Source organism: Dromaius novaehollandiae, chromosome 7, assembly GCF_036370855.1.
Source record: "Dromaius novaehollandiae isolate bDroNov1 chromosome 7, bDroNov1.hap1, whole genome shotgun sequence".
Taxonomy (NCBI): domain Eukaryota; kingdom Metazoa; phylum Chordata; class Aves; order Casuariiformes; family Dromaiidae; genus Dromaius; species Dromaius novaehollandiae.
This window is the reverse complement of record NC_088104.1, coordinates 36,374,779-36,446,867: the sequence shown is the minus strand read 5'-3', so window position 1 is coordinate 36,446,867 and position 72,089 is coordinate 36,374,779. Positions and strand designations below refer to the sequence as shown.

Sequence of the window (72,089 nt, the reverse complement as noted above, 5' to 3'; positions counted from 1 at the left end):
TGTGGCCAGCATCTTTGTAGAAACAGGGAGGAATTTTTCAGTGTGTTTTTCCATTTCCATTTCTTTCTCTCTCCCCCATACCCAAACTGAACTTACTTTACGCCTCATTGTAGAGCTAGTACATGCAACACAAATAAAACATTCCAGGTACCTAAAATAAATGTGTAATTTGAAGCTCATCCTGAATCTCAAACCTATTCACAATGAAAAAAACCTGAAGGCTTACACGACATGCAGCCACACCTCACGCTGCAGACACTGCTCAGCGACACTAGCAGGAGGCAGGATACCCTCCACCTCATCCAATCAAGCTACTTCTCCCCTGTTTTTACTTAGGCTCAATTCCTGCTCACTTGAATGAGAATTCAACATTAATAGGTGTGAGCTGTATTACAATAGCCCCTGTGGGGACCTACTGTGCCGGTTGCTATACCTATACTGAGCAGGAAGGAGGCAGCTTTGCCTGAAAGAATTTATGATCCTGAACAATGAAAACAACAGCACTAGGAAAATGATTAGCCTGCTGTTCGGACGTACTTGAGCCACAGAGAAATCAAGCAAAAGATGTCCAAAAACACATAGGAGGGTTCGTCAAATCCAGAATAATCTACTCCTTGCCAAGAAGGCTCACATCACAGCTGCACAAGCTGAACAATCACTTTTACAATATCTATATTATATATATATTTTTTAATATATTCACCTTAGGTGCCGGCCCAAAGGACGCTTTCTCCATCTCCTCTGTCTGCTCAGACAGTGGTCTTTCGTTAATTAAGACTGAATAATGCTTCAGTGCCAGCCTGGAAATTGAAGCAACTACATAAATAAATAAATGAAATCACCATCATCACCTTTTACTCTTGAAAAATAAATAAAAAACAATGGTTTACCAAATACAGTAATTTAATAAAGATATCCTCTCTTCAGTCCAACTTCATCAATTGCTCCAAATCGTCTTTGGTCATATGCAACAGAGGCCTCCTCTTTTACCCATGGATATCCCATCTCCCAGTCTTTAACTGAGCCACAGGGAAGCCCAGTGTCCTGGAAAAGTTGAAATGACCACATGCTCAGAGTCAGAACCCAGGGCATTTTCTGGCAACATTTGATTTTTAAGATCACAAAGTACCTAAGAACTTTTTTTTTGGTAAGCATGCTGCTATTACCAGATTTTGAGTCGGCAGCAACATGTGCATATTTTTCAGAGAGTACTTTTTCCAGTGATCTAGTGTCTGAACGAATTCATCATGAAATACAGAAGTGACAGAACTGTCATTAACATTCACCCCAAGCAAAAGAACAGCTTTGAGAGTGTCCACACACATTTGCTTCACTCCAGCTACACTTCACCACATTGAATATTCATTCAAGCAGACTGTTTGGTCCTGGTAAACATTGGATAAGTTTTTTGGCTTCTGTAGTTATTAAACCAAAAGGTACATTTTACTGACAAGTGTGTAGGTCAGTACAGCAGAGAGCAAAACTTTGGCCTCTCCAGAGCCTTTCAGTAAACCAGGAAAATATCTTGATGATGGAATCCTCAAGAACTTCTCAAAGATAGCAAGTAGCTACTCAGCCCAAAAGGTGATTTGCAATGAAATTCTCCTTTCTTCCAATACCAAACATACATGCCTTACCTACAAGGTCCTGCTGCATCTTTCCAAACAAAAATTTACAATTGAGAGACATTTTCATCAAGCCAAGTTTAATTTGTTGCTATTTCCCACAGGCCAAGCTAATTTTGTTCCCATCTGACTGCAGCCAGAGGTCTGTTCTGCATTGAGCACAGATCTTCCCAGACACTTTCCAGCACTCTCCCCCAAATGTCAATGGCATGCAAATGAATTCCATATGAACAGCGTAAATGCAAATGAGCAGCTCAGTGAATAGCGACAAAAAGTCCTGTTATTCCAGTTCTGTGACTCAAGAAAAACGAGACAGCCTCAGTACATATATGTTACCTTTTATTTAAACCCTATATTAAACATTTAAGGGCCAGATTCAGAATAATGCAGGAATGTCTCAGATTGTGTCCTAGCCTATGAGTTGACTTACTGAAAGCCTAGATTGTATTACTCTATTTGGCGGCAAGTAAAGGTGGCGAAATCAGGTTTCTAAGGCATTAAAACATAACCGTATGGGTACTGATGATTCACTTTCCTCTCCCTGTATAAAAACTTGAATAAATTCTGTATGAATGGGGGTATTGGAAGGGGGAATCCTCCTTCTCTCCTCTATTTGCTAAGCTAATTCATGGCCAAGCTCTATGTACTTTGTTATGTATCCCATTATTAACTAACACTTTATTGTGTAGTTGTACCAAAAACTTATTGCATGCTAGAACTATGAGGAACAACCTCAGATGTCTTTGCTGATGCATATTTTTAACTCCCACTGCATAAATGTGAGCAATGAGGCTGCAGCAAAAGGAGGACAGACTCATAATCTTTAAATTTAAACTACTAAATTTAAACTAAATTTGAACTAAACTACTAAATTTAAACTAAACTACCCAAAACTTTGAAAATTTCCAAAATATGAAACCACATAAGAGAGAAAAAAATCTACTGGCAATTTGTAGCTAGATTCTATTTCAGGCACTTTACAAATCCTCCTTTACAATAAGTACACGCCCTACTTTCAGATAGGGGTTTCACAGCTGTCAGCAGTTTAATTATGTAGATTCTCAGCACTCATTTCAAAGTTGTACCATCGTACACTGCAGAAATTCAAATATGTTGTGTAAGCCCGTTCACAAAAACATTAACTTCCATCATCAAGTTCCTGTAAGGAATAGCAACTTATTGGGTGACCTGTTCAGCATGCCTTGCACCCTAACAACTCCCTATTGGTTTCAAATGGGGTTTCTGAGTCACCAAACATACCAACAGCTCTCCTACCAGGAAAATATATAGTGCTTGAAACCAAATCACTTTGGCCACAATAAAATGCATTCAACACTAGCTATTTTCAGTACCAGCATTTCTTTTATCTACTCCATTAAATCCCAGCAATTTACCATTATATCATTAATTTCAAAGACCAATTTGCAAGCATAAAATTTTGTTTTCCCAACTCAATTGACAATAATTACTAATACTTTAACAGTTCTCACATGGTAATGCTACCTGTTTAAAACAGCCAACATTTGTTAGATAGCAGAGACAACAAACAGCATTCATTGTGCTGCTGCAGAAGTAAATGACGAACTTAATTAAACGAATCACAGACAGCTCCAGCTATCTTAAGCTTCAAGAACAGCAGTTCCAGTATTTTAAAACAATTGCATGCAAAAGTCATGTTAAAGTCCCATTATCATTGGACTTTAGCCCGTCTTTCTCATGAAAGTTAATACAAACCATACTACTTATGCCAATGTTGTACTGAGAACTGGGATTTATACATGCAGGTAAAACTGTTGGTTCAAAAAGAATCAAACTGATTTAAAACTTGCATTAGCAAGGAAGATGTCATGGTCCCAGAATGCAATCCATGCAATACTATTCCAGCAAAAGCAAATGCTAAGGTTGATGACATGCAGTTTCAAGAAATCCCCAATTGTCACTGTGAAGGGGCTGCAGGAAATGTAGGTACTGGTTTCAGAATAAATGATTTTATGGATCGAAAAGCTTAGGGTTAGAGGCTACAGGTTAATTTCATCCCATGCAAGAATCCACTACAGCTAGGGGAGGGGTGCAGTTTGGTGGTTTGGCAAGCATGTCACAGAAAGCTCTGGTTCTTCTAGCTTTGTCCTGCTTACGACTTATATTTCATACAATCCTCTTCAAGCAGTGCTGCCACTGTGCAATGCCATATGCTCATGTGATATCTGGCTACAGTCCCATATCAGGGGCAGACCTACTAGAGAAGATTTGAGAAGTCTGTCATCCTCTCTCAGCACCTTTCACATGGGGCACGTATTGTAGGACATTTGGTGGACACATTACAGCGTCACTGTACACCTCTTTTGTGCCCCCATCCACACCACAGCTGCATCAACCAATGTAGCTTTACCGGGGAAGCAGTCTGCTGGATGGAGGTAGACCCCTGCCACCACTAGGCCCGGCTGCTATAGTGCACACACTGCGGTAGGGGCCTGCCATGGCTACAAAGATGTCCAGTCTCTTTCCTCCCCAGTGAGAATGTCTCTGTGTGTGCATAATCAACAGATTAATCTGTCTCACATCTCTTCAGGAGATGGGCACCCACCTCTTCCAGTTAATTGTCCAGGTGGTATTCATGGCTGTTGGATCTTTGTGTTCAGGAGTAGGGTACCACCAATACTGGTCTCACAGATGAGCCTGGAGTATGCTAAATGTGATAAAGCAGCATCCTGCTACAGCCCATTCAACTCTATATGGCAGAAGCAGAGCATTTCCCTTGGGTGTATGCAAAGCCCAGCTCTGAACAGCACACTGACACTGCACATCAGGGAGGAAAACACTCTATAGAACAAGACTGCAAGCACTGCCTGACCTTGGAAGAGCCTGGTGTCCCTGGGGAGATGCACAGCAGGAGTACATCCCCCACGGAGCCCACGGCGGGATATATCTTGCACTCTAAACAGAACCTAATGTGAAGACATTATAATACATTTCTTATTTACAGCTAACAGGAACTTGCTTCTATCTCTGAAATCTCATGGGTCCATTCTTCTGTCAGCCTTGCAGAATGGCTGGGAGCACTTTCCTAAATTACTAGAAAACCAGTAGGAGCAGGACAAACTAAAAGAAGTTTCTGATACAGAGCCATGGTTAATCGTTTGTCCATTAAATGAAACATGTAAACAAAGCTTCACAGCAGAGACATTTGTTAGAGAGCATTTGTCAGCTCTTTGATGTTTGTCATCTGAAAAGTTCTTTTATTCTCTAAATTGTATCTTGATGCTAATTTTGTTACATTCAGTTGCAGTAATATGATCTTGTGATAGAAAGCAACAACAGTGCTTATGTAAGAAAAGCAATAGTGAGTGAGCCCAAAAAAGTTTTTCAGTTACAGTATTAAATGCCTGGTAGTCAACAAGTACATCTGAAAAAGGTGATATGCCAATTCTGGAATAAATCCTTTCCACCTGGTAAGTCTTTTGCCATCTTTCCTAACCATATTATGACACTCTTAAACAGCCATTTTTTGCACCATAAAGAAAAAAGAATACATCAGTTTCTCTGAAGTCTTTTGCTCTACCAATGCCAAATTTTAAGGCCGGAACCGCACAAAAGAACTAGCACAAACCTTCCAAGGTGGGGAGCAGGGCTAGAGAATAAGACAGAAGTTCTCTTGGTAAATGTGGAAGCTGGTTTGAGCTCTGGGAAGGAGATGATGAACAGTCCCCAAAGTTGTTCCACTAGAATAATAAGATATTTTAGGCTGGGACTGAGCAGGTAACTGATCCCCTCTTTTAATAAAAGTTCTGGCTAACACAGAAATAATCTACTGACATTGTCATTACAAGAAGAAAATAAAATTCTCTCAAACTCTTACCAGTTTTCAAAGGAACAGTCACATACATAAACCTGTAAAGGCTGAACATCAATGACCACAGCAGCCAAAGATACCCATTGCCCAGCAAACTGGGCCTTTGGGTATGATATAGCTCATGCTGTGAAAGGAATAAAACCAACAAACAAGAACAACATATTTTGACAGAGTTTCACCAGCAAAATTTTAAATAGTTTCTATCCTTTCAGCACCCTGCTTTTTCTGTGCACTGCACCACCATGCAACAGTTTCATATGACAAGCACAAAAAGAAATAGATCTGTAAAGGCAGAGAGATGGCTGCTAAGAGCTTTGTCAAAAATATGTATGTCCTGACAGATGCTATGGGTTGGTGGTACTTCAATACAACACTGAAATAGTCACTCTGTAAAGGCACCTTATGCTAAGCCTGTGGAAGTGAGCTGGTGATCCCACCTGCACATGGTCACAACAAGCAAGCTCCTTTCTGTTAGTAGCCCTCATAGTAGAATTGACGGTAGACTCGGGCTCACAGCAGTTACTGTAGACTGACGTGTCTTTATAAATTCAGTGCCTAACTTTCAGAAGCAATTCTATTTTTTCTGTTACTTAAAAAGACACAGTCTTATTGACTTTAGGAAGAGTGCTTTTAAAGAGATAAACATATATAGACATAAAGGTCATGACTACAGACCAATGATTTTTTTTTTCTGAAAATGGCTGAAATGAAAACGTGTATGCATGTACGGTGAAGACATTTAGTAGTGCTCTATCAAGAGGAGAAAAAAAAAATGACACCAAATACTCAGGATCAAATGAAAAGTTCTAGTTCATTAAAAATGAGCTTAAAGTGACACACACAGTTGCCATTGAGGCAAAAAGTTGGAATGCCCTCTCAAAAATGTTAGCACTACATAATTCTACTTAAAATTCTTCAGCCTGCCTCAGCAACGCCTGCTTTTGCAAGGCAATGTCCTTTTCAGGTACAGCACTGACTGTGCCAGTATGACAGATGTTGCCTGTCCTACTGGCTCAATTAGCCCTTCACTCAATTTCTGTGTTTCCAACAAGTGTTGGCTAACTAATAGATTTTAATCCTTCGCATTAGTGCTACTGTCTCTGTATCTGGCCAGCACAAATAGTACTGTATGGTCCCACAGGACTCTACTAATCTTAACGCTAAGAGCATACAACATTCCTCTTGCTTGCATGAACTTGCTGCATAAAGTTTTTTGCTGCACTGCATATCAGTTATTGAATCATGAGGAATATATGCAACAGGATTCTATAGTTTGAATTACTAGATATGCTTCCCTGAAAGACTTTCCACCTTGGAAATCTTCCCCTCTTTGCATGTTCAGATACTTTGATCCTAGATTCAGGGTATTTTTCACTGACATATTGAAGAATCTTTTCAAAGCCTAAAAAATGTAAAGCCACTTTTGAAACTATTAATAGCTGCTTAAAAGAGAAAAGGAGTTAAACTTACAGATTTCCGCACATAGCCTACCATCCATCCGTAGGTAGTCGTGCAGTCATGCACTTAACTCCGAGGTATCTAGAAGAACTAAAAAATCATGATTCCGTGGGCTTCAAATTAAATATCCTTAACTTTGCTTTCAGATGAGAACCTGTCCAAAAGAAGAAAGAAAACTTCAAGGCCCTGGAAACAATTTGCTTGTGAGCAACATCCATCTCACATTTTTTCTCTAAAAGGAAAAGAATAACTTCACTGGAGAATCCACAGGTTTCCCTGAGCCCTGCTCGAAGACCCAGGCCTTCTCAAGCATTCACTGCAATGCCACCCTCACCTGCTGCAGTGGAAAACTACAGTAGCAGCCTCTAGCACAGTATTTCTTGCTGTGATAGACAGGACTTGGAGAGAGAAGTTTTGGGCATAAACTGACCCTAGTATGGACCTTGACTTGCATTTATTCTGGGAGATTGGGATCTGCTCTGGACTTTGGCTTAGAGTAGGGAAAGGAAATCTAAAACCTCTCAAAGCTAAACCATTGCTGGTTTTGGCAGAGCCTGAGTTCAAATGAGGCCTGGTATCAGTAAAGTGCTGTGTAATGTATTCTAAAAGCATGATAACTTTTAATGACAGGACTAACCTTGTTAGAAAGGTTCCCCAAACATTTTGGATCTGTTACATGAAAGTAGCAAAGCTCTAATTGTTATAGCATTAACATTCCAGACTTTTCATCTTTTACATACGAAACCCACGCATCATATTTTCTTCTGTGAGTTTGCAGAGATGGTTTGAAGAGGTCTTTCTATCTGGCATATTATGCTTGCATCGAGATCTCCAAACTTTCAGGTCTCTAGTGTTTGCTGCAATTTTTCCTATTTTCTACCTCTGTTTTCCAAATGTGCTCTTGGAATTGTCACCAGGAGGGAGGACTGAGGGAAAAAAAACATAACTAAGCACTGAGCTCACTTTGACATATGTGAAATTGCAACTAGAAGCCAATGTATTTTTTGTATCTATCTATTGCAGGAGGTGCCAGAAAATGGAGGAGCCAAGGAAGCAAGGACTTAGCAGGTAGTAGGCCAACATGTGTGTGCTGAAGGTCTATTCCAGCTGTCAGAAAAAGGATTGGAAAGGCTGGATCAGGGCCCTAAGGCTTTTCAGATCTGAAGCTTGAAGGTATTGCCATGAGAAGAAAAATCTGGTTCATGCTACACCATAATCAGCCCTATTTCAACACTAAGAGTAACCTGTTCTGCTTACTCCCAACATAAACTGCCTCTCGAGACACTAATGTTTGGTGCCCATGCACAAAAGTTGTGACAAACTGAAAATGAGCATACATAGGTCTGTCTGTGTGTGTGTGTGTGTGTGTGTGTCCATCAGGCCACACAAAAGACTTAAAAACAGGAATGGGAATTTCTAGGTGGCTTGGATATGTTCTAAAATTTTGGGGGAAATAGAGCTTGGATGCCCCTTCCAAAACAGACTTTTAGAGCTCTTTATTCAGTAATACTTTTTATAATTTTTCTGCTTCTTGGAATTCAGTAAAAAGGTGATGAATTTAGCTGAACGGAATACCTAAGACATGGAAAATTTAAAAAACAGATCGAAGGAACGGCTCTGCATTTATTATAATAAACAAATAGATTTAAAAAATCCCTACAGGATACACAAATAAAAAATAATAAAGAGCAGCTCAAATTACATTTGGAGCTCTCTCTTTTTGGCCCTTTCATCACCTCAGCACTAGATCCAAATTCTTAACATATTGCACTCAAGCACATCTCATTCTCTGCAAAATGGTGACAGTGAGGAATTCAGTCAAAATAAGGGGAGAGACAATCACTAAGCCACAGCACCAACCAGCAAATAAAATTATGCACATGTATGTGTTTGCAAGACCCAGACCTTAATGTACATCTAGAAAACATACAACAGATTCCCATACAATGGACTATATTCTCACTCAGCAAAAGTCGGGGCAGCTCCTTTGACTACAGCTCATGAAGCCTCCCTTTAGTCTGTGGACTCTCATTTTAGGTAATGTTACTGCCATTTAACGTGAGCAGCAAGGATACCAAAAGCATCAGCCAGCTTTGACTTACGTTTCTGGTGATTTAGAGGAACATGGCAAGGCTGCAACATGCTGCAGTAAATAATGAAACAGAGTAAAGTAGTAACCTTGGGGTTACGAATATGTGACCCGTCTGTTACAGCTATCCCCGCCTACTGAGATGAGGGAGTGTTTTTGCTCAGTTGAATAGGGGAACTGTAACAAGCAGGAAGACAGGTAACAGCCTTGGTAAGTAATAACCCAACACCCAAAAGCCAGTAGCTCAGCTACTAGCTGAGAGTTAAATAGCTGCACAACCTGCATTCCACAGAGCAAGATCCGGGAGATGAAAATGACACTGACCCTACTGAAAGGTCCCACTGGAAAAGGAAAGGGAGGTGAATTGTCAGCAACTGCTCCAGAGGAGAATCATAAAGGACTTGATCTCCTCAGACTTGCATGGATAAGACAAGGAGATGTACCCTACGAGGATGCACACAGATGAGAACAATGTATAGGACAAATGGAATAAATCCTCTGTCCCTGTCATGCTGACAGGGCCTCATCTGGAATCTCCTACTTGGTTTTGGGTGCTATGCATCAAGGAAAATGTGGGCCAGCTAGGGAGAGACCAGAAGAAGGTGACAAGTATGGCTGGAGAGCACAGAAAGCACTACAGGGAAGGGCTGACAAACCAAGATTTGCATATCTTAAAACTAAATCTTTAAGGGGTGTTCTGAGACCAAACACAGAAAAGAGACTTTCCAAATACCTAAAAGGCTTCTGCAAAGAGGAAGGGGGTGAACTGTTCCCCACATCCACAGCACAAATAGGAAGAAGCTTAAGTCTCACCAAGAAAGGTCCAGGCCTTTAGATATCTTTTACATGATAGAGAAACACTTTGAGGGATTATCTGGAAGTGTCCATCCTTGGAGAGCTGTCAAAACAGGTTAGACAAATATCTGTCTGGTTCTCCACAGAAAAAGCTGATCCCTCCTGAGGGAAGGCCAATGGACAAATGGCCTCCTGAGGTCCCTTTCAGACCTGATCTTCTATGATTTTGTGTACTCCTGATGGGTCTTTAAAGGGCTCTCTGAGAAGAAGTGGAGAACACAGTGGTTAATAAAGTTAATATTCTCTGACCTCTATCAGCTTCTGTAGGCCCCACATGATTTCAATGATATTTCAATGTTCAGATCATGAAAAAGGCACTAACAGATTCAGTTGTCTAAGCTCATTCAGGAAATGTTAGGAAATGAACCTTATACCCTCATCTCTGCTTTGGGCAAACAACAGCCACAGTCTCCTTAGTCTGCGAGGGCACTGAGGATGAACAACTTAGAAATGGCAAAGAACCTGTGCTGTTGACACAAAGACTTGCTTTCCCTGTCCTTCCCTCTCCCATGATCTGATTAGACACCTGCTTTTTCTGTCTCCCTGCTAACAGTTGTTTTAGTCATATGTCTTGCATGCATTAAGCACAGGAGGCAGTTGTTATGCTCAAAGCCGCAGCAAAGGCAGGCCAAGAAAGTAGCCCATCTCTGAGAAGATGTAACAGAAAAATGGCTCTATCAGGTCAGGCCAAACATGCCTCTTCCCTAAGATCCTTTGTACAACAGTGACCCATACAAAATGCTCACACAAGAGAATACGACTAGGGCAGGCAGATAGTTTTACTTCTACAGATACCAGCAGTCTGCGACTCAGACACTCCCTGAGGCAGAGGGGATCTTGTCAAGAGACCTCGATCACAATGAAGGGCCATAGGAGGAGGGGTTGCTCCTGGTTCAGAGCCAGACCTGAGCTGGGCTGGACACAGGGCTTTCAGTGTCAGTGCCTCCCTCAAGAGCTAGGGCTGTGGCAGGGGAACCAGCAGCACAGCTGGCTCACTACGACGTGGCCAGAAAATCTCCAGTGGTAGCTGGCCCCACAGCAAGGAGGCAACCAGTGCTGCCCTCTGCCGTGATGGTGCATCTTCATGGCGAGGTGAGGGGACTCTGCAGGAAGCTGGCAGAGTATCTCATGATGGCTCTGAGTGTTCTGTATCACCACCAAACTCAAGAAAAGAGACTGAATGAAGTCAGTAACAGGACTATGCCAAGCCTGTTTGCAATTATGCTTGTACAGACCCCTTGGGCTTTGAAATAATGGCTTTCCCTCAGAGTTAGCAATGTCAGAATCTGGCCCCCAGCATAACCAGCAATTAAATATCCTTAATCACATAAATACATTCATTTTCAATAGGGTTGAAAATAGGGGTGCCCTGGAAGTGGCATGAGGGAAGCAAGGAATCAGAAAGGTACAGGCTGCCCTTTCCTTGCTTGGCAACAGAGGAGGGACAGAGCCATCAAGTACCCTAAAAAATTGTGAAGTGGGACTTTTTTTTGCTAATGGAAAACTTAGCAAGTAAATACTGCCTGAGAATTAAGAGGCAGGTCCCGATTCTCTACCACTATCAGTAACTACATGGATGGCTTCAAGTTGCTTTTGTCTATCTCCCATGTCAGGGTCATAGGAGGAATGCCCAGTTTGTAGCAAAAAATAAACAGTCCCCAAAGATGCTCTTCATTTGCATCTTGCCTTTGCTCTAATGGGCATTCTGACAGCAAAGAATAGCCAGAAAGATAGGCTACTTTCTGCTTCCATAAACACCATCCCTAAACTTGGAAACTTCTTTAGAAACCAGAAAGATCCCTGTTGCATGGTGAGAGCAGCCTAAAGGGAGAGGAGAATTGGGCTCGGAAGTCAGAGCAGACAGTGAAGCACTGAAGAGTATAAGAACTCTTGAGAAATCACCTCCTGAAGACACGAGATGACAGTCAACCCACGGCGCATTTTAGACACAATAATTTTTTAAAACATCCTTTCAGTCACAAAGATAGACCGGACCCTGCAGACCTACTTGTTACTTCCCAGGAACACCACACTATGAATTGCACCTTGTTCTGCATCAGTTCAGAACCAATGATCTCCAGTTTCTATGAGCTACCAGTATTTGGTTAAGGAAATCAGGTAACATGATAACTTGGCACATGTAGCTAACACCTTTTTTAGAAAAGCATTTCTATGAGAAAGAAAGGGCAGTAGTTATCCTGAGACAAACTCTAGGAGCTTCTGTCTCAGTACTGTTCCCTCTGGCTCCAGCTTATTTACTTGGTTTTAGACACTTGGCAGCTGTAACAGATCCAATTTTATACCAGGACTAGTTCCACAAACCCACATATAGTCTTCTTGATTTTAAATTTCCTTTTCTTTTCAGAAACACTGATTAGTCTAAGGTCTCTGCACATACACTAGCTAGCAATAGCCACTGGCTTGTAGCAGTAGGTAGCATTATACTTAATCATCATAGCAGAAAATTTTCAGAGCTAGCTCACCTCCCAGTGAATTACAAGTTATTGGCAAGGTTAAACAAGTTTCCCAGACTCCATTTCAATATTCAATGTCACCATTTGTGGCACAAAAGATCCAGTTTAGTGTTGAATGTCCAGTTTTAAGAGCTTCTAATAATAGATCAATTACATTTCGAAGGTCACACCAAGCTCTGACTGGCCCCAAGCTAGACACCTTGAGGGGTGGGAAGCAGTAATAGAAGAGCTCCTAAGGAAGAATCCTTTACCAGTCACTTCCGCCTGACTTTAGACAGGACCCATAATCTGACCTGCAAGCAGCTTTTGCTCAGATTCCTGGGTGTTTGTCACCACACACGGCCTCTTTTCTAGTTAGGAAAGCAGCTACATTTTTCTAGAAAGAAAAGAAAAAGGAACATTTGCAAAACTAAAATTCCCATCCTCATGTGTGCTTCACTTGGTGCTTCCACAGATGCCAATTTATTACCTATGCATGAGCATTTTATGATACCACCTGGCTAAGATAATGCATTGCCTACATGAGGAGTGTGGATGTAGGGAGCAGGCCAATGTTCTAGCTTTGTAAGGAGGATATTTGGCTAAATCACCTGGAAATTGTTTCAAGTATCTTTTATTCTTTAAACCGAAATAACTCTTGGCAGCCACCCTTTCCTGATATTATATACTCTCCTTATTTTCTCTTGAGAGGTCAGAACTGAAGCAGCAACACAGCAATAAATCGGAAAGAGATCGTGAACATTCAGCACAATCCATCTCCTGAAAACAAGAAGCAGTGCCACCAAAGGATGCCTGAGGTGTTTTCTATTCGTCAACAAAGCACATTTCATTCTAGTACACATATGTTAGTAAAGTTTCATTAGGGATAAATATGAACCTGAAACTCTTTATTACGGTTTTCTCTCTTCTTAGACATTGGTTTTGGTTTCAATTTGACTTGGGAGTTCAGGCAGAATTTGTTACAGGGGAAGTGAGAGCACTGGGATACTGGAATTCTGTCCCATAGCAAGTTTTGAATTTCTGAAATTATGTATATGTATACGCACACATAAATACATATACATGTTTGAATTGGAACCAAAAGATGGAAGTATGACATTTTCCATGGAGTGTGCCTTTTTCTTTTTTTTCCTTTTTTCCTTTTTTTTTTTTTTTTTTTTTTTTTTTTTTTTAAAGTCCAGCACGTTCCTGAGTTTCTGGGGACGAAGGGGCTGGGAAACCTGGACTTTAGCAGCTCTCTCAGCTGGAGGTCCATCAGTTGAGGGAGCTAACCAGCCTAGGAGCTGCACTCCAGATGGCAAGCCTCGGTGCCTAGCAAATCTGGGAAGCCAGCTGTTTTTTGTCTAAGTTCAGGCAAAATTGAGAGGTTCCCTACAAAATGTTAAGATGCAGTAAAGCTTGAAATTTCTGACAAAACAGTTCCACCAGGAAAAATAAAAAGGTTTGATTAACTCTAGAGATGTACTTGATGCTGTTCTTCAGAAGATATTCAGCCATACAACTGCCCATCAAGCATTCAGATAGCAGACCATGGTAGTGGAATTTTTGTTTCTCCGTTCCCACCACCTCTTCAAGGTTTTCCCTGTAACACATACCCTTTGCAATATCTGTGTTTGAAGTCTGAAACAAGCCACACTGAACTGCATAAAAATGTGCTATTTTTCTCACTGGCTCTATCAACAGCTTCAGAGATTTAACTGAAACCGCTTAACTCGCTTCCAGGAAAGAAATTTATAGCTCTGTCTTTACCTTCATTGGGGAAGTACTGAGTTTATACCTTTCACTGGTTTCATTAGCTATTAGTGGACCATCAGGATAAGGATATAAAATAAAAGTGATTTTTGAAAACAAGAAAACTGTATTTGGCAAATGGAACCCCCTTTTAAGGATTTTGTTGGAAAAAAACGTCCCAAAAGCCCCCTCCATCAAACAACATGCAATGCAGCAAATGACACTGTATTGATTTCATGCAAATATGAATGGGATTTGGCATTAAATGACATGGTTATCTGAGGAGAAAGTTTTTTGTTCATTATGAAGTGAAGTGATCATTTTTCAGCATTATAAGCAATATTACAAGCCCTGAGCTCCTATACCTAATACAGCCTTCAGGAAAAGCTTTGGACAGCTGACAGCAGAATATTAAAAAATATTTGCTCTAATAAAATAATTCCCACCCACATATACCAAATTATCGATTGTCACATTACCAAACTGTCCTTTGCAGCTTTTCCTCTTTTCCACAATCCTTACCAGCATTGCTGAGAGCTCAGTACTCAGTGTGAAGAAAACATCTGGCCTAAAGGATGAGTCTTCTTGAAATAAATATTGTTCTTTGAAGAATATTATTAACTTTAATTGTGAAGAATATTATTAACTAACTAAAAAGAAGGCTGCCATATCTGACAAACTGTTCTTGAAACACTATAGACAGATGTGTCGAACATCTTTTTTAAAGGAAAAAAAGGCATGATTTTCTGTTCTTCTCTGTACAAAGGCTTCAGAAAGAAGCTGATCTGGTGCCCTATGCAAACAATCCCCAATGAAAGACAATGTGCAGGACCCAAGAACACAGGAAAATCAAAGAAACAGATTACATATCCCTTGGATTTAGGACCAGAAAGGATTACTACAATCATCAAGTCTGGCATCTTGCAGTAGTAGTCTCCAACCATTTCTCCATCTAAATATCTAACTGCACATGAGTTAGAACAGGTATTTGGGATAACTAGTTTGGAATTCCAGATACAGTACTTCTCACCTGAAGGCTATCATATACAAGGAAAATTGCTCTAACTTTTGTATCTAAAATCCTGTGATACAGTCCTCATTTGAATTTGTCTAGCTTTAGCTTTCAACCATTAGATCCTACATGTCACCTTCTGCTAAACTGAGAGCTACTAGAAATATTTTCCTCAATTACATATTTTTAAGTAGAGGACAAGTCATCTGTTAACCAAGACTGAAATGAAGTAAGTCTTAAATCTACCATCAAAAAGATCTTCCTGGCTCTCAAATCACTTTCTTTCTAAATGTATTCCAATTGCCCTACAGCCTTCTGAATGCATGGACACCAAAGACCCACACAAATCGTTCATGGAACGGTTTTGCTAACGAGGTTTATAACTATTATGTCTCTTCCCCACAGTTGCATGATGTTCCCTCGCTTATATAATCACTCTACTCTACTGATCCGCAGAATCGCACTGTGCATGCATGTGCAGGTGCTCATTTAGATGGCCACTCAGTCCTTTTCAGTGCCACTGAACAAACCTGTTTGTCTTGGAGTTTTGACTGCCTACTGCATTTTACTGTATGATCTTTTCCTCACTAAGTTAACCCTACAGGACAGGTTAACACCTGTCCAGTATCATTCTGATCACTGCCAAAGCAAAAAAAGCTTCACATGAAAAAAAAAAAAAAACAGCTAGAGAAGCATTTTTCAAAAACTTTGGGTTGTCACCCTTGACTACAACAGATATGTTCTGAGACAAAGGAATGACTTCCAAGTCCTGCATTGCAATGCCTATATATTATTGTTGAAATCTCTAGTCCGATATTCAGAACACCACAAACCACAACTAGCACTGTTTTGTCAAGCCATTGGGAGTGGAACATACAGCTGCTCAATAAGGGAAAAAAATCTCTAGATTTTGTAGAGCAGGTGTAGCACACCTTTGTTTTGTGTAGATAAGATTGAACTGGTTGCAAAATCCTGCTCCAATTGCCAACACAATGGAACAAAGCAAAAGAGCAGGATGTGTTGCCTTTCTGCTAAAATTATCCAGTCTAACCTGCTGCAGTCACTGTGAAGGTACTTGTCAGTGACGGGATGCTAATCATCTCCTTATTTTATTTGCTTAACCAGTCAGACAGATTTTCACCTCAGCTTTTATGGTAAATGTACCTATTTCAGGCAGCTGCTCCAACATTTGCACTACAGATATCTGGTACCTCCTGCAAGACTCATCACACCTACAATCTACTCTCACTAGCTACCAAGTTGCTGAAGAGAAAGTGAGAGTCACAGAGAGAAAGGTGAATTAGGAGATCCATTTGGGACTGCACAGCCTAAACCCTGCTCTCACTTCCACACAGGTAACTCATAGTCAGACTGCGTAGGAGACAAGAAAGGATTTGCTCCAGATGCTCACCCATTCTTAGAAACACGGCTGCGTCCTTCAGCATGGGTCCTCTCCAGGGATATTTATACCAGAATGGATTTAAGTTTTCAGATAGGTGTCTGTTTGACAGTAGGCTTGCAATATGGATTTACTGTTGCTTAAAATGCTACTCATTTACCATTCTGTCCACACTTCAGTAATCTCCATGTGTAGATGCATACCTGCTCTCTTCTTTAGAAGTTTTTAATCACACACAGTGACAAGGTTTGTGAGGAAATGCAGTAAGTCTCAACAAATCAACTCGTCCTGCCAGTATGTGTTTTAATGCACATACAAATGTAAGAACAGCTGTCTAGGATGGAGAACACTGGTCACACTTAACATGGTGAGAGTTGAATCCCAGAATGTAGATGCTTTTTTCATTCTTTCATACTGAGTCAGATGACATGGCAGAAGGCTCAGAGACAGTAAGTATTAAGTCTTGTGTTTGCACATACAGGTGTCCTCTGGGGACACATTCCTGCTCACATGCAAGAAGCAGTGACCCAGTGCTTCACTTCCAAGGAAACCACCAGGTCACCTTCAAATCACTCCACCAGCTTGTCCTCAAGTCCTGCTCCCAACTTAGCTTCCGGGACTCCTTCTGCATTGCTCTGAACAAATGGGCTGTGCCACAGCTGAGATTGTAAACGTCTCTATGCCTTTTCTTTTCCCATCCCTTCCCAAAATTTCAGAGGCTTCTACATTTCCGCCTGCCTCACCACATGGCTTTTTGCTTCTCCATGTACAAGCGCTGCATGTCAAGAGAGTCAACACAAGATATGTAGATCTAATAGGACTTGTACTTCATTTCAGCATTCAGTCACCTTCACAATGATCTCCCCTTTGGTCTGTGCTAGTGAGGGCAGGTGGACTCCCTACGTATTTGTTTAAATGTGCAATCACTCTCAGCTGGCTAGGTCCCGCTGCTCTGGGGGGAATGATCCACTGCTACCCATGCTGCAAAGGTTGCATGGGGAGCTGGAGGCAGGAAGGAAGGCAGGACCCCCCTGCCAGGGGCTGCAGGGTCTAGACTAGGTCAGAACCAGTCACAACATTATGGTACCTGATCTGTTGTTATACAACAAAACGAAAGGTCAGAAGCTTTCCACGTGGAAAAATACAAAAGCTGTGATTCACTTAACAGAAAGATATGTCTAAAAAACATTAGCAGAAAACGCAAATGCTGGCTGATACTGCTACTAACACCTGTCAGCACCATTGCAGTAACATTTGTTTCACACATGTCCTGGCTTGGCAGACACCTGATTTACATTTTCACACTTTGTACCAGTTTTCTACACTCTGTACTCTAGCATATTGTTCAAACATTAAATGCCACCGCCTTGTTATTTTCCAGCGCTAAGTGATATAACTAGGTTATTGCACAGGGCACAACTCTTGCTCTGAAATGCACCTGCACCAAAACACACACTACCCTTGAGGCAACACATGTAATTAAATATATAGCATTTTTATTTTTAAAGGTCATTAACACGTTAATAACTATGAGCCTATTGCACTTCCACATTTCTTCCTGCTGCACTGTAGTAATGAACTTTGCCTATTTAATTAAGCATTCAGAGGATAGTTCAGACATGTTAACAAGTAGCTATGACTCCTTTCATCTCAACAGAATTCCACTCATTTCCAGCAGCCCTAGATTTGACCCAGGAGCTACCATACTCACTTGTCCCATTTTCAGAGGTACCAACTTAGGAAAGACCAGTACCAGAGCCCCTCTCTTTAATTAAATGACCTTACGGTGAGCTGGCCTCCAATTGCAAACAGTGGCCAAAAATATTCTTCCAAGGCATGTGTTTACTACTGCAGAGGGATACAGCAGTGGCAGGAATGCTTTGCATCATTTGCAGCTATGTATGTAAGAATGATGGACTGATAAGAAGGCAGCGATACTTCTGGCTAGCCTCTGAACTGATGAAATAAGCTTTGTTTTTCTGCCAGTATACATTTATCACTAACAGAATGCCACGAAGCACTTAAGGGCTTAGGCTCATTTGCAAAGACGCTAAAAAAATATTATTTAATTGCATTGCGGCAGAGGCACAAGTCAGGTAACATGTATAATAAGCAACCACACTCGAGATGATGATACAGACAGAACGTAAAGGGAAACTGAGCATCAGGGAAGCAAAGTGATCTATCCATGATAAGTCCATGGCAGAGTTTGCAACAGAACCTAGGTATTTTGGCTTTCCGTTCCTCTTCTAGCATATGAGCTCATGCTTTCCTCTGGAACAGGAAGTTTTACACTACAGACAGGAAGAGATGTGGAGATTTTCCAGAGGCATCTGTCCAAAGTTTTAAAAGGGCTTTCCCAGGTACGTTTAAGCCATACATTAGATAGCAAGAACTAAGTTACTATGATTAATGATGCAAGGCAGGAAATATTAGCAATGGTTTGTTATGCCAGAGTCCCTTTCTTAGCCAACTGTCTGTTAACAAAGCAGGCTCCACATCTGTGTAAGGAATGGCCAGCTGAGCGGTGCAGAAACACAGCAGATCCACCGGAGAAGTAGCTGTAAGTCCTGAGTGTAAAAGAACCTTGATGACCTCCATACATGAAAAGATATGGAAAATATTATTGAATAACATCGAGGTAGGCTCCTGGGGCATGATGAAGGCAGACAACTTGGAAAGGTCTTCAATCGCATGAGTTTCTGCACACAGGCTGGTTACTGGGCACTCACAGATGCATCAGCAGGCAGTAAACACTCCTTGGCTCCACAGGGTGAGCTTTAAGAAAGATTACAAATTGCCAACCCTGTGGAGAGGCAATCACTGACCACTGAAAACAAGGATGGATATTCCTGTCAGGGTTAGAGGGAAATTTTTCTGATGTGCTTCTGTCCTTGTAAATTAGGTTATTGTCATATGAAACATGTCTGGAAATTCAGAGGCAGCTGGAGCCATTACGAACTTGCACCTCTAGCATGGGGAGTAGCCCAGAAGGTTTAGATATTTGTGCAGAGTTTGTAATAGATGTTTATAACAGATTTTGCTGCTCTCTCAGCTTTCCTGTCTGAGGTCATAGCTGAGGAGTTTTTGTAGAGCAAGCAAAATAATCTCGTCTATGAGACAAACCATTGAGATCTTTATTGTGCCATTTAAAAAAAATGAGTAGATGCAGATTTTCAGCAAATGGTTGTCTCTGCTTACTGCAGGTATCTTTAAAACAGTTTGTAGATACACCTCAATGATTAGCCCACTTGTTTTGTTAGAGCAACAGAGTGGATAGCTGAATGAAAGTGTTGGTACTGCCAAGAGAAAGAGAAGGGGATGAGTGCACAGTGGAACACAGAAGAGGGAATAGAGGATTCACCTCAGAGTAGAAATGGGCAGAAAAGCCTGGATCCATCAGAGTCTGTTCCCCCACAGAGCCTGGACTGGAACCAGGAGTGCAGAGTCTCAGCATTTTTCTCCTGTCCTATGAAATGCAGGGGCAAAATGTCCCGTCCCCCTCTCCTGCAGGGCCAGCTAAATAATAACAACCTACAAGTGCTGTCAGTCACTGTCAGGGCTCTGTGCGGTGAACCTAAAGGTTACCTTCTGCTGACAACCCATGAGTAACTATGACACCATGGAATGGATCGTCTGCTTTTCAATGTGGGTTTTGTTTTTTTACACCTGGCAAATTAAGCATGAACACAAGGGTGTGCAAATGCACATGCGTGCGCGCACGCACACACACAGACACAGAGCCCTTCCCTACCGTAAGCTCTGGTATGACTGTTCATTTATCCTCCCCAGGTTATGTTGAGGTGTGTGGATCCATTCCCAGATGACTTATGCCCCATTTCCAGAAGCATCCAGCTTAATTATCCTCTTAGGTCCCACTGCAATGCTTAGTTATCCTCTTAGGTCCCACTGCAATGCTTAGTAGGCATATTAATCTTAATTACACATAAAAAGAGTTTAAGAGCATACTGAGATTGCATAGCCAAGCACTCAAATCAGAGAGATTTTAGGGTGACTCTCATTTGCACTTTTATGCCCACACATTTTCACACAGCCTTTCCATGATAGAATATTATTTTTCCCACAAGAGCCCTGGACTGTTTCAGTGCAAAGAACAGATCTGCTCTAGAATGAATCAAGGCTATGCAGAGAAAAAGACTGATCTCCAGATCCTTTGCATCAATTATGGCAGGAGGCAGATGATATATTTCAAAGGAGGTGGTGAACTGAAGCAAAACAAAAGATTGCCACAAGGTTAATGAACAGGGCCGTGAAAAAAATGGATCCTGTCCCTGCCCCGACAGAGAATTCCTGCACAATGCTAAGTCATTTAAACCTGATTTTTCTCAGGCGTTCACTGTAAATTCTGTCTTCAGGATCATGTATAAGATGAGCTGCAGATAAGTGGAGCCTGTGTTTAAACATGCAGGTGCTTTGGAGGAATATGTCTTCTGCAAACAAACAAACTGATTTGCATCTTAGCTGTTTCAAACTGGAACTCCAAATTAGTAAGCATTACCCTAAAGCCTTTGGACCTCAAGCTGTGATATTGTGATCCTGAATGCTAGATCAGTGCAATACCACACCACCTACCAATACAGATTTAACCAGGATGAGGTGACTACACAAGCCCATGCCCGCTGAACTAACCAGAGCACACAATGAGGTGTTTATGAAGCTTTTGGGCACAGATGTAGGACAGAAAGGACAGATAACATATCATGTGACATAAAAAAGATCTATGGGACTTACTGTCCCCCGGAAAGTTTGGCTGGAATTTGAGCTGGCAAGTGAATTTGTAGCAATTCAGGGCTTTATGGCATGGTTATTTTTGATCCAGTAATGGCAACAAAAATGGGATCTAATCATTAATCAAAGTTCAGTAGCTCACCTGTAAAATCATTCCCCGAGGAAAAGAACTGCATTAAAACATTTGCAAAGTAAGGTCCGTACTGTGCACTTGGTGATGAAAATTACAAAAAAAGAAAACATGATAATGCAATTAGAGATCCTCAGAACACACGGAAGGGATGAATAAATAAAAGAAGGTACATAAAATAAACTCTACCTCAACTATAACAATTCCTAGCCTGGGTGCTTAAATCCAAAATCCTAATAATGTTCTTTTAGCTTCATAGGCATGCAAACATTCACCTGTAATTTATATCTCTGCTAAGAATAATTTCATACTGAGGATAATTGAGAAGGATGTCCCCAGAAATAGATGAATCCCTACATGCCAATCACAATAGCACTGAATGAGGGAAGCTACATTTTGGTGGTAATACAGCTGGCCATTTAGGAAGTTTGACCCTCACTAAGTCTCCAGAACGAGTGTCATGTTTTAGATACAGCTCCTAAATCCTAGCTTTGCATGCACAGATGTTTCAAATCAAAGAGCCAAAATCTAACTGGATTCCGCAACTGCCTTCTTGGCATGAGGCAACTGAAGTGCTGCACCACTTCACAGTTCATTGCTTTGCAGATCTGCTACAACAGTCTTCCTGCAAGAAATTAAACATTCCTAGATGCTACTTTAGGTAAGTAAGAATGACTTTGCTTCAAAGTTTGGCTCTTTCTTGGCTTGTCTTCTAGGAACATAAGATAACACACAAGAATCTATGGGAAGAACCCTTTAGATCAAATAGAACATCTCTCCTTCCTCAAATCTTTATGGACATTAATTGTCTGATGATGAACCATGATTATGGTTCACAAGTATATTTTTGCTATTTCCATCCTCAGCAAAAACGCCAGAGAACTGAACCAGAATAAGTCTCAAGCTGCACAGTGCTGGTCTTGAGCATATCCATACGGTAAGGCATGGAAAAAGAAAGGGGGCTATTTATGTGGTTAATAAAAATGAAGAAGAGAGTTGTGACATCTAGTTTCTGCAGCTGGCTTTGGACAACAGCCTCTTGGATTCAGCACCTCTGTCTGCAAGAAGTGGATAACACCTTTTACCACTGCATAGGACTGCCACAAGTCTAAGATAATACATATAAAATATTCTGAATCTCAGCTGAATGCTGAAATGCAGATCAATTGCAAAGTATTAACAATATCTTAGTTTCCTATTATAAAAAATCAGCCAGACTGGATGGAAAACACATCTTTCTATGTAGTTAGGAACAGAAGCAAATATTTATAACGTTCCAGTCCTGCAGTTAGTGTTTAGCTTCCAGGTATTCCCACTAGAACACCATTTTCTCAACTTTGCAAACTGAGATTCAAACTTCAGGCAGAGATTTTAGATTCTTCCACTACTGAAAGAACGTTGTTCTTTACTCACTTCTGATAGAACAGAAATTGGATATTTCACAGGCCTCACTATAGAAAAGGAATCTTTATGTGCCTTACCAGGAAGGTGTGTTATTAGTGGACTAAACACAGTTGCTAAGTTAATACTTTATATCTTCCTGCATTATACAGAAACTAACAGACTCTCATTTGTATATAAATGATGGTAAAACTTGTGACTTTCAAAACTCTGTGAATTATTAGCAAAACCTTCAGGTAACAGTAGGGTAGCTCTGGAAACAGCTTGCTTGGGCAGATAATGGAGTCATTTGAGAATAAGAAAGGTAAACAGCTACAAACAATGATATAAGCATATATCAGCCCACCTTGAGGTGGGAGAGATGGCCTGCCTGATTCTGAAGGTCTCTTTGAGCCCTGTTTTACCATGACTCTGTGTTACAGGAGACAGTCCTATTCTCACAATAATCATACAACTCTTTCCTATACACAACCCAGAATATCTCAACTCAGCCTACGCTTCAGCAAAACAGTAAGATTGACCTGACCCAGCCATTAAATTGGTATGAGATAGCATTCATTTGCCAAGCAGCACTACCAAGTTTAGTCTTCCGGGCTACACGGTATCTCCTGACAACTCAGAGAGCCTTCTGTTTTGGTTTAATCAGCTGGTTCCCTAAGGAAAGGAGACTGTAACAGTCACAATGTAGGAGGTAGTTTTTTGTGCATGTAGGTTCATGTTTCTTGCAACTTTTGAATATGTTAGCAGACTTCAACCAAAGTTGATAGAAGAATGGACATTTCAGAAATAGTTAAGTGAAAACAGATGGCTAGAGAGAGGACACAGACCCTCTCCAGTGTCTGGCTGAGGGAAGGGCTTTTGTTAGACATAAGAGAACATATTTGGAAGGCTCCCCTTATAAATTTTGCAACTGCAAAAAAGTCAAAGTTTGCATAAATCATGAGGCACAAATCTATAGAAGCATGATTTGTTACTTAATTTTGTCCTGAAGGAATGGAGAAGTTCAAAGCTCTTTTTGATGGAAGACTATTCCTATTATACAAACGTTATTACCGTACCACAGCACATGTGAAACGTGGGACTAAATGTTTCCCTGACTAGATGATTGAACAATAAGCAGCATATATGGCCTTTTGCTTAAGGAGCTAATACGTACCTTTGTCACAAACACTGGGTGGGACAATGATCACTTAAACATTCTTGGTATCAAATCTCTTTCTCCTTGAATGTTTGCTTTAACACAGTTTTAACTTTACCTTTGCCCTTCACCTTTATGGAAGTTCATTGACTTAATAAAGACAAGGAGAAAGTGTTTGCTTTGCTTTCTGTGTTAATTAAATATTTTAGCTTTTGCTTGCCTTGGGATGTGTGTCACTAAGAAAAGCTTGTTCTCAGTCCGACAGCTGATATAATTGTTGGTATAACCAGAATTATGTTCCATAAATGTGTCACCTTGGTGTCATGTAAAGGCATCTAATTATAGGATAAAGGAAAGCTGTGTGTTTTTGAGAAATATTAGTGTTCTGCAAGCAAGAGGAAAACAACATTTCATGAAGAGCTGGGTAAAGGTTATGTTGCTAATTTTCACCTGATACTTTTTGCATCTGAAATGGGAAAAATGACGTCCAGGAAAAGTGTTGAAATAAATGACAACTCCAGACACAATTCAGATTGTATAAGAATCTTCCCACTGGGGCTAGAATTCTCTCCATAAATTTATCCAAGACTTAGGCTAGATAAAAAGTTCTTAGACATAGAACAGAGACCTTTCACTCCAGCAAAAGACAGAAACTTTGATTAAATGATCTAACAGGTTTTTCCATCCTTAATATCTACCACATCATGCTGAGCACACAAGTAGCTGCTTTTGCTTGGTCCTTCTTACAGGCAGGGAGTTCATTCGAGCCCAAAGGTTCCCTCTATTTCACAGGGAGCACATATTCTCCCCCAAACAGACATGACTATTTCTGAGGACCACAATTTAGAGCAGAAGTCTCTCCTGAAACAACTGCTGGGCTCTAGAGGTATTTACTTCAAGAGAATACTGGGGATTTATTTTGCATTTTCAGTGCCAAAATGCCTTGTATCCTTCAGACTGGAGTTAACAACACTGACTGCACCCCGTATTTCAGTCTTGGCTGAAAGCATGTCAGAGCCCTGCAGGCCTATTGAGTGCCTGAGGGGCTCAGGGTGTTGTGGTAGCACATGTAGTCTGTCCCTTGAAGCACAAGGGGGACATTTCCATTCTATGGTCTTATTTATGTAATATTTATGTTTTATTTGAGGTTTTCAGTGTTGATAAGAAGATATTGGGGAAAGGCTTTCAGATCTTAAACTAGAATTTCTGGATTTGACGCACACCTTAATGTCTTTCTTATAGTGTCAGAGATGAAGCCTATAGACGATGCTGAAGAGCAAAAATACTATGCTTTCTCCTGGTGCTCACACATCTCTAGTCTCCTTTGTAAGACAGAGGATGTTGAGCACAACCCCAGACCTGCAAAGACACCCTGGAGAATTTCCTGTGAGAAAAGGCTGCCCTGGTGGGGGTCCTGACTGAGTGCAGAGGTCCAGATATAACATTGTCTTTACTGAATCTGGGCTCTGTACTAAAATGAGTTTAAACTGGACACACAGTAATGAAGGTCACTAAAGCAAAAAAAAAAAAAAAAAAGGGGGGGGGGAGGGAGCAGAGAGTGTTACCAAAATTTATCCCAGCCTGAAAAACGATGTGAGCCGTGATGTGTTTCTACTGGACACTTTTGAATCAAACATCTGTTAGTTTTCCTCTTCCAAACACCTGATGAAATCCAAAATGCTCACACATTGCACAATCCTTTGCTAATTAAATTCCTGTAAGGCTGTCTCATGAATCAGATGCTTTGTGGAAAAAACACAGACTGAGCTTTGTTGCAGATGGAGAGAGGACTGAACACAGGTAGGTAGCTGTTCATGCACTTGTCAACTTCTGATTCAGCTGGAACTTTCAAAAATATTTAATGATCTTTGCTGTTTACCAAAATGCTAATTCTTTTTGCCTATCTGCACTGTTATGTGGAAAGCAAAACACACATACACACAAACACACGCACACACACAGAATGACTTTATGTTATTTTTGCTGCTTATATGAAAGCTGAGCTAGGGTACCTAATTATTATTTATGAATATTTTTACAATCTGTAGAGGGAAGCATGGGGAATTGGTTCTGTTTTTCTTTGAAATTACCCATCCTTATAAAAATAAATGATGGTATGGTAATCTTTTCTGCTATTCCTGCAGTTAGACCATGCTGTGTTACAAATAGAACAATATAAGCAGAATCAGGTTTGATCAAACTTGAATGGAAAACCTCACATATAAATCCAGACATCCATGCGTCTGGGAACTCTTTCAGTTACTAGTACCTTATCATGGGATGGAATAGATGTTGGCTTTCAGGCAAAACATTGTTTTGTACCAACAAAAACATAATCAAAGCACTTGTTCACTGGGATGAAAGGACATACAGAATGGAAAGGTGATGTTAGGCTTCAGGGATTTTTGCAGCAGATACCAAAATGAAGGCCAAATAACATGAAATATTAATCCACACTGAAGAGCATTTACATTACCTTAGCTGACTGGTATCTGGCATCAAGGAAGAGAAGCATTTTCAGAAACCAAGTCAGACCAGAAATCTTCTCCACAGAATTCAAACTGTGGTCATCTAGGGAAAACAGTTCACAAGGTTAGGTGGATGTCATGAGTACCTTTTGGTTAGTCTATTCATAGATGCTCATACTTCCAGATAAACCAATCAGTCCTGAAACAGCAATGTCATCACAGTACCATGTAGTTGCATTGCTATCACAAGTATTACCAGTACAAATGAGAGACAGTGTCTATCCAAGTGGGACTTTCAGTCCACCTAGACAGAAAGTAAGAACTAAGGAGGGAAAGGTGAACAGACTCCTGTTCACAGCAAGTAGCAATCAAGCCAAGACTGAAAGCAAGACACAGGAGCTTCCTCTTCAGTGAGGGAATGTTCTAATAAGGGACAAAATATCATGAGCATCTAACACTAGCAAAGCTCAATGCTAGCTCAAGAGCAAGCAATTTATCAGGAGTGCATTAGGGTACTTTGTAGTAGATTTTTTATTCCAACATACTCATATCAGAGTTAGAGAAGTACCTGCCTGGACAATGATGGTCCAGCACAGAAGACAGCCATGTTAAGGAGGTAGCTAAGCGCAACCCTGTTACTGCCATATCTGATTTGATTGGGTATACAATGAAGGGCAGTAGGTGCCTTGAATGTATTAGAGCAGGCCCCCCCCCCCAAAAAAAAAACACAAAAAAACACATTAAAACTGTTTTTACTGATTCTCAGACCCATGCTTTTTACCTATTTCTATGGCCAATTTCATTTGCTGTGGTTAAGCTGGTACAGAGCAACTCAGTTGTGTCTGAGCTTTAACTGTATTCCAGCTTCATCCCCTGAGGCAATAATGATATTACTCCCACTGTAAATGCCAAGGAGGTGGTAAACAACACTTCATTTAAGTTCAGAAAAATCTAGGTATATTTTCCATTGCTCAAATGACAGACATGTTAAAAAACCATGAATATTTGAATTTAGAAAAAACATTATAAATGGAAAAGGACACATGCTATTCTAGGTTCTATTTGCACAATACAATTTCTTTGGCCCCTATTTGAAGGTGGAATAAAGAAATCCCTCACAACAAACAGACTTTACTGTGCTGACTGGAATTAGACGCATGAGCCTCTCTCTCCCCATTCTCCATTAGTGCCAGGGACAAACGGCAAGCAGAGTCATCCCAAGAAAAAATGCATCCATTTAACCAGAAAGTTCCAAGAAATGCTTGCTCTTCTTGTAGTTTGCTCAGAATGGATGTTTATTTTAACAACCATGGAGTGACAGAAGCTGATTAGGAAACAAGGATGATATTTTTCAAGATGAAAAAAGTTACAAGTTCCACAACAGTTGTATTTGAAGTGTCTCAACACCAGTACAATATCTGTTTCCTGACAAATAATTTCTAATCAGCATGAGTTTTCGAACCGACATCACTGACTATCATGTTTTAGCCTCAGCCTAAGATTCTGTTCTGAAGAACTAACATTATCTTGCAATTAAAGACTTTTTAAAAAAGATACTTCAACCTAATTATCCTAATGCTGCACAAAGTCTAGTAGAACTATTGACCTTTTTGCCTGCTCCAGAAATTACAATCAACATCCATCCTACAGTTTTACCTCCTCATTCTCCAGTTTGAAAATTAATGTTTCTTTGTCAAAGTGTCGTGCTTTTTCATTTGTAAGTTGGAGCTAATTGAAATTCTTCCCAATCTGTCGTGCAGATAATTATCTAAAACAGAGACCACAGTCAGAACACACATGCTCTTTCTGTTATGGTAAATGGTACTATCGTTATTTGCATCATCATAGTGTTTAGATGTCCCAAATGATGCTCTGATTTTCATCTTCTAGGTGTTGTACAAACATACAGTTATATAATCTCAGCACTTCAGTACCAGCAAAGCTTTGTTTACGCATAAGTGCTTTGCTGCTTGGAGCTAAGCAATTGCACGCACACATACACACAAAGCATGGAAGGAAAAACAGAATTGTCAGTTCTTACTGTTCAGATAGAGGAGGGACATAATAATGAAACAATTTTGCTGGAGGTCAAATAAAATTTCAGGGGAAGAAACAGAAACTGAACTGAGAACTCTCAGATCCAGCATTGCAACCTCACTACTAGCTCACAACTTTCAAGCCTTTATATTACATACACCTCACAATCCAGATTATGAAAACTTTAAATTGAGTTGTGATAATACAGCTAGTGTATCCTAATTACACAATCAAAAGGTGAGAGGAAAATAAAGTCCCAGTTTTCAGAACATGTTTGAAATACTTTCTCTCTAAAGAGAAGTGAAAGGACAGGGGAGATAGAAGACTGAGACCAAATAAGAATAGCAACATGGTAAGAATCTGCTGTCTTTATACTTAGCTTTTACATTTATACAATTATAGTCAAGAGGAAGGCAGATAACCAACAGAAACATCCTCCTTCACATCAGTAGAGGACTCAGTGCAGTAAATCAAGTTCCAATGGGTGTACTGAAGCAGCTACTTGCAATAGCTATTTTTACATCTTTCTGAAGACGCAAGAAGGTGAATTACAAAGTACAAGGAACCACAGAATATTCTTGAAAAACAAAAACACTTGAATTGTAAGAGGGTTTTGAGAATAATTGCACGATCCTTTCAGGCCCAAAGTCATACTCAAAAGACTTATATGGGAAAGATTATCTGGGATAAATGTTACCACATCATTCACATGGAGCAGTACAAATGCAGCAGGATTTCTTTCCACTGGATGGCGATTTTGGTTGGCAAGGAAACTTAAACAAAAACCAGGAGTCTGGTCTTTTGGGGCAATTTTAAGTGGTATAAATTGGAGATGGAATGTGATCAGGACTCAGAGAAATGCTGATGAGTTATTAAGGGGAACTAGATTCAGCTATATGTACCAAGCCAGACCATATCCTTATTTTCACAAAGCAATCCACACCAACTAGTGTTCAATTCATCAACATCCCTGACTTCTTCAATCAGCTTAGGGAATTTTTGTTAACATTTCTCTGAATTTCGCACTACTCTCCAGTGACATCACAACCCTAAGAGATGGGTCTGCTAAGGAGATGAAATCTCTGCTTGTTCATTACCCCATCATCACTGCAATTTGTAAACACCTCCTTCTGTGCAAAAGAGGGCTTTGTTCATTACCTTCTGCCTTCTCTTCATCCTCTTTCTTGGCCTCTGTATCGACTACCAGTCCAAAATCTGTGTGATGTCCATGCATGGGAAGTTACAGATTGTGGTGATTTATTGTCAAAAGATATTTTGCAAATTATTTGTTTATTGACCTGCACAGTAGAGGAGCAATTTTCATCAAGAAATTCTTGAGTAATTGGACTGATGTAGCAAAACCATGTCCTCACTTACTTGTGCCAGCTTAGCTGTCAGTAAGTTATCAGTAATGAAGTTATTCCCCACTTGCCCAGTTCAAATAGTGCCATATTATGAAGTAGTGCTATAAGATAAAAGTTACTGATATATACTTAACTTATGGCCAACCTGAAGGATTTTTTGTCTGAGGACTTATATAATTAATAACAGATTGTTCTCATATTTTTATTTCAGTAAACCACAGCACTGTTGCCAATTCATAAAGCAGCTTCAAGATCTATTCAGGCTGAAAGATATTCAAGTCGTAAGGGCAAGAAAATATTCACTGAAGTTTAAGGTCAATGATATGCCATCTGAAACATATACAGAAATGCATTAACTGTAAATGCACCACACAAAATATTCTAGGAAGCTTTACTAGTTATGCTTCTTTAACTTTTATATAAACATATATATACACATAGGTATATACACATATGTGCATATACATGCACACACTCACACACACATATTTCCCAAAAATAAATTTCAGATCCCTGGCAGTATTATCATAAAACCGCTAAGATGTTGCATGTGCCTCATTCTTTCAGCTGATTCCTATCATATGAACTTCGGGGAAAAAACAAAAAAAACCCCAAAAAACAAAAAAAACCAGGCTCCTGTTTCTAATTAATAAGGACATAAACGTGTTTATGTAGAAGGAGAACCTAGCAAGCTTATTGTGCTGAGTCCTGTTCAGCGCCAAAGTGGTTTTGTCATGCGTGTGTTAAATTGACAGAGCCAAGTTTGGTTACAGTACAGTAGAACATCTGCAAATCATTTACATACTTTCAAATGCCACAAGGATAAATACATACAGTTCTGTGACAATCTGAGGATTGTCTGAAAATGAATGAAGAGAAAGCATCCACAAACAAGAAAGACTATTCATGGAAGAAATCATGGTGGAATTGTTTAGACTGAAACTAGGGAGGGTGGGAAAGGAGAGAAGAGGAAGAAGCCTAAAACATATTTCCGAGGACTTGAGCGGAATATATTTTTTGCTCCCCTCATCTTAAATAAAATTACTCCTGCAGTGTGCTAACTGGTGATACATTTCATTTGTATTGTACAGGCATAGCTGCTTGCCTATGGAAATGCATTCAGACAGACGGGAAGTAGAAGCAAGTTTGCTGATCACAGCTGCCACTCCTGCCTTCACCCTAACTCCTCAAGAGAAAGTTCAACATGGGCAGAAATTAATCTCAGCACAGATCTTGTCTGCTCAAGACCAAACTTCTGACTCAAGCCTAAATAAAAGGCCTATTCCTGTGCATACACTGGATAGCACTCCTCCTCTCATATTAATTTTAATCCCAAGAATTAGCCTTACTAACAACCCCAAATCAAATCACTACAGAGCAGGTGATATTCAGACTTACCCTAAGGGAGTGCTTTTTGTCTGCTTGTTTTGCTTTGAAGTTAAGAATCTCTTATTCTTACTTTAGACCTCCTTTAAGGAGCAAGGAAAAGGTCCAAAGCTGGGTCTACATTCACATTCGCTCTGTGGCCTAATCTAATGAATAGTCCTGGCAGTAGAACTGCAGTTTAAGGTCTTTTGAGAAAGCTTAGGGTGCCTATAACCTCTAACCTGCTTTATCTGTTCACACAAGCTCTAGGAACAGACTAGAAGGATGTGGTGTAAGTCAGGAGGAATGTGCTTGGAGGAGCTGTCTGTATTATGCACATCTTGGCTATTGCCATCAGCCCCTTGATATTATTTTTATGAGCAGAAAAATTGCTCTAAACATTCAGTGCATATAAAAAGCCAGTAACAGCCCCCCTTGAAATAGAGAAAAATGTGTGTACTTGGAATTAAAGTCTGGCAGGCTACAAGTTACTGGTATCTCTAACTTTCACAACAACAGAGACCATAACTTGACTCCTTGTTGGTGACATCTTTTGTGAGAAGAGCCAGGCAATCTCCATACAGTTTTTACTCAGTCAAATGTTATCAACATATTTTCAAATCTGGATTTACACAGCCTACACTCTCCAGTCCAAAATATTTCCAGTCAGATCCAGAGCAGAAACATGCCAGTAAACCATAGCAAGACATGCAGCCATAGGTGGGCAGCAAATATAACTTGAAAGCAACTTCAGGCCTGCTATAATTCGCAGGAGAGGAAGCGAGAATAAGGAAAAGCTGCTTAAAACCCCTGACTGAGTTGAGGATAATGGGAACAAAAATAGCTCTGACTTCTTGCAGCAAAATCTGCAGCAACCACAGTCTGGAGGCTTGACTTGCAAGTCCCAGGACAACCATGATAGATGAGATGTACTGCCTTCATCCTTTTATCACACAGTAGGAAAAAACAAAGACATAATTTTTTTTCCTGTCTTCTCTCTTATCTCATTAATGGCCATGTTTTACTATAAACTGAATGCGTATCTGGACGCAGTTTGCCAAAATGCTGCTAGGAAAAATAATGCCTGGAAGGAAAAAAGAGCAACATGAACAGCAATAAGGAAGGCTGAACCTGCACAGATGAGTAAGGATATGTGATCTGAGTTAAGGTCGTCCTCATTGTCATGCATATTAGAAAGCTGATCAATAACAAACAGCAAACATTAGCTATGCAGCTCCAGCTATGACGGTCCCATGGTTTATATTTCTGAGACTGAAGTATCTGTGGGCTCAGTGCAAACTAAGAGGATACTTCCATAACAGTAAAAGAGCTACAGCCTCAAAACTGGGTACTATCACCTACTTAAATGCCTTCATGGTGGATTAACCTATGCCATTTTACTTTGTGTTTGTGACGGACTAGGCACACACAAGCTCAGCTTACATTTCCGACATGCAGGGGCTTTGCACTACCTAAGTTCACATCTAAAATATCTTACTATCAAGTGAAGCAAAAGCACTTCATAGGACCAGAGTGAGAGAAAGATGGTGAGAGAAACCAATGCACATACAGGTTGCTTTGGCAGGAAGAAGACACATCACAGCAGAGACCTTCCTCTCACTCTTCCAAGCTTATTCTAGTATGACTTCACTGCTTCCAGGGGTGCTACTTGTGATTTGTACAGGTATAAGCAGGAGTAGAAAGAGGTGCAGAGTGCCTGGTAATAGCCCTGAGAGAGGAAGAGTAAAAAAGGGAAGTGTGGAATTTCTTCAAGCAGGATAAATTGCTTGTTGTACTAAAGACAGCTAAAGCTGCATGAAACACTTATAATCATTGTTCCACATAAATACTGGTTGAGCTCACCGCTAGGATGAACTATGATCAGCCTGGGAAGAGAGGTGGTCATGCGTGGAAGCAGCATAGGACACTGTCATTCTTAAAATATGATGTGTGACACAACAAGGTTTGCAAACAGATAGTTTTGTACATACTTGTAGGCACATGTACAGACAAGCGCACACAGTGCTGGAACAGTACAGTCAAACTACTCATTCTGCCAAATGACAAACTTCTGGGCATGCGGCCAAGTGACTGAATACAGGGATGAGTCACTTGATCATAAACCTAGAGTTGCTCAATGAACTAAACAACCAATGGGTATACACATTAGTCAACACTGATAAATACATCTAAAAATCATCTATGATTTTTATATCTTTGGAGGACTTCTGATAAAATCCAGTTTGATGAGCTGAGGTATGCTCTTGAGGACTGTAATTTTGATTCCTGATCACAAGTTGACAGAAAATTAACTGTACAGAAAGAACAAATATGGTATGACATTCTTAATAAAGAGCCAGCAGTGTCAAAAATATTGCAAGCTGAGGGGATAATTAAAGACAGCAAGGATATGTGCAGCCATGTTGCAACCTTGAAGGACAGAAGGTCACCTGAAGAAAGCATGAAGAATATATAAGAAAGGGTGAAGAATATACAAGAAATACTTCTTATTCTGTTTATTCCTCTCATCTGTAATTGCAGGTTTGGTAGGAATCCTAAATGCTTTGGCTGAGAATAAGGCATACAAAGATTGAAATGTCAAAAATCAATTACCACTATCAGCTGCACCTGGTGTAGAAAATAATGCAGGAAAATATAGGCTTTAGTTGAGAAAAAGCTTAACAAGGAAGTTATTTCCTGCTTTTAAAAGCATATTTGTGGGCTCCAAAAAATATAGCTTAAAAATAAACATTCAAGAAGCTTCTAGGAAGATTCAGTGTCCCAATTATACCCAAACTATTCATACCACAACCTAGAAACACCTGTGCTTCCAATGAAGGGCTAATGTACACAAATATATCTGAAGACAGGCTCATGCTTGTACTGTTGCCTAAGCACAGCAAGCAGTATAGAGAAGGTGATGTCAGGGAAACGTCAACCATGCAACATGTAGGCCGGAAGTTAGTAGGCACCGACTAATGTGCCCACTCCAACCTCCTGATAGTATTAATGGAAAAAAAAAAAAACAATTTAATAACGCAGTCCTATAAGCTTAGGAGACATACCATTAAGCAATGCCAGGGACCAGGTGCAATTATTCATATGACAACTTCTAGCTCAATATTCTGAATGTCTCTGGGACCAAGAACATTGGCTTTGGGAGCACAACCCCCAAATCGCGTAGCACAGGGAGTGCCACAGTTGCTTTCTGTAGAAAAGTTTCAGCACTGACACTGGACTTTGCCCATGCAGCACTGTCCAGTGCCCTACAGCATGACCAGAGCTAGCTGGGCTTCCAGCAGCTGCCACAGCCATGCCTGCCAGAATGGCTAATGTGCTGAGGTTATAGCATGTACGCACTACAGACAGGAGAGTCAGAAATTTTTCCAGCATGTGTGTGTACTTTCCCCTTTCTAGCCTATGTCCATAATGTTCTCCACCATCAGTCTTACATTCCCTTTATTTAACTCTGTTTTGTTTAACTGTTTATAACAGAGATCAGAAAGGAAAAAAATCTCTGAGGAGAGGTATACTAATTTGTGAGACCCTGTGGAGACTCCATAAAATCTGCAATAAAATAAAGCATTCCCTGGAGTTTTCAAAAGACTAGCAGAATCTGAGAGAAAACAGGTACTTCCAAGCCGTCGCCACTCTTGTTTGCAGATATTCAGCTCTGCGGAAAAATGTAACGCTCCAACTTGTGAATTTGTTCCAATTTTTTAAGTGGGCTGCTGTCCAAAGTCATGTATTAGAGAAGTTCCTTGATTTAAGTTATTTCTCCATTTCAGCTTTCTGGAAGTGAACTCTCTCCACTGATCAAATTTGTTATTTTGGTCATTCAACATTTCCAAAATTAGTGAAATGTTATTCTTTTGGGAGGGTGAGTTGGAAGGTTTAAACTATGCTTCTCTGCAACAGTGAATTTACTTTTTCATTTGCAACTGATCGAATTCTGTAAGCACAGTATGAAACTCTGTTCAGTTCTCAGTTCACTATTCCATAGTAATGACTAAATGAATCAGTCATTGATGTGAAAACCAAAACCTCAGAATTTTATTTAAAAAATGCTGTTCTATGCTGCATTAGATTCAGTCCCGTACTACAGAATGTCGCACTGGAAATACAGGATAATTCATCCAAAAGCTTTTTAGTATGCTATTTCAGACAGCTTCTCAGCCTCTCTGTCCATCTTCTTGGACTAGGCACATTTCCTGGATGATCATTGGGCACATATAACCAATGTGAATAACCATCTATCAAGAAATGAAAACGTTAAGCTTATTGATAAACACAGATCACTTCAGACCAAGCTCAAAGACATTGCTTGCTAAGCAGCTATAGAAAATATAACCTGAAAAGCTATACGTGTGACATTTTAAATCTAATGCAGTATTTACAAAACTTCATTCAGTGCATCAGTCAAACATGGTATCAAAGTGTTGAAATTGGCAATATCAATCCATCAACTTTTCAAGAAAAAAGGTCTCAGGCCACTAGAGGCTTAACTGGAGCTGCACAATGAGGTTCCAGGTGACAACATTTAAAGACCAAGCCAAGGATCCCTGAATGCAAAAGCACAAGTCCCTACTGCCTCTACCCAAAGACCAGGGGCTTAGACATACAAAGCTATTTAGATATCTACTGAGATTTTCAAGGTTTTGTACTTAAAATTGTGAAAACAAATGGATTTTAGATAACTACCCTGCCTGAACACAACTGAAAACTTTGCTAAGCAGCTATCAGCTTCATTCAGTGTCCAAGTACTGCGTAAAGTCCGGCTTTAGGTCTTCTAGGTAAAAGCTGGCTTGGACATTTATACATGTTCCTGCCCCAAGAGAGTGGCAAAGAGCCACACAGCATTTTCCCATGTGGATTCATCGCTGTGGAGTCTGAGAGCCTCACCACATAGTCAGCTACCATTTCACTGAAGAGGATAATATAATGTTTGCACAGCAAATTTCACCAAGAAGTAAGTGATAGTTATGCAATCAGTACGAAAGGTTGTTGTAACCTATGTGATGATACCTTTAAAATTACTTCCTCTGCACCAAATCTCCAAAGTAGAAGCAAACAATCTTACCATAGCCATGAAGAAATAAAGCACCAGCAATAGTTTTATTCCTTTGAAAGAAGGTGAAGGTGAAGATTCCTTTAAAGGTCTCAAACAACATACTTAATCTTGCAGCTGGCAGCACAGCTGTCATTACCTGCTCTGCCCCATGCCCAGAAGTGCTCGCTAAGTCACGCTCACTCTCCAGAATTACCCTGTGAACGACAGTGACTGTGAGGCAGTGCCAACAGGCTGCCTAGCTTTTCTGTACTGCTTACACTATGCAGACAAGCAATACAAGACATGGGGATTACAGCTTCATAAACAGTATGCTTTCATATTGAAGAGGCAAAGGAAGAGCTTGCTTCGGGCTTAAAGAAACAGAAAGATGTTGCTGTTATTAAGTTATTGGGGTTGGCTATGCCTTCCATAACAAGCCACAGTCTAAATTCTTATTAAACATAGATATCGAAAAATATAAGCAGAACAAGAGAGCCCTTTTCCTCAGAATAACATTGCACGATTTGGTATGTTTAGATTAAGCATAAAGAGGTACACTGAAATATAAAACACATACATATAATCACAAGAAACTTCTTTGCTTGTACCTCTAAATCCTTGTCTGGGTTTTAAAATGGAGGATTCCTCCCTTGGTTTGAGCACATTTCCTTTGTATTTTATGAAGTAAGGGTTCCTTGCTGGTTGAGGTTTCCTTTATAGAATGTTGAACAATAACTTTGGAAAGAAGTTTTGATTGATAATAACTTACATATGGCATTACAGAGTCTATTTTAAGTGCTGTTCTTCTCTGAGAAGGGATTTTAAAGAGGCGCCAAGTGTTCCAAACTTGCTGGCAATATACATTGAGCCTCTTTTCAGAGCCTGCCTCTGGAACTTGCTCTCAGGCTCACTATGGAAACATACTAGCCCACTTAATCTTTAATAACATTCAGAGAGTGGTGGAAGGTACATTTTATCTCCTATGTTTATGAGGTTTTGGGGGTATGGCAGCACTGGCGTGTAACATGCTATTTTGAAGAAGATGCCAAGAAAACATTTATACAATGTTGTCAGGTACGTGGATCCAGGGCAATAGAGATATTTATTCCATACAAACGCAGTGAAGGGGGAAGACACTTTTTCCTCATTTAAACCTAATCTCCTTCCCAGTATTTGGGTTTTTTTTTAATATATTTATAATACATTATTACAAGGAAAATTTATTTATAATACATTATTACAATGAAATAGGGGTTTTAGTTAAACAGACATTTTGAAAAGGATTTGATCAAATATGACGGAAAAGAAAAAGCACGAAATCTTTTCATTAAGATGGGTCTTCAGGTCTTTCTCACTTTTCAAGATCTAATCCCAAAATATAATGTTAAGGGCATCACGCTGATATAAGCTGTGATTCAGATAAGAAGCCCTTATTTCTGCCATAATCAAGGATTCCTGAAATTCTTTAAGCAAATAAGAGGAATGGAGGTCACAGTGACCTTGCAACATTTCATCCTGCATGAGGGCTGCCTGCTAACTTAAATTTTGCCTACAGCTTCTTAGATTACACAGCATCTCTATTTAATTTCCGTTTCTAAACAGCCACATTGTCTTACGAAGTTTCGTACTACTTCTTATATTAGTCCCACAGAAGGTTTAAATAATCCCTATCAACATTAGTAATTACAAAAACTTCCAAGATCACAGTAAGACTATCCTTATCAAATTTTGTACAAAAATAAACATCAGTTTGTAGTCCTTTATCAACACTTTTGTAAGCATCTACAGCTACAACAAATTACTTAGAACAAAAGAACAAAAAATCATCCATAAGATGAATTTTGTCTTTTGAATTACCTCTGAATTAAGCATGTTTTTTATAAATGTATTATCAACACTGTTCATGTACAAAAGCATTTGTTCACAGTAAAAAGATCACTAACAATTATCTGTCGTGTGACTGGTCACCCTACAAACCAGATGACAGTCTTTCTGTTTCCCAGGTATTTACAACTTTGGATAACAGGAGAGACATAAAGGAGTTCAAAGTGGCTGCAGGAGAGGAAACAATGTCCCAACCTATCTTCCTTTAACCATAAACCAGGCTCATAATTTTCACATACTGATCTACAGAGAAAAGTGTACAGAGAAGTAATTTTTAAAATATCTGAGTTACATTTTTCTTCTATAGAAATGTATGCTGATTCTTTCTGCCCAGTATTTGCTCACTTGTAAGTCATCTGCTTTACTTACCCAAGAAGGCTTTTGACACACTGATCAAACATTAGAAGTTCATAAGGTAATTGTTCACTGATGGAAAAAGATGGTGATTATCAAAACAGCAAAATATTTAAGTTACCAATTTTCAGTTAAACTACTTCAGTGCTTGAATATTCTTTCCTAGCATCTACACGAATGAACAACAGGCTAATTCCATAAATACACAAAGCCAAAGTTGTCTTTAAGTTAAAGATTATTTTGGTCTAAATTCAAATCACCTGAACTTTAATATAAAATAATGAAAAAGTAATTTTGAACACACTTTAGCCATTGACAGCTGTGCACATCCATCCATCCAGAGTTCAATACTCTTTAACTTTCAAGTCAAAAATGGTATTAGTTCCTTCTGCTCGATTCAAAGAAATGTTTTCTTCAGAAAGTTAACTTCGCTGAGCCCATAACATAAGCAAGCAAGCAAACAAAATCCAAAAATTTAGCACTGGACAGTCCATGTTGTTAGTATTATTCACATCTTTCACTAGAGAAAATCATACTCCTCAGTCTTTTAAGTGATGGGTGACTGCACTGCATTCATAGCAACAGTTCGTACTGGCAACATCAAAAGCATTAGTTTAGGCAAGAACCCGTTAGAAGGATAGACTTGAGTTTTACATCACAATCCTGTGCAATTAATCATGACATTATGAAGGACACACACCTCAGCACCTAGCTGCCAGGACTTGTCAGGTTAGAGATATTTTACATGGTGATATTTTCCTCACACTTTTTAGGGCTCTTCCTTGCTGCTCAGTAAATCTTCCCTTTTCCTTTCTGAGCAAGAATTCAGGTAGGATCGTCAGACACAAAGGTATTCTGCAGATTCTGAGAATACTGAAGAGCCCACCCACAAACCCCTTCTCCCTGATACTTCCAGCTCCAGAAATTATGTTTACAAGAAAGGCAATTCATGTCCCTGGAAGAAACTGGGAATGGATAAATGCTACCACCAAGGAACATTTCATACTCTTCATAAACAGTCAATTCAAGTAAGTAAATGCAGACAACAGAGTGTAACTGATGCTAAGAAGAAACATATGCTTTCCATACAGAAACAATAAAAACTTTCCAAAAATGTCTTTCAGGAATCCCCTTCTTCTTCAGTCTGAGTCAATGCAGTCTAATCACAGGAAGTCGTCTGGGAGAAGCATGCAAACATGTCTGCCTCAACTGGAGCTGCACTGTCCTTGCAGCATTTTAGAGCAGCTTCCTTTTCAACTAACCTAATTATATCCCATGCTTCATTTCTTTCCCACGCAAGGTTCCGTAAAGCTTGTAAAGCCAGTTAGTCTGTTGCTCCATTCCCTGCCTCTGTTGCCCCACTATGTGAAACGCAAGTACTTCAGGAAGGAGTTAGATAGCATGTTTGTTCGACATCCCCCCACCCCCCCCCACCCCATTACAAACTAGACAAGCCAGCTCGTACAGGTCAGAAGAGAACTAGGGCCTTGCATAGGTTAAAATATTGTACCTCAAAACTTGTGATGCTAACTGACTGATAGCTTCAACACAACACTGACATCCACCATTTCTCTGCAACACTCTTCACATAAGCATCTCAAATGGATGATGCTAAAACTAACGGCCAGCAAAAACTGTGGCTGTCTTGTGATAAAAAAGGGGGATTGTTTTTTTTTTTTAAAAAATAAAGATAAGCCAGTAAAATGGCTTTTTAAGAAAGTTATCAGACAGATTTACCAACCTAAAGTTCAACTGAAACTAAAATGACTATGTATAGACCTCCACAAAGGGATGCTTAGTTATTCAGAGAACCAGGAGCCCAGCCTTAGGGTCATAGAGAAAACCTTCTTCCAGATCTTCTAACAGTCACATTAACCAATAACAACATGCTTAACAATTTGGTCGCAGTTACCTTAAACTATTCTCAAAAAAACCTTTTTCATTTTGGGGCCTGCCTCTTTCAGTCAAATGTCTACAAGTGCTAATGCAAATTCCACGTAACAGGAGGGCTTAGGGTTAGGAATTTATTCTTTAAAAATTCCCTAAATTACTTCAGAATCCTTCTTAACTCCTCCAGTCTTCCATATCTGTGTGTAAATGTACATATACACATGAGTATACATGAACCATACAGATTTTAGTCTAGGCCAGGAATTAAACTGCTCAAGACAATTTTCTGTTTATTAAAAAAGTGATCCAGTTCTATAGTGCAGCCTGTTGTTCTTGTCTAGTGAGAAGTAAGTTATGTAACAATTACAAAAATTGTCCAGAATATTGTAGACAGAGGAATACAAACTGGGTAATTTAAATACAAAGCCATGTTTTTTTCATTTGTGCATCAAACATTTTGAGGAAGTTTGCCATACAGGAACAAAGCATCTTTCTGCACTCTGAGCTACCTACCCCCAAAAAAAGTCAGGTGTTGATCTTGCTTATAGCCAAGAGGGTATTGTGTACTCTGGCCCTTTGGGAGATGTAGTTTTAATAACTAGTGGTCAGTTTTGTTAATCATCAATTATTTTTTTAAAGTATACTAAAGAGGAATACGGAGAGACCATCTCTGTTCCCAGGGTATTCAAATTCTCCTGGGTCGGGATTAGAGATCTTTTCCCTTCCTAAATAGGACTGGAGAAAGTACACAAAGTATTCCTTACAGTACTTTAAAATCCCCCTTAACCAGAAAGGGTGGAGAAGTTGGAGCCTCGGGAGACAGCAGTAGGCAGAACTGCATTTAAATAGCTTTGGCTCACAACGTGTTAACAAGATTACAGCTACAGCTTGGACAAGGCTGCCACCACCTCATTGAAGTCAGGTACACAGCACTCATGAGCGAAAAGAGAATCTCAAATGCCAACACACAGATGAAAAGATCCAAAGTCCTTTTTGCTTTCACAGGTAGGGCTGGTCAGCTAGTGCATGCTTGTATAAACTCTCCAACTGCAAACGTGAGTCAGCTCTGTTCTCAGCTCCTACGATTATTATCATGCTTCACGCAGATCCTAAAACCCCATTTCTTAGAATTATGTGCACTGGAGACAGCCCCAGCAGCACTGAAAGATATACATTTCTAGCCTTCAATGTTGCAGAGAAAAGCTTCAAAAAAAGTTGCCTCGAATGAGTATACAAGCTCAGAAAGTCTGAATAAAACAAACCAAAAGCAGTCAGGTGTCAGGGTTTGGTTTGCTTTTCAATTAGGTTTTACAAATTTACAAAGTTTTACAAAGCCACTTCCAAGATTTTTGATTGCTTGTGGTCAGTAATATTGGGACATCAGTATGTAATGGCAAGACACCGATTATTAACATGATGATCTGACACAACAAAACTCATCTATAGACACCAGGCTGCTGAAGAACTGGTTCAAGCACAGAGGCCAGATAGTGGGGGGCTGCTTACTTACTGGTAAGTTTTTGTCACCAAGGGCTATTTTCTCTTTTCCCTAAAAGGGGCACAACTGTTGATCAGACAGCTGTATGAAGCAGGAAGTACCTTCTGCTTTCCTTTTGTAGTGTTTCAGGAACAGTTAATGAGAAGTTTGGGCCAGAGCTTATAAAGAAGATGAAGCTTTGAGGTAAGCTAATAAAGAAAGGAGAGAGCTTGCAAGCAAATGAGTGCTGCATTTCTTCTATTTTGGCTAGTCGTGCAGTACACCATGTAATTAGATTGCTGAAGCAAAATACTCTATGTGTTGCACTGCAATTCAAGCTCTGCCCCTTTACATCAGTGTTCCACACTTGCCTTTTTTTCCCCTTATCTTGACTGCCAGGAAGTCTGAATTTGGCTGTCTGCATATCCCAGAAGACTGTTAAATAGGAAAGAGAATTATAATGTAGAAAAATAAGCCACTGATACTTAAGTCTTAAAACAATATTAGAACAGGAAGCTTTAGTCTAGTATATAGGTCAGGGAAGTATGTGAAACACAAACACTGGGCAGTTTGATTCTTGAGGAGAGTTGGTTTGGAGAGCTCTGCTGCTCGGAGGAAACCAGGATACAGCTGCCCTGGGTAGCCAGGCTGTACCCCATGCAATGCAATAGAGGAGGCCATTCTGCAGCTCTAAGAGCATGCTACGGTAGAACAGGTGTCATGCAAAGCTGGGTTTTGAACTGCACTCGGAGGAAGAGAAGAAAGTTATTGCTCCCATTACGTGATAGTAACATGCAGGGTAAGACTCAAGAACATGTTCCAAACTGTTCTTAAGAAATCTTGTCAAATTGGGAATTAAGACTCAGTTTTTTTAAAGTAATCTAAAACTGGAATTACCATGCTTGCAGTCTGGCAGGCACTCTGCTTGTAACTGTGTAAAATCAACAAAATTCACAGACGTGTGTGAAACTTAGAGAGCAAGAGTAAAAGCTACGTGAGTCCATGGTACTTCCACTGAAGTACTCTGTAGGACTGGGGACAGTATGCTCAGCAGCACCTTACATTGTTGAGTGCTCAGGCTCCTCGGTGAACTGCAGCATACTCTAAAGCAGGCTGAAATCAAAGGGAGTCATTTATAAGACTCTGAATGGGTTTTGAGTCATGTCCTATGTGAGCTGACTTCAGCAGTGCAACTGCTTAATACCATTCACTAAGTCAATGAAAAACTCTCGGTACCCAGGCCTTTGGAAAAAATCAGATGGCTTTTTCTTCTGTTCTTAAAAGGAAAAAAAGAAGAGTCCAAATGTAACATTATTGAAAACATATAAGCAACTGAGAAATCTTAAACCCTTGTTTTTAAGAGTCTGATTCCTATATACTTACTTTTGGAAACTGGTGTTTGAGTTCCTATATTACAGTGCCTATTTTGAAAACTTTAACATATGTCCTACAGATTCTCTATTTTTTTTTTTTTAATTAGGCCGTTAGGCCAAAAAAATTCTCTAATTCTCTAATTTTTTTTTTAATCAGGCCATTTTTTGTCTTTCTTGTTATACACAGAAAATCTTACTGTAGACAAGTGAAAAGTCATGAAAAGACACGATTCAGCACGATTAGATTTCAACTGCCTGAGGCACATAACAGAATGCTCTCCAGAAAAATAACATATTTTAATTTATTCCCATCCTGCAACAGCAATATCTGTTATCTGCTACAGCTATGAAGAACTATTTAGCTGTTTTGTTCCAATACATAATGGAACTTGCACTCTTCAAGAACAATAGCAAGAGCTAATTTTCAATGTTATTCATAGCAGTATACACTTTTCTGTTCACCACTTCCATTTATTTCATAGAAAATAATACTGGTTTGAGGGCCAAACTCAACACACTTGGTACACATTCAGACTTGAAACAGCTCAAAGAGCTGAGCCTCTATTGCAATGTCAGAATCAGGGTCTTGGAAAATGTTTGACACCCTGGTATAAAGATCTATAAAGTGACTTATTTTCTGCTTCTGCATCCCAGAAGATGCTGTGCAGTTCAGTGTTTGAATTTGCTGTAGCCCATTCATAAAAGGTATATTCCAATCCTTCACAGAAGTCCAGCTAAGAAGATTTGATCTGAAGGTACTCATTCAGTTATAGTCATGATTTGTTTGCCTCATTAGGGCTCAGTCCTATGAAGTGTATCTGGCCTTCCTTTAACAAAGCAAATGCATTTAACTTCAGCACACATACTGTCTCACCATAGCCTACTTAAAGCAAAGTATGTATTTAAGCAGGTAACCAAATACGGCCTTTGTGTCCAGATAGTATGCTGAGTACATTGGAAAAAATTTAGCTTTTTACAATTATTTTCTTCTGCAATATGAAGTATCAAACCCTATTTATCACGACCTGTAGATGTCACTCTGAAAAAGTTCTTTCATGAGATCAATTATTAGATATAATCTGAAACCCAAAATATTATGTAAAAATCACTTAGCACAAGGAAAAAGGTCAGAAAGAGCTTAATCAGATCATGTAGAACTATCATGCCCCAAACAAGCCAAAGACATGCTTAGCTTTAAAAGTATATGCCAATGAAGCACATATACTGGAGGAAGACTGTGGCCTGACAGAGAGTGTACTAGGTTGAGACTGCAGAGCTGTGTTCTCTTGTTGGCTCTGCAAGTAAACCTGAATATTCAAGAACTTCAGGAACATCTCCTCCCCCACACCCTCCACTTCCATCTGTAAATGAACATAAGTAAAATGCTGCAAAAGCCATGTGTAAAACCAGCCTTTCATTTCTCAGTGATTTAGCAAGATGGGTTACAATGGCTCACTTATAGGGCACACATGTATTAACATTTTTGTATGTATACACTACCTTTCTAGGAGTAATGTGTACCTTTTTTTTTTTCCCACACCTTAACCTCATTACAAATATGAGGACGGGTTGGCACATGATACGCATTCTTCAACTACTTGGTTGTGAGCTGGTTAAACAGTGATATACCCAAGAAAACCTGAAGCAGTGTAGCAAGCATAATGAAGTACAGTTGTTCTTTAGGAGTTTCACTACACCTGGGAACTAAACACAAGAAAGGTGAGCAAAGTGGAAACAATGCTTTAAATGCCAGCATTATTTTGCCAGCATGCCATAATTCATACATGCCTTCTGATCTCTCTGAGAAGTTTACTCCTTATACTACACAAGAACTTCCTTTGTTCCCTTCTATTTAAAACACCACCTAAGGATACCTGCATACAGATCTACAGTGCATGATCTACAATTGGCAAACCCATTCTAGTATAGCATCAGTCGTGTGGTAGCTCGCATACAAGGACAAAAAGTGGGAAGTGGGAAGAATTACAAATCCAAATCACTCTTCAGTGCTCTCTCTTCCCAGGGACAGCACTGCTGTTTTCCCAAAGTGACTTTCTGTCCATGTTTACTTGGTGTCACTCTTGCTCGCATTGGTGGAAATCATCATTAAGAACACTGGAATGAAATTAGGCATTAAGAACAATGGGATGAAAACTACAAAAACCTATTTAAACAAGTGACAATAACCATACTACATTTAAATTAAAAACAGTGTTTCCTATTTAAGATCATTAACCTGCATTAAGGACCAGACTTTCAAAAGTTCACTAAAAATACAATACTTCTGGACAATTTCTAGGGGGAATAAAAAACAGAAGAGGGGAAATGTGGAAAATATAGTAGTTAAAACAGAAAAGCATAGATGTTTCACAACTAGGCAGCATAAAAAACTAATCTAAGTCAAGCTACTACAGCAGACTGTATCATGCAGTGTTTGCATGAGGAGAGGAACATGAATAAAATATGAGTCAATAAAATAATTCATGTTAAAATGATAGGATATTAACTGTGTGTGACTTCAGGCCTGTGAATATGAAGCAAGAAGTACCTTGGGCATTTGGGGCCCTGATGACAAAAAATTACAAATCAGGTCAGTGCTTTGCTTTATGAAATATTGTGTTGGACACAGCACTTGGAAAAAAGTACATATCTAGATGTGGTCTTAGAAATCAGGACTAGCAGTTCAAAAACAGCTGAAGTGACAGCATCAAGCCACTTCCCTTGGATTACTTTATGCTCCAAATTACCACGGACTCAATGAAGGCACACTGCAATAGCACTATCAAGATTTCACAAAGAAACACAACAGAAATGTGGACAAGAACAATGGCAATAAATGTGAAAGCACATACGCAGACTTTAAGCCAGCCCTGTTCAGGACTAGCTACAGAAGACGGAAAGCTACTGTGCTTGGCAGAGGGATGCATATCTGAATAAAGGCTCCAAAATAGTCCCCCAAATCATTCACGAAGAAGGTAAGAATGGTAAAACAATTACATATGGTGCTGCTCACAAAGAAAACAGGAAACGTAGTGCACGAGGGAGAAATATAGAAGACTATTAAAACAAGCAGCCTATTGTGAATGCAAACAAGAATTTAAAGAAGATGAGAAAGGGATTCCAAACTCCCCCACAAAAGCTCTTGCAAACCACAAAGTCCAGCAAATCAGCCAAGGAGAAACCAAGCAACACTACAGAGCTAATTAAATCTTCTTTGCTCTGTAGCTCATGCTGCACCCAAATGGTATAGGGAAGGTTCTTTAGTAAACAGATGTCTAGTGAAAACTCAAGAAAAATTTTAGCAGTAAGGGAAGATCAGGCAACAGGAATGTAACTTAGTAAAGCAGCACAGAAGTTAACACCAAAACAATTAGGTCTTTTGTGCTTACACAATTGGCTGGATAAATGCTTAAGTGAATACAGAAATGTTATGTATCAATTAAACTGTAATGAAAGATAGGAAACATCCATTTACAGAGGAAGAGTGTGGCTAGAGACATGTGCAACAGGGGGCATGCACTTTGACATGGTATTCCGATGAATTTTCAGAACTGCTTGCATGCAGACAGAGCTCAGCTTCCAGTGATAGCTAGGCCTGTCCTAGCAAAGACATATAGACAAGTAGCAAGATAAGAGCTTGTGAAAATCTGAAAACAGGAAACTTTAATGCTGGCATTTCTCTGGCATTTTTTGAATGCCTGAATCTGCAAACTTTTTTTTTTTTTTTTTAAGTAGCTTTGGGCATAATCTGTCGAACATTTAGATTATTCTGGGCATAGGATGAATTAATTTCTTAATGTGCTGTAAACAAAGCAAGAGGAACAGTTAAAAAGGGAAGAGCATGCTGAATATACTGAAGAGACTAGGAACAGAGGCTTAAAAACAAAGCAGAGAGACTACAGTGGTAATGTGGCATTGGACAAAAACAAAAAAGAAAAAAGAAAAAGAAATCATTACTGGTCACACACAGGGTCAGAAGTAAGGAGAATTCTCAAATATTCTTTGCTAAGATGCAAGAAGAAATGAGATCCTACAAACCAAGCTTGGGAATACAGAAATACAAGTAACCTTTAAATTAGAGGAAATTATTCTAACACCAAACGAATACTGCAGGCTCATCTGAAGCAACGTACTCAGCTCTGGTTAGGCTATTAGAGACTGAGATGTTTGAGCCAAGACAACCAAATGATTCTGAGATTCTGATGAGATTAATACACGCGTGAACAAGTATCACCAGCTAATGTTTCAGATTAGCTGCTGTACAAATGCTGGATCTGCAAGTTGAATAAAGAGGGTTGTGTGAAAGCAAATAAGTAAAAGAGCAAGAAGTTCATCTTATTGTGTACTGAATGCATCAGCTTCATGAGAAGGCACTTACTACTGCTTAAGAGAAAGAATCGGGGTCTTGCAAATGAAGGCACTGGGCTAAAACTTTCACATTTTTAAGTTTTCTGAAGACCTCCCTCACAGCACGGGCAAGTCACTGTAATTTCTGTAGGCCTAGTTTTTTCCTCATAACACAATGATTATACTACCTTCTATTATACAATAAAACTGATTCTATTGTCTATTTAGATTACTATTAGAAGGAAAATTTCTCACAAGATTCTGAGGTGGTGTCCAGACAAAAGGAATTACAATGGTATAAATTTTTCTCTAAAATTTCATTCAAATGCCTTTAGCAGAGATCAGCAGCTAGAGAACAACATCCAGTCAGAACATAAACTCTCTCCTAAAGCCTTTATTGTGCTCAGTTTTTCTAAACTTATTTCCATTTCAGAGCTGTCAAAGCCTCTGCTTTCAGTCTCTTTCAGACTCTTAAGTGTCAAAATAGGTAGAGCTTCCTCACGATATGACTCTCATGTTACCATCTACCTTTGCTCCCCTTCTTCTGTCTACTTCTTCTGTTATCTATTATAATTTCATAGTTTTTGCTAGAAGGAAACATTAGATCACTTAAACACATTGCCAGTATAATGCAGGCACAAATTTTACCCAGCTACACCTGCCTGCAACCCATACACTTTCATGAAATGAAAGCAAGAGATTGAATTGTGCACTGCAAGAGACCCTGAGGTACCAGCCGTACCCAAGAATGCCATACTGGCAGGAAACTTATTGGTGAGCTCCACACAGATAAGCCTTCACTGCAAAGAAAGATAGTGAACCTTGCTAATCCAACATTCAGAAAAACTCCCTTCCAATCCAGAATCTGAAAGTACAATCCTAAATATGTGAGAATGACTTACCAGATAATCTTTTTTTTCCCCCCTTAAATATCTTTACCATCTCTCAGCAATGGAATACCTTTTCCAGCCCCGGCTAATTGACAGTATTTAGAAGAGGTGGGAAGAAAACCCAAAACAAAAAGAAACCCACACCACAATATGAATGACAAAGGAAAAACCCTCCCTGACTCACATCAGAATCATAAAACCTAAGATTTTACTATACTTACTGTTTCACTGCAGAGCCCTATATGTTAAGGGAAAGCTTAAGGCTGATGAGAAAAGGCGATGATTAGAATGGAGCTCTAAATTCAGACTCAAAACATGACTTGTCCATTTGTTTCTGAAACTGCTTTGCAGAATAAATTTTAACTAGATACCTAATCTAGTACTTTAGAATCCAAGCTACGGCAAGCCTATGATCTTTCTGAGTAGCTGTACAAATGTTTCACTATCCTCTCAGACAGAGGACTGCAACCTTACAGCAAGAGTGTAATCATGTAGCGTAACACTCTCACCACTGGGTTGCACCATGCTCTCAGGGGCAGAGATTCAACTACAGCAGCAGGAATGGTGCCTTCTGAAAGAGCTTCGCAGCAGGAGGCCATACAGAATTCTGTGCACTGATAATGGAAATCCTAACCTCTACCAACGAGCAGTGCACGCTGCACCCAGAGGATCAGCGATTTCCTGTGACTCTTAGGGGTAGAAGCTGTGGTGGCAGATCTGTAAATACCTGGGAAAGTGCTAATCCTCTGGATTTTTAGTAAAAGCAGTCCTGGGGAACAAAAGAAAAGGGGGTTAAAAAAATATGGCATTTATGAAAAAAAATACCCGCTATCTCAGAGAAAAAGGCTGACTTAATGAGCAATAATGAGCAAAAAAGAAGGGAACAGACTAACAGCTAAAGAGGTTCTGCTATGGGGGGGAAAGGGGAGGGGGCTTGAGACAGAGCTAAAAGACAGTCACTCCACTGGTAATTAAAAAGCACAAAGTGCCTAACAGAGCTCATTACAGATTATAATAATATGTGTACTTTGATCATACAAGAAATGAGAGATTTCAGGTCACTGGCAATCCAAGGCAGATCTCTTCATGATTTAATTTCTACCCAGCTCAAGTCACCACCACCCAGCTCGTCAGCAGCGATTAGATGTTCACCTGTTTAACAGTCAATGCCTTGCATGACATGAATTATAGAACGACACAAGCCCATTTTCTCATCAGTTTGCTCTTTGCTTTACATTGCAGTCTGTCATGCCCCATTTCCTTCAAAAGTAAAACAATAGCAAAAAACAACTCACTATTCATATTCATCAGTTCTCAGTTTATAAAACCATCCACACATTATAAAAACTAACATCTCCAGTAATGATCTTGTTTGGCTGTACTGCATATATGAAGCTTGAAGATCCTGAATCAGTAATAACATCAGTGAATGCAGAAATTTGTATTCTGACAGACCCATGGGCTTTAACAAGGCTATCCACATACTCACATTGCACCACAGAGGCTTCAGCCTCCAGACCTGACAGCTAGTACCTAACAGCTACAGATGCTGTACTTGTTGTGTGGTTCAAGAAAGCTCAGAAAAGAGGGACTGTCACAGCATTTTCTAGGCATGTGTCAGCTGGTAATTAGTATAAGGCAGAGCCAGCCTGCAGATGACCTGGTTTACCACAGCTTTACCTGGCCAGTCTCCCCTACGCTTCACCAGTCAGATTGTGAAATCTCTGCAAGCTTAAGAATGTCTGACTACAGTTCTGATCTTGGAAACTGAAGATTCTTCCTTCATAAACGAATTAGAGTACAAGTACAGCTTACTATTTAAAAGGCTACTGTCAAGTACAAAATATAATCTAGTAGGAAAACTTCATTAAAGTCACCGCTTGACTCCCTATGCATGCTGAATCTCTCATGTTCTGAAAGCAGAGAGCTGCATCCTTGCTGAAATGCCATCTCCTCTACCAGGTGACCCTGCAACAGCAGCAAATCAAGGATGGAAGGCTTCTGTTGCCAAAAGGGCAGATTTGTCCATGAGGACGATCTTGTCCTGACAACCTGACATCACTGTGATCTGACCTTGTTTACACATACACTTTGTTATGCTTGTCCTGTCCCTTTCCCTCTCCTTTTCTGAACATTACAGTACCAACCTCACTATCAAGAGCCCTGTTCTGAGACTGTGGAGGAGGGAGGAAATGGCACACAAGAGAAAATACAGTGTCAAGTTTTAGCTCTCCTCTATTTCTAATGGAATGACTTCAAAGACAGCAGAAAAACTAGACTCAGTCTGCTCCCATTAAAGCCAGTGAGTTTTCCCAATGACTTCAGTAGGAGCAAGGCCCTATATTAGGAAAAGCATACGTCATTGGATTCGGATAATGTACTTACGAGACAGAGTTGTGGCAAAGCGGGTGTTTTAAACAGAGCTGTAGATGTACATAGCAACTTACTCAACCTCTACTCTATTTGGCAGGGTTGTAAGAAAAATGAAAAGACAGCAGACCAACAGTGGAAAAGAAAGGTGAAAGACAAGGAGGTAAATACCTATGACTTACTGGGGACTGGGTTATCACTCATTGTACAACTCCATCTGGCTCAGCTGCTTTTCCCTTGGAGGAATGAAAGAACAGCTGTGTAGGCAATGCTTGCTTTTCTGACAGCCGTGTACCTCTTCCTGTGCCTGTGCATGGTCCAGAGCTTAGATACCAAGCTGTCACATCCATGTGAGAGGAGGGAATGAAGCTAGGAGCACTTCCTCTTGCTCAGGCTTGGATCCCAGCACATAAACATGGGAGCCATCATGTCAGTACAGCCTATAAAGAATCTCAAAGGCCTTCACCTGTGGCTGATGAGGCTGAAGCACATGGGATAGAAACCAAGTTTAACCAAGCTACACAACTAAGCAGAAACACAAGACTTGCTAAGATTTGAAGAAATATCATTACTATTGTGACAAACAATGTGACTTCTAGTACTAAGGAGCTTTCCAGCTATAAGAGGAGACCTGAAAATAATTAACTAAGTATAACCTAAAGCAAGGGTAAGGTTAAGCTAGAATATGCCTTAAAGACTGGGTGGAGAAAGCTGAATGGGGCCCTCAAATTAATCAGAAGAATACTGGGACAGGAGGGAAAGGAATCACAATCAACATGATAAATATACTTTGAAATGTAAATACAAAACCAAGATTTGCTACTATCTGTCAGACACCAAGGTGCCTGGGTAAATTCAGACATGCAATTGAGCTTTCATGTTAGGAGTACTGTTACACTGCCACTTTAAAACAGGTATGCACTGCACAGACAACACAGACAGTACGGTTGACTCAGGATCTAAGTCAGTAAGAATACAAAGATTTGTTAATAAGACAAATCTAAATGATTTAAATAGTGCTTAAATGTGAATCAATGCCCCTACCATTTTATCAAATTCCTCTTCCACTTCTCATTCACGCTAGTCACTTCACATTCACAATAGCTTTGTGGCCAAGGCCATCTACTGGTGAATGGGATGTGCAAATTAACAGCATTTTGGCTGGCCAGATTTAGCTAGTGCTTGTCAAGATTTACAGACACATGCAGCGAAACTGTGCCAAGCAGCTGTTTACTCTTAAGCAACGTCTAGTTAGTAAGCATGATCACAGTTTGGGATGAACAAGTAAATAACTAAAGCATTCCTGAATTCCACAAGAACGTAAAGATATGTGATTTCATCCAGGGGAGAAGAATATGGCATCTTTAATCCCTGCATCCCCCCAGTTCAGGCCTACTCATCTTGACACCTGATTGTTCTGTGTAAAATGAAACAGTGGTGTCAGCCTTGCTACTAAAGATAAGGATTTTATCTTAAAAATCACTACCAAACCTAGTAACCTGGTTTTCAAGAGCTATTGGGGCCTGAATGATGAAGTTTGCAGGCTAAAGCAGCAAATATTTTAGAATGGTATGTGCAGACATTTACAGGCTGTAAACCATAACTGGATCTTACTTGTCCTCCCCAATTTACAGCAACAGAAACGGAAGCCAGACAAGGAGATGAAAGGGAAATAAAGCAAACCCAGATCCTTACACACTGTGATTTCTAAGATGAGGGCTGAGACAAATCAGCAAGAGCACTAATGTACAGTGACACAGAGAACCTCACATCATTCTAGTGCTCCCCGTTCAGCATCTTCAGGGGCAGTAAATCCATTCTTTAATATTATGTAAAACTCTCAGTATATAACCCTGGATTACAGTTTTGTTTGCCTTATTCTGGCAGGAAGCATAGCAAAATGCCACATAGTATGGTTTACATACTTCTCAGAGTGCCTACTGCTTATTCCTAAATCATGGAAGAGGTATCTAATAAAAAGCTTCCCTTAGCTCTTTTTAAAAATACTGTAACACTTAAATATTATGATTTTTAATGAAAGGTGTTAGAACGATGGTACTGGAAATTGCTTCTCCTAATTACAGCAAAATACTTTCCTCCATCTTAGTCTCTGAGTCTTAAGAAGTCTGCTAAGATCAAGATTAAACCAACTTCACTGTTTTGTCCTTTTTGTCATGAGTATTTGGAACAGTCTTTACAGCTCCTGTAAATCACATTAATTATACTTACTTTACATTTTCAAAACAGTATACAAATCCTTTCAACATGCCTGGGTAAGAAGTTTAGCTTTATCTTTAAAACAGAGATGGGGACACAAAACTGTTCTCATGAACTCCTGTTGAACTGCACATAATTATCTCAAGCTACTTAGACCATTGGCCTAGCTGTTCCAGAGACAGCAACATCCAATTTTAATGATTGGCTTACTTCTGCAAAAAAACAGAGAGGACTTCATTTAGCTTTACTATTACATGGGCAGCCCTCCTTTTTAATTCACGGTTTAGATTAATTTTTCTCCTTACGCCTCTAAATTTGGAATTGCCTGCATAGTACTGAATTGAAAGGAACGTTGCTCATATTACTTATCGAAAGCGTCAAAAAAAGAAATCTTGGATCCAGTTTCCTGGTGCAACGCTAGAAGTTTGGTACAGGAGAGATTGGAATGAGAAAAAACACTGATAATGGCTCTGCTCTAAATTTCTTGATCTCAAATACATTCAAAAGCAAGATTACCTCAAAATGTACAGGTGATGCCAGACAATCTAAGAAGTCCATCTACCTCTATTTCATCTCAAATATTATTCAGTTAAATACTGTACAGTCCCTGGGGAAAAAAGAAACATGAAAATAACTCAGGAGGGCCACCAGCCATGAAAATGCTGTTTATCTCCAAGTAGCATCATTTCTTCTGGGAACGTAAGAAGTTGGCATACTCATAATACTGGCCTGTGCAGAACTGTGCCGTGCAAATGCCTTGGATGAGCGCTAGGACCAATTAAATTTATATTAGCATGTTCCAGGGAAAAGGCTTTATTGTAATGCTTCAGCATAGTGTAAATTTCAGAAACGATTTTGGGAAACAAATATACAAAATCCATCCCTCTTTTGAGTGAGATAGGAGGAAGGGGAAAGAGACCAAAAAGTGTCTGATGTGTTATGTCAGAACATTTATAATGGTACATAAAGACATTGCAGAAGACATTTATTCTAATAGCCTTGGATGTTCAATCCGTGTAATAGTCCAGTCTGGTTTTGCTCCTTCTGTAAATTCTCTTTGAAACCTGGAAAAGGTAGCACAATAAGTTAAGTTATTAAAATTCACTTGATCATTAAAGAGCTACTAACACCAACAAGAAAACGCGAAGAAACATTTTACTTCGTCATTATTCCTGTAACAGCTCATTAAGCTCTCATGCTTATGGCCCAGCATGGAAAATCAAAAATCACTCCTACTGCAAGAAACAAAGCTCACTGAATTTATCAGGAGTCTTTCCACAGACTTCAAAGTGTTTTGGCTCAGATCCCACAAAAGGGATCAAGCAGCAAGAGTAAAGATCCTGATATCAACAGAGTACCAACTTTTCATAGCAATAAACATAAATATAGCTTTGTGGCAAACCTTCATCCTAAATAAAGGGTTTCATTTTAATGAGATGGTAACTGTGTTGCAAAATGATGCATGGTGGACAAGAACAGCATAACCACATTGCTTTGCTATTACACACCAGTCTGCTCTTGGAAACTGCCTCCTCTAGACATCCAAATGCTATAGTAACATCCAGCTTCCAAAGTCTCTAGTATCCTTGCCCGCTGAGTTTAGGTCAGTACTGTGAATAGCAGAAGGAATGCTTACTTGCAAAGATAACTCTCTGTTAGAAATTAGAAATTCATACTTAATGCCTGAAGTGGAGGCTCTTGAGATTAACAGGGGTGTGAGAAGCCTCCAGCTCTAAGGAAGACGCTGAATATGGTTAAGGGATGGATCCAGGAAAATCCATCCATGAGAAAAACATGTGTCCTCAGACTGCTTCTTTTATTCTGAGGCTCCATGTCACAGACCCCACAGTTTCTCCAGTTCAAATACGGGTTTAGAAGTCACTGATTATATTGTGGTTCTCAGACAAAAGCCCTCACTTTTTCCAACTTCTGAGAACGTTATTTGCCATACGTTTTGCCAACTGTGCAGGTATTTTTGCATTGCTCTGACAAAGTAAACTAATACAGACATTATTTATAAACATTCCAATGAAAATCCATCTACTTGACTAGCATGTGCTTCAAGGGCTTAGATCACGGTCGCATGAATTATCCGAACACCAGATGACATTTGTCTTTTTCTATCTTTCTGTGGAAAGCATTCAGCTACATATTTTCCTTTTTTACGGGCTACTTTTTTGAGCTAATTGCAGTACTGACTTTTGTGCAGGAAGTAACAAGTCAACAGTATTGCACTTGACTGCCTGGCTTGCAAGAAACAGGAACCAAGGACTGATACTGGCCTCTTTCCTGAAAGCTGCAGGAGCAGCATAGGGAAGAATCAGAAACCCTATTCAATGCTCCAAGTATTGCCCTTCCTGATGGAGAAAGAGTTCTCACTCATCTCAAACTCAGAAACAAGGTAATAACATGATGACTTTAATGCGTATTTAAAAAATTTGCCCCTAGAATAAAAACTGGAAAGCTGGATGAGAGCTCACTTAGATTAGAAGCAAGGTAAATCAAAACACACCACATTCTGCACTGTCCTGCTCAGAATGCTTCCACTTCCCAAACTAGTTTCCACACAGCTAGCCTATCTATATGCCTATATACAGTCTATAGTGAAGAAAAGGACCAAGAAACTTACTCATAGTTTGCTGTTAAAAGATGTTTTTTTTCTTTCGTACGTTCATCTCCAAACATAATCTGGAATACTTTGGTTTCACCTGGTACCTCATCAGGTAAATTAGCACCATTCAGATACCAAAAACGCATCAGTATACTAACAAATTTCCTTCCTGTTGGAAATAAAACCAAAGCATAAGTTAGATCTCTTGAACAATACATGTTTGTCATTGGTCTAATATTCCTATTTGCAATCTAGCATTTGTTCTACTGAGACCCAGAAAGAGCAACTGACTTTAGCAAAAAAGAATGCATAATAGAATAATGAGCAATTAAGCTATTTAAGACCATATTCATGCTGTTTAGCAACAATAAAATTACATTCAGCAGAAAGGTATGTAATTCATTACGAGTTTTGCCTGACATGGTATAAAGTCAAACTGCATGAAAAGCAGGTTGCTACAGGTTCCAAAGACAACTATTGATACTACAAAAGTACATACAGCAGAGGGGATGAAATTCTGGGACTAACATACAGAGAAAAAAAAATCCCAAACTCCTAACCCAAAAACAGGAAAAAAAAACTCACTGGGTTTGAGAACCTGAAATGCTCACTGGAAGACCCATGCTTAGACTATGAACCACCTCAACTGTGTCTGATGGAGAACCAAGTACATAATGCTGGCATGTAAACAAAGTAAAACTTTTTTGAGCTCATCATTAGTTTAAAAATCACGATGTCCTAGAACAGAATATTTTCCACAAAAGCAGAGTGGAGGTAAAAACAACAGAATTCATTTCATTATCCAGTCCTCATTATTCTTTTTGCAAGATGTATTTTCATGGTCCAAGTAAACAGCTTTCTGTATAGAGCATAATTGTTTTTGTAAAATTAAAATAATTTTTAGAAATAAATATAAATACATTAAAATAAAAAAACAAGTATAATTGTTTTTTTGAGTGGTTTCAGATGAGTAAGGACAAATAAAATAAAAATATGAAATTAGAAAGAAGTGGAATGAGCAAAACTTAAACAGAAGTCAAAGCAGTATTATGACTCATTAACAGTAATGTCTCAGGCTCTGATTTAAAAGGAAATCAGGGAGCTACACACAGAGGGAACTATAAACAGAAGAACAAGGAATGAGAAACAGAATTCAAAAAGACATCTGTAAGGAGAATGCCTGCTAGGACCAAACCAGGAAAACAGATTGCCCATTGATGAAACATTTTAAAAGTCTAAACATACCATCATCATCATAGTAAATGCGAACATCTCCTTCTGTTGTGTACATGATTGCATCTATGTCAGCTGCTAAGGCATCCCTGTGGTTGTCAGGAAGCAATGAAATTTTTTCCTTCAAAACCTTAAGTGCCTAAAATTAGAAAAAATGTAGCTTAGTTTTTCATCAGGAAATTGCAGTAACAATCTTTTCTACTGCAGTTAATAAAAAGAGCTATATCACTATAACAGTGAAATATACAACATAGAGGACGTGAAAAAGCACTTGGGCACTCCCAATCCCAAATTCAGCCCTATTAAACAAGACCTATCTAATGAATAGAATGAAATCCAATGAAACCCAAATATTTAAAAAATCTTTCAAAAAGTTACTGCCAAAACATAAACTGCAAAGCAAGGCACGTAAGCCTAAAAAACACCAGTTAAGCTTGCTTCTACAATCATACTTACACTGTGCCTTCTCACTGCTGCCTTCTCTCCATACATATATTCTTTAACTTTTGATTCAATTATTCCTTAGTTATCTCTCATAAATTTCTTTGAAAAGCAATTCTATTACCCCTACGTTTATATTTGTCATTCAGGGATCCACATTCCCATTAGAAAATGTTTAGAAACTTGCAAACCAAGAAAGACTGAAAAACCATTGCTTTTAGAGTGAAGTTTCATATGACATTCAGAGCCACAGCACATGATTGTCCTAAGGACCTATGCAACTGTTAAGCAAAATGGGTGCAGTGTATGAATTGAACATAAGCATCACCTCAAACACCACGTGACAAAGAAAGGTCACAAAGAAGGAATGATGAAGCTGTTCAATGTTTATTTTTAACTCACTCAGCTTTTAGCCTAACTTAAGTTGCCATTTTTGAAAAACGAACAAATCCAGAGGTCATACGGAAGCAAAAGAGGCAATCTTCACTAGAAGCCACGCTATCTACAAGAAAGATGTATAAAATTTGCAAAAAAACAGCTTGGTATCACAACCTCAGTCAGCGCATGTTCTGGTTACACGGGGTCTCTGGGTTTATATTAGCCTTGATCACCCAGAGTATTTAAGATGAGCAGAGAAAGAGGAGGTGCTCTTTCAAAATAACTATAAGAAACAAACTCACATTTTATTGCTATCCCTGCTCAGAGAGAGGAGACAAGATTGTCCAGTGGGGATGCACTAGAATAGCACCAAAATTTTTGCTGCAAAGGCATGGGTGGCAATAGGGCAGGTCAAGCTGACATCCAGTAACAGCGCTGACACAGAGCTGAAGTAGCTCCTCCACTTGGCTCTGCTGCATCTGCTACCTCCGTCCCCTGGGAAGGCCAAGAGAACTTTAGCAATTAAAAATTCATAAAAAGACAGAACACACAGCACTGATGTTTAACTAGCCAGGTCAGTCACATCCCTGAGATCATGACAGAAGACTGAGGCCTCCCAGATGAGACCAATAATTGGCTGCATGATCTGCTTGGGGCTGGACACCTATTAGGACAGCAGGGATGAACAAAAAAACGCCATCTAAATTCTAGTGCACCCACTGAAACATCCAGCTATACTATCTGCTTCTACCAACAGAGATATGCAACTCTGCCCTCCCTCCAGAACCCACCAACTTTCAATCTCTTCTGGTACACGCATCTTTTTGGCATTTGGTCCCTATGTTCAGTGGCAAGGACTATTACTTTTTTTTTTTCTATATAGTAACTTTAAAATAACTTTCCTGCCTTGAAATTAAACATAAAAAGTGGCAAGACAAACAGAATTTCCCTGTTCAGTGTTAGAAACTTTTTTCTCAAATTATACCAAAATGGCAGTGTTTGTAGATATCAACAGGCGGGAATGTGTGTTATTTCATAACTGAAAATCTATTGGCAGAGTAAGAGATGGGAAGTATTTACCTCTTCTGATACAAGTTCTTCCAGCAGATCAAGTTTACGCTGAGACAGCAGCTTTGAAACAAGAGAGAAGGCCTGCAAAAAACACATGAACGGATAATTCTAGGTTGGCTTATTATTCAGCAAAATCCATCATCATGAGACAAGTGACCCAAACATTCCATGACTGAAGATTTCAATGTTTGCAGTGTATGTCATTATCGAAATGCCACCCCCAGCATTAAAAAAGAACTGATCAAAATAGAAGGTTTCTTTTCTATTAAAGAAAGTAATTTGAAAGGTATAATAAATTCAGTCTCATTCAAAGAATCAAACCTTTTGAAAATGGGGAAGTAAACACACAACTTGCTAAAAAAGCATTACAGTAATCTATAAAACTTGTTTTTAGTATCTCTTGATTAATTCAAACAACCTACATCTTTCCCTGTAAACAGTCTGTTCCCCTGCCCTTTTTCCCAGCCCATCTCCCAGTTTCAGTCAAAACACAACTTCAGGCTAATAACAAATTCCTTTATGAGTCTGGGTTAGTCTCTAAACCTTAGGAAACTCAATCTCCCTTTTCCCTCCATTTTGCAGATATAGCTACATATGATGATGTTCCTATGTATCCAATTAGTGTACTTGTGAAATACTGACAGCATGTTTAGCTTTACAATTAAAAAAAAAAAGGAATAGGGGCAAGGAAGAACATGCAGTTCTGCATGCACTGCAACTATTTCAGTGTGGTTTTCTTCAGCTCTCTTAATCAGGGATCTGAAACTCTCGAGCATTTTAACATTCTGCCCCCAACACCTTTTTCTAAAAAAAATAAATTCAATAACTGAAGTTTCACAGCAGTTAACTTACTAATTTTTACAAAATTAGCTTTGAGATCTCTAGCTCCCTAACATACTTTGTTGAAAATGCTCATAGGGTTCATAAACTTGAATGAACAAGTATATGCACCAGTTCTATGACTGCCTAAGCTTTGCCATCTTAGGAAAAGCAGCTAAAAAGATATATTTTCCCTCAGTGCATCTGGAAATGTCTTTCTTCACACTATAATGGGGATGGCTAAAACAGTTCATTTTAATTTTTGGATCTGGGAAAATAATAAAAACAAAATCCCAAACTCAATCTCAAAACCAAAAAAGCATGCCTCTGATTATTCTCAATTCTTCCAAAAGCAAGGTACTTCAAGTCAAAAGCTAAGAACTTGATCTCACTGTTCTACACTCAAGTTTCATAGTAGCTACAGAATGCAGACACTCAGACATTTTAACATAAAATTAAAAATGCTATCTACAGCGAATTCAACAAACTTCAGAAGATGTCAGCACCAAAGACCAACCAAGCCAAGGCTCGGGTGCTGTCTATGAGGTGGATCCCAGAAAACAGAATTCAGTACAAATTTTTCCTTGAGCAAAGGCAGACATGTCTCATGTCACTGTAGTACTACTTCAGAAAGCTCACCACAGCCACGTTTTCAGCTCTGTCATAATAATATGGTCTCAAAACATCTCACTCTACATATAAAACAGGAGAGAAAAGATTCTCTTGCACAATGACTCCAGAAGCTGAAAAAGGAGGCACACACACCTGTCTCTGCAGACCAGCAGTACCAAGTTTAAAGAGAGCATCCAACAGTGACATGTATCTCTATCCTGTCAGACTCCTGACATAAACCAATATCTTTTGTTGCCAGGAGATTGTTCCATTTTAGCAGCGCGTTTTCAGGAGCGTGTTGGGAACCTGGATGAAGTCTCCCAGGTGAAAAGTCCAGCAGATGAGCAGAGCCTTCCTGCTGAGTGATGGGGCACTGCCAGCCTCAGCTGCCCACTGGCCTTCCTTGCTGCCAAATGACACTCGGGGCCGCGCCCCCGCATACGAGGGGGCCCCAGTCCCACACACGGGCTGAGCCCTCGCACAGGCAGCCCGACCCGGCTCTGTCGCCCGACCCGGGCCCGCCGAAGGGCAGCAGGGAAGGAGGGGCGAGAGGAGGGTGGGCCTCGGCCTCACCTGCTTGGCCCCTCGTGTGAACTCCTCGATGCTGAAGTCCTGGTCGAAGTAGAGGCGGATGAGGAGATAATAGAAGCGGGTGCGGAGCCACATGATGGGGCTGGTGATCCTCACGACAACGACCTTCCGCTGCGGCCCGTCGGCCCCCGGCCCGCGCCCCTCGCTGCTGGCGAACCGTACGGCGGACGGCAGCAGGCGGAGCCCCGCCGCCGGCAGCAGGGCCGCGGCGGGCAGCGGCTGCGGGGTCCGGGGCCACCCCGGCGCCAACGGCGCGGCGAGCGCGCGCACGAGCCAACGGCCGCGCCGGGAGGCCGCGCACAGGGCCATGGCCGCAGCGGTCCCCGCTCTCTGTCAACCCGGCCGGCCGGGGCCCTACCTAGCGCGCTCGGGAGGAAACAGAGCCGCGTCCGCTAGTTCCCCTCTTACGGCGTGTTATCCGGGAGGGGGGTGTGGGGTAACCGGCGGGTGTGGGTCGTGCTCGCTCAGCGGAACGCAGAGTCTCGCACAGCTGCCCGCGTCTCCCACCTCGCGGTGCCCTCCGCAGGACTCCCGCCCGCAGAAAGGCTGAATTCACTGCCTCCCCGGCCCTTACCCAACGGGAGGAGGGGAACGATTGTGCGCGAGTCCCTCTTTCCGGGGGATGGCGGCAGACGGACACGCTTTACCGACTCGGAAGCGGCCATGGAGCAGCGGGAGCAGTCGGTGGAGCTGGTGGCGAGCCTGGCTGGGGTCACGCGGGAGCGGTTCCTGCGAGACATCTACCCCCGGGTACGGCTCTGTCTGCCCCCTCCTACCCCACCGGTAGCTCCGGGCCTGTGGGCTGCTCTCGGGCGAAGTGCAGGGCTTCTCTCGCCTCGGGCTCGGGGAGACCCCTGAGCGATGTGGAGTCGCTCCGCTCGCCCCCGACTGCTCTGGGCGGGGGGGGGGGGGGGCCGGTAACGGCGGGAAGGGAGTAACGGCCGCTGTAGGCGCGCGAGGGTTTGTGGGGGGGGCGGCAACGGTCGCCGTGGGCGCGCGCCGGCGGCGGGAAGGGTGTAACGGCCGCTGTGGGCGCGCGGGGTGGGGGCAGCAGCTGCTGCTGTGGGCGTGCGCGCGGGGGGAGGGCGGCAACGGGCACTCTGTGCACCGGAGGGGGGCTGTAGCGGGGCGCAAGGGCAAACGGAACAATTAATATTGCTGTGTAGTAGCACAGCTCTGGAAAGGTGCTAGCTTCATTCAGCCCTGGAGGAACTAGAACAACGCGTGTTGGCCTAGTAAAGAAGAGTAGAAAGACTCTTCTTGCAGATTTGGGGAGACAAAGGTCCTTATCCAGCAGTAAAATCTAGTGCAGGCAAACCTCAGAGACTCTGCTACCCTCATGAAGAAGGGCAATGAAATTAGGGTTCTGCTCCTTCCAGGGGCATTTTTTTTATACCCATCTATTTTTTTATTTTATTCTCCACAGGGAGTTGCTAGCAAACAAAATGTATCTTTAAGTATCTTGCTTAAAACCAGAAATAAAATAAATCTGCTATCTTTTGTGAAAATACATGTTTTTCATAAATACATGTTTTTCTAACAGTCAAGGTTACTTAGAAAATAAAGCAGTTAATTAGAGAAGGATTCAACAAATGAAAGGAAATAGTTTGGGTTAGCAGCCTGATACTAAACCTAATCAATTTTGGTTTTGATATCTTTTATAGGAGGCACCATGATTCATTAAAATAACTGTAGGTTTAGGATGAAGGAATTTCTGGTGGCTAACCCCTCCTGATCTGCTGAATAACTCAAGCAGTTGATCTGTCTTGTGTTTTAATTTTCTTTAATGCTGGTTAGAAAACATGTGACTGCCATTTCTTTTTGTTATTACTGCTTCCTTTTTCTCCAAGGTCCTGATTCAAAGCAAAAGAGTCTTTTTACAGTATCTTTTGTGTGCACTGAATCAGACCTATTCATGGTTGTCAGCATTAATGAGCTGTAAAAAGGGGTTGAGAAAATATAGCACCACTACAGCCCACCGTCTACACCTTAAATGTATGATCTTCTATCTGTTTTCTGCTAGGCTCTGGCTACAATGACTAAACTATTCCTTAGCCTAGCTAGGTGCTTCAGTGACTCTAGAATATACTCAGTATTAAAGCTGTGTTTACCTCCATATCATTGCCTTTCCCACTATGGAAGAGCATGCAGTAAATAGAGAAACAGTCTCACAATTTCCTGCATTTTGTTTCAGCATTCTGATTAATGCTGTTGTTTAGTTGTAACTTTGTGCTGCAGGTCCTGGTATTCAGCTGAGTTGTTTGTGTGCGCTTAGTCTGAAAAACCAGTTCTGGATTTTTTCACTGGATGCTACCATCATTTCACAATTTTTTTGTTTGTTTGCTTCCTTAGCGAAAGCCAGTAGTGCTGAAAGGAATGGAACTGGGTACTTGCACAACCAAATGGACAGTAGATTACCTGAGCCAAGCAGAAGGATCTAAAGAAGTAAAGATTCACGTTTCTACAGTGCCACAGATGGATTTCCTCAGTAAGAACTTTGTGTATAGGTACTTCGTTCCAAGGCCTCTTGTATTTAAAGGCATGTGCCTTTAAAAATATAGTAAATCTGTTTGAGGGTAGGAAGGTGAAGATACTTTATTGTGAAAAACTGAAACTGAGTTTCAAATTATTGTCCTTGATTTCCCCCTCTTCCCTTCATTTCACAAGTATCTTAATACCATAAATAAATGCTACAAGGTGAAAAGAGAGGCCAAAAAGGGCTTTAAAAATGATGACATGGAGAAATGATATAAAGAGATTTTGACAGAGCAATCTTGGAGGAAAGTTGAGCCTGGTATTTGCTGATATAAATAAGAAACTTGATACTAGATAGTATGCTATTTTGCTCTAATTATGTAGTGTCTTTTCAATGTTATTGAATAGTGCTAGTTTCTGACAAATAATGTGCCTGAACCTCTTTGAATGCTGGCATGTGGCAGGCATGCTATTCCAGTGTGTTTACTCTAGAGGGATGTTACTAATTAGAAACCAAACTCTTTTCAAAGTTAGCATGTGCAGCCTCGGTATGTTCAAACTACTGGACACGGCACGTTTCACCAACTGTTTAATCTTGATATGGGTCTTACAGACTCCTGGTCTCCTTCGAAGTTCCTCTCGTGTAGCTTGCCAAAACATTTCTTTCGAGTTCCTCTCATCTCATCATTGTGTTATTGTTCTTCAAGGGTAAATGCCTTTATTTTAATTGTCGTTTGTTTTCCCTAAGTGGGAACAAGATGTGTTCAGTCTCTTAAAATTTTAAGAAAGCAGAAGCATGTGCTGTAAGTGTAAACAAATTACAAGTCTTTGTGAGTGGGGGAAAAAAAACACCATATAATCATGCTTTTATATTCTGCTTGCATGAACACTGAACTTCTGAACCTTTGAAATCAGATCATACTTGAATGATTTTGTCTGACCTCCATATTTCATTCCCTCTTCCCTCACCCATTTTTTTTCTTATTATAAAATCTCTTACTGTGACATTCACAGACATACAGTTGATCAGGTATTTTAGGTATATAGAGGTGCTTGGGTGGAGCTTGATTCGGGCAGGTGTTAAGAATTAAATACTTTCATCTACTTCACAGAAAATTTAGAAAATTAGGAGACTTTCCATAGCAAGTCTCCTATTCTAATCTGAAGGGGGAGTAAGTAGATCTAGAAGAGCAGGGACAATGAAGACTTAACGTGCAGCTCCATGATTTTAAACTGATGTGAGTACCACACAGTCCCATTGTAAGTTGCATGATTCTGCTCCCTTCTTTGTGTTGGTTTTTGCACTCATCCAACCACTCTGTGAGCTGGTGCAGAAATCTGAGTGGTTTTTTCCTGCTGTTTTAGCTTTGTGAGCAGGTTGACCTTGTGGTCACATGAGTGCCAGTGCTAGCGCAAGGCAGGTGAGATGACTAGGGAGGACAGCAGGGGCAGACTGTGGCAGCGCCAGCTTGCATGAGTTTAAGCTGTAGTGGAAGTACACTCTCAGCTGATGATGTGATTTGGAGAGCTGTAAGGAACAAACAGTTTCTTTTGCCTTCAGCAGGAAGTGTAAATGGGCAGGATATAACAATTCAACCCATAATTATTGTCATACTCTATTAACAGTGGCTTATTTTTTCTTTTGTTTTTTTCCTCTTAAGATTCAGCTTGCATTTATGTACCTAAAAGTGTTTTGGGTCCAGTGGCTTCCCTTTAGCCCAGAAACAGTTTTCTTGGTGCTGAGCTTTCGTGCAACTTTACAGAAATAGGCAAAAAACAAGCCTAAAAATTACATCCTTTTAGCAAAACAGTCTGTCTAATCAAGTACTGTCAGGTGTAGGCCAGACTTTGAATGTAATTTACTCTAAAGATCTTTCTTACTTTGTGACTCAGACCATTGAGACCCTGTGAACTCAGGGGGATCTTACCAGTGTATATAAATACCTGATGGGGCAGTGTAAAGAAAACAGAGCCAGACTCTTCTCGGGGTGCCTAGTGACAGGACAGGAGGCAATGGGCACAAATTGAAATACAGGAAATTATATGTAACCATTTAAAAAAAACCCCTTTTTACTGCGAGGGTTGTTGAACACTGGAACAGGTTGCCCAGAGAGGTTGTGGAGTCTCCGTCCTTGGAGATATTCAAAACCTGACTGGCTGATCTGCTCTAGTTGACCTGCTTTGAGCAGGTGGGTTGGACTAGATGATCTTCAGAGGTCCATTTCAACTTCAATTACATGATTCTGTGACGCTGTTTGGATCTATAGTGGGACTATAAACTAGAGAGGTTTGTAAGTGTAGGAATTTTATCTTGTAGAACTCTTCAAACATTCACTGCAATCACTGGTTAGTCACCATGTTTTGTTTTGTTTTGTTTTTTTTTTTTAAAAAGGCAAGTTGCATTTTTTGCTATCCGTGCTATGGTAAGAGACCCTATGATTTTAAACTCTGTATTTAGATTGTCTTGTTACATTGATTCATTATATGAATTTTGATATTTATATTTCAGAACTCTGCCTTTTGATACATTTGTACAGAGAGCAGCTGAAGTCAAACACACAGAGTACTTTCTGTCTGAGGTAATTTCCTTAGTGCCACAGTTTCTTCCATCAGTTATTTTGCCAGTATTTGGAGGGAAAAGGATGACTTGTAATTTAAGGTCTCACTCCAGTAAAGCCCTTGATCTTAAATTTAGCTGTTTTATGTGGCTTGGAGACAAAGAAAAATAATCTTTCCTTGGAAATTATTTTATGTGTATACAGTGTGGTTAACTTCAGTGGTCCTGTTTCTGTTATCAAAGATAGTTTATGTGAGCAAAAGTTTCAGCACCAAATTCAGAAATCAAACCTTGCTTTAAAATAAGTGTATAATTTAGGTGTTTTGCAAGAAGATGTCATGATATTTTAGAGTTTGACTGTATCTGCTATCAAAATACAAATACAGAAATATTGTCACATAATTGTTGAGGAGCGTATGTGGGGCTACCTTTACAAAACAATGTTTAAAATACTGATTTTTCAGATAACTGTGACTAAGGAAGTGAACAGTGTTGAATGCAAACATGCATTTCAGGCTTTATGTATATAGCAAGCAGTAAGTTTTGAAGCCAGTTGAAATGGCTTCCTGCCTCTGTTCTGAAGAGCTTAAGTTAAAATCCATGCTTGCTTTGAATCCATCCAGGAAAGAGCAATATTGAAGCAGCTGTTGGGTTGTGATTTTAAGTCTCTCCCACTTCATTATTCTTCACTCTCAGTTAATCAACATATTTTTTTCATTGCTTGAGATAAGCACCAAAGAGCAGTAGTGGAAAGGCAGGATAACAAAGTAGCTGAAGTTGTGAGTGCCGCTTATTTGCACCGTATTTTAACAAAGCTCTACATTTGATTAATGAGAAATCACAGGCTCGCTCTTTAAGCGTGCTTGTAATTTATATTAGAAGACATAACTTTCTTTTTGTATTATGTTCAGGATGAAAAGTACTATTTGCGATCCCTGGGTGAAGATCCTAGAAAGGTGAGTTACTTGAGGTTGTAGTTCTAATATTGTAAAGTAACAATTTAGGAATATTTTAAGAAGCCTGTTGTCATCTGCTGGCTGTGTAGTACAGGCATACAACTAGCTTATGGTCAGTTGGCCTATGAATGTGACTGGATTTAGATCAGAATGTTTAAACCTAAGTGTCTAAAATAAGGTGGTGTTTAAAAAGAGCTTAGCCAGTTACTGAAACCTTCACCTGCCATTCTCTAGCCATTGTCGTAAGGTAATATAAAGAGTTTTCTGATAGTCTGTTGCTGTTTCAGTGCATTTTGTAGCAGTCACAGTTCAAAGCAGCTTTCTGGCTGTTCTTACTGCTGGTGACCAAGTCAACACTGAAAGGAGGATGACCATCCTTACTATTTCCAGGTGTTTGCCAGTGCTGAATGTTCTGTGGCTGTGCCCGAAGTTCCAGCCCTGCATTCCCTATGACAAGAAATGATTATCAGCTGCTTCGTTATTTTAATTTACGTATATGGTCCTCTAATGGTTATATCCTTTTTGATTCAGGATATTGCAGATATCAGAAAGCAGTTTCCTGTTTTGGCAGAAGATATTCAGATTCCAGAGTATTTTGAAAAGGAACAGTTTTTCTCTAGTGTCTTCCGCATCAGTTCAGCAGGATTGCAGCTGTGGACACACTATGATGTAGGTAATACATGTGTTTATGGGTAAATGTTGCAGATGACATTGCAGTGTTGAAATACTAAGTAGCAAATATCTGTTGGCAAAGATCTGTTATGAGACACTTTGCATATTTTGAAACACTTAAATTGCATAATGTTCCGTGTAGTGGATTTTCAGTAGAGGTATTTTGTGGGCATAATATCTTACTGATTTTATGTCTAATCCTGAAATTCCATACTTACAAGATTAAAGGTTGTTTGATTAATTCTTTACTGTTTTATTTGGATTTTCAGTTAAAAATCCAAAACAAAGTAACTTTTAACATTTTTGTCTTCAAGATTACCTTCATTTTTCATTCTGAAGATGAAACTGTTGATAATTTTACAGTGATTTGGACAGTTTGTTGCTGCAGTGCAATAGATTCCAAATAAGATTATCTTCTAAGATCGTGCAGTGTAACACATGAAGGTTTTAATATTCCATTTTTTGCACTGATGATATATTATGTGCAGACTATATATTCATTCTTAACTCTTGGCTGACATCTATCTAACTATGCCTATTCCAGGTAATGGATAACTTCTTAATCCAAATAACAGGGAAAAAGCGAGTTCTTTTGTATAGTCCTCAAGATGCACCGTATTTATATTTGTCAGGTATGTATATTACATATATCTAGTTCAGAATTTGGTGACCACAAGTGCCTTTCCAGCTGACTAGTGCTGCACTGTAGGAAGAAAATCACTGACTGACAGTTTGGTGTAAAAGAAGTCACTTGCTGTCTTTACTCTGGTGCTGTTTGCTGTCAGTCAAAGGTAAGGAATTTTAGTGGAGCAGGTTAGGAAATTTGCAGAGGAGCACTGCAGCCCACGTTCTCTCTCTGGTTGTGGTTCCACCACCTAACTGTGGAGGAGTACAGAGATCTGCCTGGATTTAAAATGGCATTTTAAAAGTCAGAGGAAGTTTTTTTTAGTGTTAATAAGATTGCAGCTACAGGAGAAAGGTAGACAACAGAAGAATATGTCTCCTCAGTAAATGAGGAGTGCCATCAGATTTGCCTGGTTTAGAAGAGTTATAGAGCAGTAAACTAGTATTATATCTGATTCAAGAACTATCACTTCTAATAATTTGTTTATGCTTTATTACTGTTTGGGAGAGTAAGAATATTTATTGTTTTTGAAAACTTTCCTAAGGTACTAAATCAGAGGTGCTGGATGTGAATAATCCAGACTTTGACAAATATCCCCTTTTTGCAAAAGCCAAGCGTTATGAATGTTACCTGGAAGGAGGAGATGTATTATTTATTCCAGGTAAGTAACCAATAGCTCTTATGCATGTTCTGGTTTTTAAAGAGTTTGATTTGCAATTTCTCATTTCTAGGGACAATAATAAATCACTAAAGCTTTTTTGTGTTTTAAGGAGGAGGATCTAAGGATGTTGGCAAAACTTGTCTGCTTTTTCCAACTGTACTAATTGGCCTAATAACTGTACTATTACATCTACCTGCAGATGTCACCTTCCTCAAAATTACACTGTATGCTTCTAAATTTTTATCTTAGACTAGGAATATAAAAATCAACTTGTGAAATCTGAAATTAGAAGAGTGAAGTCACAGAATTAATGACAGAATTAGAGTGCAGTGGCATTTCTGTTCTTCTGTAGCTCTGGCAGTTAGTGTTACAGAACTGTGGGGCAAATGACTTGATGAGAATTATGGATGGAAGAGTGACTGGACCTTTTAGAAGTTTGTATTCACCTCTGGAGAAAGGAAAGACAGGTCCTAATCGTCTTTCTGCACAAGTCGTGATATTAACCTACTTCCTGTGTTAAGATAACAATTCGTGTGATCAGGGAAAGCTGTTTAAATGATTCCTACTTCTTTTTTTTTCCATTCATCGTGAGCTCATGGCAGGTACTTACTCTGTTCATTTTCATATTATTTGGGTATTATAAACAGGACAGTAAACAAGAAGGCAGCAGCTTTTTAGGATGATTTAAAATAGATTCTTAGGCTCAAACTTGTTACTTAATTTTGAGCTTGCCATTGGTTTTCTTTTTCAAGAAACTTTTTGTTACAGTTCGTGTACATCACATCAATGTCAGCATCCGTAATTTTCTTTTATGTAGCACACATACCCATCTGACTTTGTCAGTAGGTGTGTTGGTCCAAAGTCTGAAACACTTAACGTACTAAGAACTACTGAGTGCTATAGAGATATTAGTCCAGAGCATGGTGTTAGCTTTGTCAGTGTTCTAGGATACTTATCACTGGAAAAGGAGATGTTCTTTGAGAACTGAATGTGATTATTATTGAGAAGGTAGAAGCAGATCCTCTTCCTACCTGAAAGAAACTGCTTGTTCATTTTCCAGAATAGCCCTTTCTGATGTCATCAGTATATACAAGCAACTAAGCTGCAACAAGCAGTATTCTGTCTTTCAGTTTAAAATTGAAATAGGGTAGATATTTTCATAATAAATTTATCATGAAAATGTACTATGTGAGGCAAAAATGTCTTGGCATCCTTACCACAATGATGGTGATTCAGATGAAAGGCTCATGACTTCACCATCAAATAGTTAGCAACTTTGCATGGGTGACCTGACTGATACTGGTGGTTTACATTAAGGTTTGGACAATCTGTGCAAGGTAAGGGACTAATTCTATAAAAATACATATATGGATTTAGAGTAGGAGATGAGACGTGTTCCTTGTTCACCTCATTCAGTTTCATCTTATGCACACTTACCTGTTTGCTATCACTTTAAACTTTAGTGATTGTTATTTTTGTATAAAGTTATGGATGGATGTAAACATCTTCAAGAACTTTTTAAAAGATCGCATTGTACCAAATTTAGGGGAAATGATTTTCTATAAATAAACAAAAAAGAAGGTGGTTGAAGCTTTTCCTCAACTAGATTTAGTTTGGCTGATTCTGATGCTTGTTATGAATCACATGGAAGTTTTATATATTAATTTTCATTTTAGACATTTTTCTTTCTACAGCTTTGTGGTTCCATAATGTAATTTCTGAGGAATTTGGAGTGGGACTGAATGTCTTTTGGAAGCACCTTCCCTCTGAGTGCTACGATAAAAATGACACTTATGGAAATAAAGATCCCACAGCAGCCTCTAGAGCTATGCAAATCTTGGACAGGGCCTTGAAAACACTTGAAGAACTGCCTGAGGAATACAGGGATTTTTATGCTCGGAGAATGGTGTTACGCATCCAAGAAAAAGCCTATAGGACTGATTATAAGTAAAGTAACACATTGCAAGTCACCAAAATTCTCTGAAATTAGAGAAGCATATGTTATATGGATACTGTCCAGTGTACATAAATATACTTTCTTTAAGACTAATAAAACCACTGTTGATAAACTTTGTAGGTGAATGTTTATCTTGTAGATGTTTCTTCTTGTTTTTCTTCACATGCAGTGTGTAATCTGCTTGATCCAGAGATCGCTTTCCTACAGTGCATGTTTGCAGTCCTGTGTTTGCACTATCTGTACTCTTAACTCTTACTTTTTTTGGAGTGTTTTGCTTAAATACTTCTGAATGAGAATTTTGACGTGGGCTGGTCTGACAGAATGTATGCTTAGTAGTAATTAACATCTTTCTGAATGCCACCTTGTTCACTATTGCTTTGTTAAGCTTTAGTAGTCTCTGGAGATTTTTTGTTTTTGAGTAATAGCCTGGTGGTAAGGGGGGAGGTGGGGGGCAGGCAGCTCCCCCTTGTGATGAAACTGCAGAGCAGACATGAAGAAAAGCAAAGGTTAATCATTCAAGATACAAGGTAAATGATCTACCATTTTCCCAGTTGATAAAGGTGTTGAGCAGGAAACCTTGCTTGTCACAACCACTGTGGCTGCCCCAATACAGTCAGGCAGCATCGCTGTAACTGCAACTGTGCAGTATTTGCAAGTGACGTACCCACAAATCCAGCAGGCTACAGCTGTAGAATCCGAATGGAAGCTCTTCATAATGTTGGAGTAGATGTAGAATCTATTAGGAGCAGTATTTGAGATGCATTATGTTGCCATATGAAAGGGGGTCTTTCAAGGTGGAGCCCATTGCCGATGGTTGCTTTTTGGCAGACTGTGGTATTTGCAGAAGTCTTGTAAAAGTAAAGATGGGCATCTCACAAATAGGATAGGTTGTCATTGTCCATTTGAAATTTTCTGTGATGTTACAAATTGTGCTGCTTGGAGAACACACAATCTCAGCAGTGTTTACCTGTCATTTAGGTCATCTGCTGCTTCCAGCAGTGTTTTTGGAGAACTGTAACTTGTCAAAGGCTGTTAGACTGAATAGATACATTGCATTAATAAAGTGCTGAAAAATGTCATTCTCCAGAGGAGCAGGAGCTCACAGCACTGTGCAAATTATTCTTCTAGACCTATTCTTCTTGGCAGTTTAACACAGTGAAAATAGTCTGCTGCCATGTGAGTGGGCATCATGCCATCTTAATGAATAGGCATGAATGTAACCAGCCAAGCGATCCTGATGGGCATCATTGTATGTTCTGAGGGCAGAATTTAAATCTGGGAACACAAATAGGTCTCTCGAAATTTCTTCTGTGGTTGAAGAATTGCTTGTGCGTGCTGCAGAGACAGGATCTCTGAGCCTGAGTGTTAGGCTGGGGAAGCCTCTCCACTTTGTCAGATAGGTAATGTAGAGGGCCTCCAATTAATTGTTTTGC

At 39.9% G+C, this 72,089-nt stretch overlaps 2 protein-coding genes across 2 annotated transcripts; one reads left to right on the top strand and one right to left on the bottom strand.

Annotated features, from left to right (window-relative positions):
- Positions 1–53,794: 53,794 nt before the first annotated feature.
- On the bottom strand, positions 53,795–61,303 carry MAIP1 (matrix AAA peptidase interacting protein 1). The gene is made up of 5 exons (XM_026118761.2): positions 60,736–61,303; positions 58,741–58,812; positions 56,854–56,980; positions 55,627–55,777; positions 53,795–54,061 (listed from the first exon to the last, which is right to left on the bottom strand). The coding sequence occupies exons 1-5, from the start codon at positions 61,060–61,062 to the stop codon at positions 53,983–53,985; spliced, it is 756 nt and encodes a 251-aa protein (XP_025974546.2). The 5' UTR covers positions 61,063–61,303; the 3' UTR covers positions 53,795–53,982.
- A 25-nt stretch (positions 61,304–61,328) lies between these two features.
- Positions 61,329–70,773, top strand: TYW5 (tRNA-yW synthesizing protein 5). Its single transcript, XM_026104821.2, has 8 exons — positions 61,329–61,503; positions 63,106–63,260; positions 65,738–65,807; positions 66,697–66,741; positions 67,273–67,410; positions 67,958–68,045; positions 68,583–68,699; positions 70,394–70,773. Exons 1-8 carry the CDS (start codon positions 61,417–61,419, stop codon positions 70,648–70,650), a joined length of 957 nt encoding a protein of 318 aa, XP_025960606.2. The 5' UTR covers positions 61,329–61,416; the 3' UTR covers positions 70,651–70,773.
- Positions 70,774–72,089: the final 1,316 nt, after the last annotated feature.

Coding starts and splice junctions, on each gene's coding strand:
- MAIP1 (XM_026118761.2), bottom strand. CDS start 61,062: ATGGCCCTGTGCGCGGCCTCCCGGCGCGGCCGTTGGCTCGTGCGCGCG. Junction 55,778..56,853: donor CATTTACTATGATGATGATG/GTATGTTTAGAC, acceptor TATTTCCAACAG/GAAGGAAATTTGTTAGTATA. Junction 54,062..55,626: donor CTTTTAACAGCAAACTATGA/GTAAGTTTCTTG, acceptor TACCTTTTCCAG/GTTTCAAAGAGAATTTACAG.
- TYW5 (XM_026104821.2), top strand. CDS start 61,417: ATGGAGCAGCGGGAGCAGTCGGTGGAGCTGGTGGCGAGCCTGGCTGGG. Junction 63,261..65,737: donor AGTAAGAACTTTGTGTATAG/GTACTTCGTTCC, acceptor TTTATATTTCAG/AACTCTGCCTTTTGATACAT. Junction 65,808..66,696: donor CAGAGTACTTTCTGTCTGAG/GTAATTTCCTTA, acceptor TATTATGTTCAG/GATGAAAAGTACTATTTGCG.